Below are 72,089 nucleotides of genomic sequence, written 5' to 3'. Positions count from 1 at the left end.
AGGAACTTTTCTCTGACCCAGTCACCTCCCAGTAGCCCCACCTCCTAATACCATCCTCTTCAGGTCAGGTCTCCAACATGTGGCTGTCGAGGGGACACAGACCTTCAGACTGTAGCTACCCTGACTGTCCTTGAGAATTTGCTGGTTCTTATGGGTGGATATCTCCCTATGTGATCTTTGTAGATTTTTATTATCATCAATGAGAGAGATGTCACAGTTATACTTGATGATTACTTCTGACACATCCGTTAATTTACTAGTACAATGATTTAGTGCCAAGAAGTTAAATGTTTAACTATATGCAAATAACACAGTTTCCAATTTTCTAGCGTGTATTATGGTTCATGCCTGTCCAAAACAAAGTAAGATTTGGGGAAAATAAAATGCAGTATCTTTCATGTGGTTATCTGCCTGGATTTTTATGCAAATCATCATCATCATCATCACCATCACACCACCAAGCTCCTGTCTCAGTGGAGAAGAGAGGGAGCAGCTGGTGCATCAGCCAGGAGCCACAGGGCACGAGGTTAGGTGCAGCTGTCCTGTGGGGTTGTATAGGGGATGGGCCAACCCACGGTAAGTTCTTAAATGCCAGCAAACATTAGGATCTCTTTATTTCTATTTCTGAATGTGTTAGAACACTTTAAAAGAAGTCTTTCTCTTTATATCAACCACGCACTAGTTAGGAGGTGTGGATGCAGGAGGAAGCAGCTACCCCGAATCTACCATGGTTCCGAGAAGCAGAGGGTGATGGGGGAGGAGAGGAGTTGTGTGCAGGCGCAGTATGGCCATCCCAGCTCCTCGTGAAGGCCCCTATGCGCATTCGTTTGGATGCCACATGGGGTTAAGGGCCTGCGGAGGCCCAGGATTACCAGCCTAGGCTGGACTGCAGTTTGGTGGCGGGGGGGGGGGGGGGGGGGTTGCGGGGAGTGCTGAGGGTCACAGTGGTCAGTGAGTTGGGCTCTGTGAAGCCTGGTTGAAAGAGGTTCATTATCAATTCCCGCCTTTAGCAATCTGCTGTGCCCATGCAGGGACTCTCAGCCAGGGAGGTGTTCCTTACACGACCTGAGGGGCCCAGAGAGGAGCCGGCAGAGGGGACACCACCGAGTGCCCGCAGCTCACCCAGCCAGGACCACAGGCACATGAGCATGCGCACTGGACCAAGGTAGTGCTTACCAATGGAGCTGATTTTAACCTGCTGTTCTTTCATTTTTTCATTGTCTCACGTCCAGGTGTCCACATATGCCCTCCAGTTTCTCTCTTTACTTATTCCTTCTGCCTTGTTTGTAAATGGAAACATGATTTTTAAAATAAATATGAGTGTTAGGATTGTAAAATTCTCATGCGGACTGTAGCGTATAGAAATATATTGGGTCGGAGGAAGGCTTGACATCCATGGGTAAAATGCCCTCCTTGGGGCATCACCAAGAACGTTGCGGGGATAGTGGAAAGAACAGACGTGCGCTGGGGCCCAAGGGACTTGTGTTCCAGAGCTGGTCCCCTGTGAATTTACTTTGAGATCTTGGGCACAAAGGGATTAAGTTTTCTCTTGAGAGATATATATTAATATTAATCTTTATAGCTTTCATGTATGGTGAAATCATGTGCGTGAAAACACTTTGTAGGTTAAATCCCAGAAGAACATGATACAGAAACAAAAAAATCTAAGAAGAAACTTATCATAGTAATAAAACAAATAAATTTCATACTCATAAACACATACATTTCACACTTATTATTCATAATAAAGATTCCACATTATTCTGTGTATACATAGAGTTGGGAGCTATTGATAATATAAGGTAAGACATAATTAGTTGTCAAATACATTTCCAAAGTGCAATTAAAGTTGTGTTTGTTCCCTAAAATATTGCTACTTTCTAATCCTTAGATTTAGAAATATGCAAAATGACTCATAGGTAAGTGTGGAACACACAATTTTATTTTAGTTTTTAAAATATAATTTAATATTACACAGGTAATACTAGATAGATCATAAAATAAAATAATACAAGATTGATCATAAACTAGAAAACTGAAGCTGTAGAGAGAACACTATAAAATAATCACATTTATTGCTTAATATTTTATGATGAAAACTATCTCATGAGGTATGAAGGATAATTATCATTAACAGCCTTTTATTTGAAGAGGAAAGTAATCTACTGAGAGATAAATGATTTCTAAGGGCAAAAGTGGCCAATCAGAAATCAGAACCGAAATTTATTCTTCCTTACTGTCCTATAGGAAGAATTTCCTTAACCAGACGCAGGGTCAAAAAGCTATCCAACTTCTCAAAAATGGTATATTTGTGTAGATAAACATTCATATTGACTTCGTCTCCTCTCACCTTTTCTTTTACCTCTTCAAGCATAAAATGCCTTGATCATGGGCTAATGCAGGGTTGTTTTTTTTTCACATTTGCATGCCCTGCTGCCTAGATCAGCTGCCATTTTACCAAAAGAGTTTCATATTTGGCTTATTTGAGAGCTGTTGTTGAGCAGGATGAGTTTTTCAAGCAGAAGATTTCAAACAATGCACACTCTCTTACATAATCTTGTACAATATTCAGTGCCTGACTAGGCAGATGCCACTACACCCTATGGATTTAATTCCCTAGAAAAGGATTCCTGTACATTCTTGGGGAAGACAAAGTCAGACTAGGACCTAATACTCTTTTGTTTATTTGTATGTTTGTTTGCCCTGAGAGCAGAGCCCTCATCTGATAGTGGAAATATTTGCCTTTTCTTATACAACTGGTTTTGTGCTTGCCTCTTCCATTAATAAAATATTTTGAGATTTTTGTAAGTTTGTCTTTTACTTCTTTTCTTTTTTAATAAAGCAGTTGTCTCCCAAAATGACATAGTGTTTTGTTTTAATTATTATTGGGGGTCTTAATTATTTTTATACCTTACATTCAATCTCACTCTTTGCCCATTTCTTGTTTATTTTATATTTTCTTTCACTGTTTATAATTCTCAGATATCATTAAGTTTAGGCATTCTGACTCCTTTGATAATAGTATTAAATTGTATATATCAATTGATTTACTACATCTTTCCTTCCACATGCTTAAGAAATATTTCTGGGAGACACTGAAGAGAACTGCTCATCACTCCTCAAAAATTACACACTGCTAAAAATAGACACCCCAATCCCAGAGAACAAAAGACAAAGGTGAGGTATAGCCAAACAACCAACCTAAATATTCCCCCCACCCAAAACCGAACAAAAACAACAAAAAAAGGGCTCCTTACTTAAAAACAAACAAAAAAAAAAACAAACAAACAAAAAAAAACACAGACAAGGGCAGTCACTCTGTGACTCAGTTCTGCAGGTTTCTGGAAAGGAGCAACTGCAAGTAGGAAGGCTCAGTTCTAACCTGTTCCACAACTGGGCTCCAGTAGGTAGAGAAGTTCTTCATGAAACCCAGTGGTTCTTTCTCGTGCAAAAGAAAATAACTCTCTCAGTGGGTCCCTTTGTAGGTGCTTTCACACAGAGACAGATCCGGATGGGGTCTGTTATCAGAGTTACTCAGACTCAGGCCGACGGCATGAAACTGATCTCTGGAGAGCTCGGCACTCCTGCAGAAGGCACCGTGGGCTCAGGGGCCGCAGTCTGGGGCCTGTGTTTTCCTCTTTAACACTCCAAACAGCAATTTTCACAAGTCTTAAAGAGGAAACTGGAGGGGACGAGGAGCTCGCAGGCTCCGACGACCGAAAGCATCCCACTGGGTGACAGCACGCCCTGCATTCGCTCTCGGGTTTCCACTGCGGCAGTTTAGCCTCTTTCCGGAACGGGGAGTCCCCAACTGCGCGGAAAGGGGGCGCATTCCGTGGCCCCATTTTCCTCCTCGCCCTGCAGCCCTGCCCTGGAACCTCCGGCCGCGCGCGCGGCCCCTCCTCGCCCCGCGCGCTCCCAGCCTGCAGCGCCGCGCCTGGTAAGGGGAACTCGGCGGGGGTTTGGGGACCCTGGAGCCCGCCTTTGAGTCACAGCTACCGATTTCTGGTGTGATTCACATCGGTGACTTCTGTGTGTCTCATTAGTGAAACGAGGAGCTGATGGGGAGTTGTGGGCAACAGCAGATTTGGAGTGGGACGGAAACAGGTTTGGGGACCCTTCACCCAAAAGCTGCAGTCTTTTCCGCCCAACTGCCTACTTCTTAGCGCTTTTAATCTTCATGAGCTTCACAGCGTTTCATAAAGCTTCACTAATAATTCATCATCTCATTTGACAGATAAGGAAACTGAAACCCCGAAGGTGCCCTAAGTGGGGCACAATTTTCAATTTTACCCTCTTAACTTCTCCTGTAGCGCCCCCACCCCTATCCCTGACAAGCGCCACATTCCAGAGAGTCCTGGGTGCGGGGAATGGGTTCCTAGGGCCCCGTAGAGTAAATACAGGATCATTATTTTCCAACCTCCACTGAGCCACGTGTTCCAAACGAGACCTCTCAGTAGACATCGTCTATGACCCTGAGCTTTTGAACACCACTTCATCCTTCCCCAGATACCCACAATTTTCCTGACACAATGTAAGACTCGACACTACAGCAAACAGACTCATGTTTAGGATGTATAGGAACCAATCCTTTGTTTGCTAAATCTTCTGTGAGAGTCATGTTTTGAAATTCCAGTGCTAAACTACAAAATAATACCAGGAAACAGGGACTGGGGCAGGTAAGTGAAAGAGGTATTTATGAACAAGGCAACAAAAAATTATCATCTTTCCTAAAACAGCATGAGAGAGCCTGCTTTCTCATGGTTTGATAAAATAAGGTGTAATCATGATAAAATCATATAATTTAAAAATCAGAATATCCATTATGTTCATTTACTTCGACCTCTTTCCTAAGCTACATCCTCCTGCTCCTGTCACGTACAGTTACAATCTCTGCTCACATACTGCCTGCCACTCTCTCATGACTCCTGGTCCCATTCAGGGGAAGTTTAGTAGGATTTTCCTTGTGGAGAAGAGATCTACCTCTGTTCTTTATGCTCCCTTTTGTGTCTACTATGAGATTGGTACATATCACGTTCCTTCAAGGTTACCATGCTTCCAGTCTTTTCCTACGCTTTGTTCAGCCCTTTTAATATTTTGTCCGTGACTCATTTTAACATCTCCATCAATATCCTTTCTGACTTGTCTCCAGACACTCTGTTAATATCTGCCAAAAAAATCTATTCCTCAGTGGAACATGTCTCCCCCAGGAGCCTGACCCACTTGGAAGATAGTTCAGAGTACCACTGTGCCACACCTCTGCCAATGTAACCTGAATTTGATTGGCTTTTGGGACAGCCACATAACTCCATTTGGATCACACTGATAATCAAGTCATAAAAACACCAGGTTGTTTTAAACTGAAATACTTCAGTTCAGAGCAACTCCTGCCCCTGCCATTTTACCTTTGAAAAAGCTTTTTTTTTTTTTTTTTTTTTTTTTGGAAAAATATGCACTCAAGATTTTGCAATACAATGGATGGCGTTGGTTTGGGGGCAGGCTTCCAGCCTGTTTGCATCAGTTTATGTCCAGACCATGGATGACAACATTGGATGTGGTGTTCCAAGAGGCTTATTATCTTCTTTGGAATACTTCCCCCCTGTGGAATCTAGGAGAATACACAGGCAAAATGATCCATTTTCATTCAGTCTTAGCTCTGTGGTAATTGTGTGATCTTGAGCAGGTCAGTTAATGCTCAGTTTCCTAATATTTTAATAGAAAATTTAATACCTATCTTAATTGCATCATAGGGGATTTAGAACAATGAAAATAATGGGCATGAAAGAAACTTGAAAATTATAAATGGCTGCACAGAGGATTCTTATCATGGTGAAATTCATCATTGACATTGTCACCACTGTCATCATCATCTCAACCACAGCAATATATTGATTCCAACATATTTTTCGGAAGGAAAAGAAAAGGAAAGAAAGAAGTTGTCTTAATATATTCTGATGATGTGAAAAGGGATGGTTTTCCCTAATGAGGACCATTTCCACTCATTCCTACTGAATGAATAGAAAAATGTGAAAAAGGTAGAAATAACAGAATCAACCTGAATAGCAAATCATGAAAATCATTTTGAATTCAATGGTAATCAGTAAAATGCAAGTTTACAACAGCTAAGACATCCTAAATTATGCCCATAAGGGTGACAAAAAAGTTGAAAATGTAATATCACCAAGTATAAAGTGACAATTTGGGGAATTCTCACACATGGCTGGTGTGGATTAGCACATCTTGGAGTCATATTTAGCAATATCTAGTTAGGTGGAAATTATATGTCCCAGCTAAATTGTTGTACATGTGCACAAGATGTGTATGGGAATTCCTCCCCAGCATTGTTTGTAGTAGCAAGTTCCATATTTGGAACACCAAATGTCTGTTAAAAAAGAGTTGGATAAAATATTACTATCTACAGACACATGTGTAGGTAGAAGTGTAAATACACAAATGACAGTGATACATAAAACCTCAGATTTTGGCTGTCTCTGTAGGGAAGAGGGAGGGACAATAAGACTGAGGGAGTCAAAAAATAAATAAATGGAACTCCTATATGTGTAATGTTTAAACCTTTTCAATCAAACAGGATATCAGCAGTAAAAATGCCAAAACACTTACATTTGTTCATTGCAAATGATGGATATTTGTTTCATTACTCTGTGTATTTCTCCACTTACAAAGTTTGTTTCATAACTGCATAATCTTTAAAACTGAATAAATAAAATACAGTCTCAGAGTTCATCTTAAGCAGTGTTGCACATTGCATGCTGGCCTTTTCTAAAATACCAAGAATGATATAATATTATGCCTCATCTGAATGAAACATTTATCCCCATGGTTTTGCCAATTTCTGGTTATATCTGGTGGTATTTTAAAATAATGATGATTATAGGGAGACCCATCATTGTTTATTATTGGAGGAAATTGGAGGATAATTGGAGGAAAGCCATTTGATTAAAAACCGATCAGGAAATGAATTTATCTTGAACTTGTCCTGAAAGGTGATTTTTTTCCCCTCATTCACAGCACCACCTTCTCTCCACCAGCTGCTCAGGGCAGAGGAAAGAAGGTGGCCATGCTTGGCCCTCTGTTGCTGCTTCCTCTCGTGTCAGTCCCCACAGGAGCCCTTGATTCCCAATTCCACACTCCCAGTGGACGGTACATTGTACTCTCCTCTTTGCCACTGGACTGTCTATCTGATACAAAGGGTTTCAGAAAATGCCCAGTATTTCAAACAAACCAATGTCATTTACATCCAGGCAATTTTATTCTCCATTTTAGCAAGTTTGCCTACTTTGAATAAAAAAAAAAAAAAAAAGTCCCACTTCTCATTCCATAGAAGAATGCTTTCTTTCTTTCATGCTTTTTCAAGTTGAAGGGAGATAATCAACCGATTTGAGTTTTTTTCCTTCATTTTTCTTTTTTTTTATTGAAGTATAGTCAGTTTACAAAGTTGTGTTAAGCACTATTCACAATAGCCAAGACATGAAATAATCTAAATGTCCATCAACAGATGACTGGATAAAGAAGTTGTGGTATATTTATAGAATGGAATACTACTCAACCACAAAAAATAATAAAATAATGCCATTTGCAGCAACATGAATAGACCTGGAGATCATCATACTAAATGAAATAAGCCAGAAAGAGAAGGAAAAATACTATGTGATATCACTTATATATGGAATCTGAAAAAAAAGGCAAATGAACTTCTGTTTACAGAACAGAAACAGGCTCACAGACATAGAAAACAAACTTATGGTTACCAGAGGGGGAAAGAGGTGGGAAGGGATAAAGTGGGAATTTCAAGATTTGCAGATACTAACTACTATGTATAAAACAGATAAACAACAAGTTTCTACTGTATAGCCCAGGGAACTATACTCAATATCTTGTAGTAACTGATAATGAAAAAGAATGTGAAAACAAATATATATGTATGTATAGGTATGACTGAACTATTATGCTGTACACCAGAAATTGACACAACATTGCGAACTGACTAGACTTCAATGAAAAAAAAGTTGTGTTAATTTCTGGTGTACAGCATAGTGATTCAGTTATACACAGATATATGTGTATATGTGTGTATATATATATACATTTCTTTTCATATTTTTTATTATAGGCTATTGCAAGATATTGAATATAGTTCCCTGTGCTATATAGTAGGACCTTATTGTTTATCTATTTTATATATAGTAGTTAGTGTCTGCAAATCCTGAACTTCCAACTTATCCCTTCACTCCCTTCCCTTTCCTCCTGGTAACCATAAGTTTGTTTTCTATGTCTGTGAGTCTATTTTTGTTTTGTAAATAAGTTCATTCATGTCATTTTTTTAGATTCCACATATAAGTGATATATGGTAGTTTTCTTTCTCTGTCTGACTTATATCACTTAGTATAACAGTCTCCAGGTCCATCCATGTTGCTGCAGATGGCATTATTTTATTTATTATGGCTGAGTAGTATTCCACTGTATGTATTATTTATTATATATTAACATATAATATATAAATAATAACTTCAGTAGACATTTATGTTGCCTTCAATAATCAACTGATTTGTTTTAAAATATTTCTTGCTTTCCTGGTTGATGAGAAAAAAGCAACATTTCATTGTGTTAACATAACCTAGCATCACCTGGTTTGCCTAAATTTATGTACAAATGTTTGAGAGTAAAATAGGAGATAGAAATTAGCAATAGAAATGGCTCATCTCAGGATAACTATTCTTGGGTGTCTGAATTGGAGGTGTTCTCAGGCCTTACCACCTCCCATATGGACACTTGGTTTTTATTCTTTTCCTTCTTTGTGTTCCAGAAGAGAATGGAAGGGCTTCAGAGAAGCACATACGGAACTATGGCTGAAGGTAAGAAAGCCTCCAAATTCTCAAGAGCTCTAGACACCAGAGAAGAGTAAATATTTTCTCTCCATCTACCCCTCACCTCGAACATGGTGACAGAGAAGAAACCTACTAATTTTAAACAGCAGAAGAAAAAGGCAGCTATGGTCTGTTCTTTATCCTCCGATCATCATCACACTCCAGCCACCCCAGAGTGTGATGCTCTCCCCTGTGCATGATGTGTGGGAAATGAGGAAACGTAACTTCGAGTTAGAGGTTAGGGGATTTGGAACCGAATTGTGAAAACGATATATTTCCTCTTAGCTGAAAAGAGGTAAAGTTCCCCATAGAGATTTAGTAATCATGTTTGCTAAAACAAAACAAACAAACAAACAAAAACTGGAATACTTAAGGAAAGGAAGACCCAACACAGAGTAAAAGGAATAAAATAAGAGAGTTTAGGAGCCTAAAATGCACTTAATTCATTTGAGCTTCTAAGAACCTTAGATATCCTTGGATTCTCATTCTCTTCATCCCTTGAAGATTTTAGCTCTTGGTTCAGTATCACCCCCTCCAACACCACTTTCGTTGTAACTTCCTGTAATTCTATCAGCCAAATAGATGATCTTTCCAACACATGTATTTCTAATGGTCTTATTATCTCTTTAGACACTCATCCATGGTCATCTGTCACACTTGCTCCTTGACATTAACTGCAACCATTCTGTGGTCTCACTTTCAAACCTCCAACTCCCTACCCGAAGAGTGGAAACCCAGGGGCATTTGGCTGGTCCTTGCATAGAGGTCACTGCAGCTCTGACATCTGACTTCCTTTATCCTCAAGGTTTAGATGAGTGTGATGAGCAGTCTCAAGTGTACCTGGGAATTTGTGGGTGAAAAAGAGACGACAAGATGGTCTCCTCTGTGACTTCACATCATCCACCTCTTTCTAATCTCACATTTACCTAGCAAGATACTGGCCTAAGCACCCTTCCTGGAAAAGCACAGGGATCACTTTTCTTTCACAAGAGCTGTATTTGTCCTGATCTAGATGAAGTGCTTGGAGCATCCTTCTTAGTGAAGCAGCTGTTACTTCACTGTGGGTCCAAGCTCAGGCCCCCAATTTGTGGGCTTCCTACCATTCAAGAGTCACCTAAAGTTGTCTGCAAACTTTTGTGTGTATTCAATTAAAAATTTTGTTTGTTTGTTTTGGGGGAGAGATAAGTAGATCTATTTATTTACTTACTTATTTTAATGGCAGTCCTGGGGATTGAACCCAGGACCTCATGCATGCTAAGCATGCACTCCATCACTGAGCTATACCCTCCTGCATCACATGTATATTTAAATATCACTATTTTGGGGGGACAGAGGCCCATAGCTTTCATGAGATACCATTAGGGATCCATGACCTAAAAATCTTAAGAATCGCTAACTTAGTAACAAACACACACAATTTTTTTATAGGCGGAGTAGAAAATAAGTGGTTATCAAAAGTGTTCTCTTTGAGGATCATCCTGGTGGGCAGAACAGGCAGCGGGAAAAGTGCCACAGGGAACAGCATCCTCTGCCAACAAGTATTTAAGTCCAGGCTGGGTGCCCAGACACTGACCAGGACGTGCCAGAAGGCAACGGGCACGTGGAACGGGAGGAACATCCTGGTGGTGGACACGCCCTCCATCTTTGAGGCAAAGGCCCAGGACCAGGAGACGTACGAGCACATCGGGGACTGCTACCTGCTCTCGGCCCCCGGGCCCCACGTGCTGCTGCTGGTGACCCAGCTGGGGCGCTTCACTGAGCAGGACACGGTGGCCGTGACCAAGGTGAAGGAGGTCTTTGGCGCAGGAGTCATGAGACACACGGTCATCCTCTTCACCCACAAGGAGGACTTGGTGGGCGAATCCTTGGATGACTATGTAGCAAACACAGACAACCTCCAGCTGAAGAGCCTGGTCCGGGAGTGTGGGAGGAGGTACTGTGCCTTCAACAACCGGGCCACTGGGGAGGAGCAGAGGGAGCAGCTGCTGGAGCTGATGGCCGTGATCGAGAGGCTGGAGAGGGAGCTCGATGGTGCCTTCTACACCAACGACCTCTTCTTTGATGCACAGATTCTCCAGCAAGGGGGGGATGATGCACGTGGAGAAGGCCACAGGCTCTACCTGGACAAGGTGCAGTCACAGGTTGTAAAGCAAAAGCAAGATCTGGATCTGAAAGGGGCCCAGAGAAACTGTGTGTTCAAGGCACTCCTCTGGGTCAAAAACTGGATTATTTCTAACATCGGAGTATTCGCTGTTCTTATTATATGCATTTTGATTTTTCTTGCCATGTTAATTAGCTTGTATATTCTTCATAAACACTGAGCATTTTCAGATGATACCTTCAATCAACTTCTATTTTTTCAGAGTCAAGGTTGTTGATAAGGAACTTTGCTTTTTAACATAATTTCACTTTTAATCTCCCTTCCTTGCTTCAGACACACCACCCACTTTCTTCAGGTGCCTTTAGGTAAATAAAATCCAAAGGATAATATCAAAAAAACAAGCAACCCAATCCAAAAACAAGTAGAAGACCTAAACAAGCAATTCTCCAATGAAAACATACAAATGGCCAATAGGCACATGAAAAACTGCTCAGCATAACTAATTGCCAGAGAAATGCAGATCAAAACTACAATGAAATATCACTTCACACCAGCCAGAGTGGCCATCATTAAAAGGTCTATAAGCGATAAATGCTGGAGAGGGTGTGGAGAAAGGGGAACCTTTCTACACTGTTGGTGGGAATGTAAATTGGTGTAGCCACTGTGGAGGTCAGTATGAAGGTTCCATAAAAAACCGAAAATAGACTTACCATGTGGCCCAGCAATTCCACCCCTGGGCATATATCTGGAGAAAAATATCATTGAAGAACACATATGCATCCTAATGTTCATAGCAGCACTATTTACAATAGCTAAGACATGGAAGCAACCCAAGTGTCCATCAGCAGATGACTGGATAAAGAAGATGTGGTACATATGTGCAATGGAATACTACTCAGCCATAAAAAAGAATAAAATAATGCCACTTGCAGCAACATGGATGGACCTGGAGATCATCATTCTAAGTAAGCCAGAAAGAGAAAAATGCCATATGATAGCACTTATATGTAGAATCTTTAAAGGAAAAAAAAAGGACACAAATGAACTACTTGTTATTTATAACTTAGAAGATTGATTTCTTGAATATGTGCAAGCACATTTGACTGTCCTTTATGATTGGATTACTGCATTGTGTTGATTCTTATTTTGTGGTTGGCTTTATTCCTTCAATAAATGTGTAAAGTTTAAAAAGCTAAAGCTCTAAACTGTTCTTAGAAACAATGAATGGTACATGTATGTAAATTTTTTAGTGTGTAGTATATTGTATATATGTATTTACAAGCAATATATTGTATGTGTGCAGTCAAATTGTAACAATTTTACCTAATAAAACTGAAAAAAATTTTAAGTGAAATTTTTTAAAAAAGGAAAAAAATCCAGACTGAAAATAATTCCCCTTTTCGTTTTGTTAAAAATTGTGAGGATAAATAATAAACTAACTGGACACTGTCATGAAATATTTAGGAGCTTGCAAAAAGGAAGTTAAGTGGACTGTCTCGCCTCTGGGACCCACTTTTTCCAGTCGTGCTATAGAGGAGGAAGTGTGTTATATTGACAGCTGATAGTGGAATTCCTTATTTTATTCAGAAACATGGTCTGACCTCCTTGGAGGTCATAAAAGACAACACCACATGAGAGAGAAAGATGAGGACATTCTGGGGTGGGGGACACTCTGGAGTGTGAAGAGACTGAGGAAGAAGAGAGGAGGTGCCTGGAGGTGAGGCGGAAGGAGATAAGAGGGGTCTCCGGGGCCAGATGGGTTCCACGCCTGAGGGAAAGTAGAGTCAGTGGCTGGGGATTAAAGGACTGAAATTTCTTGGAGCAGGGTTCGGCAAGGGCCAGATGACGAGGGCAGTGTTTTGGGCTTGGGATTTAGACTGTGTGGGCTCTGTCCCAGCTACTCAACTCTCCCCTCCAAGTGCAAAAGCCGCCATGGACAGGACGGAAGTGAGGTGCAGGCTGCACCCCATACTACTCTATGAGCCCCAAGATTCGAATTTCATGTACATTTCATATGTGGCAATGAAACATTATGCTTCTTTTGATTTCTTCACCCTTTAAAAAATGTGAAAGCCCTTTCTTAACTCCCACGTTATACAAAACAGGCGGCAGGTTGGATTGGCTCTGCAGGGTGTGGTTAGCCAACCCCTGGTCTTAGAGGAAATTTCCATGGTGGGTTGAGCTGTGAGGTAGTGGAGCATCTTAAACCCTAGCGTCAGCCCAAGCATGTGTAATATGTGAGGAAAGGATGTCATTCCACATTTCAGTAGTAGTAAAGAGAACAAGGTGTTATGGTAAAATCAGGTCACAAAGTCAGTGGAAGCAGGAAATCAGATAAGGAGGGCCCAGAGGGGCCCACCTCCTTCTGAGGAGCTGCCCCCATTCCCCTGCTACTTCGTACCTGTAAGGGAGACCCACGGTCGTCCCAGGCAGCCTGTGACTGGATGGGTAAGTGATTCACTCTGGAGTGAGTCTCAGGAACTTGATTGTGACACCCCAGTGTCATTCCCCAAACCTCCACTGGGAGTACAGGTGCACGTTGAGGTCCAGAGTGCTGTCATATAAGCGATTCTAAACTTGTGCAAGAAGTGTTATGACAAGAAGGACTTACAGTATAGCACAGGAAACTCTATCCAGCTTCTTGCAATAAGCTATAATGGAAAAGAATCTGAAAATATATAGATAGATATGTATGTATGTGTATAACTGAATCGCTTTGCTGTACAAATGAAACTAACATTGTAAGTCAACTACACTTCAATAAAAAATAAAATTAAAAAAAGAAGAAGTGTTATGTATGAGTTCCTCAATCCCGTGAAACCCCAAGGAACTCTGAGTTCTCAGACCAAGGGCCACCTCCTCGATGCCGTATTCCCAAGCTGTGTGACCTAACCTGGTCTCTCCCTTCCTTGACTTAACCCAGTCCCGATCCACACACACTTATTGTGAGTACTGAGGGCCGAGGTCTATGCTCAGAACCAGGAATAGAAGAGAAAAGACGCAAGGTTCCTGCTCCACAAATGCGGCTGTGCTGTAGACGGATGAAGGCATAGGAAAGTGGGTGCGAGAGAAATTTGTCTGGCAGGGGGTGGCGGGGAGGGGGGTCCACCAGAAGGAGAGAGAGGGCTCAGCGGCAGAGGCACCTAACCAGGGTGGGGCTGGAGCTGTCAGGTACGGCACTGGCCCTCAAGGGAGCCACTTCAGGCAGAGGGAGCCCACGGTCAAGGAGGGGAGTGAGAATCCTGGGAGGAAAGGTGCAGGGAGAGCCGGGGCTGGGTGGGGCCCTGGGCAGCACCCTCAGGGTTGAGGGCTTTCTTGTAAAGAACAGGAAGTCCCTGGAGGCTGCTAGGCAGATAAGTAATTTTAGGGAGATCACGCTGTAGCAATGTGGCACTGGGACAAAATACATGTAAGCCTGGAACAAGGGATAACATTTAGAAGAAAAGAATTCCACCGGTCATCAGGGTCTGAGCCACAACCCAAGGAATGGGGATGGGAGGGCAGGAGGTGGGCAGGATGCATCCTGGAGACGCCAAGGAGGTGGAACCAGCACGGTGCGGTCACTAACAGCAAGTTCGGGAGGGAGCCAGGTTTCTATCTTAGTCGCCCTGCAGCAGTGGCTCCTGTCACTGCCCGGGGCCCTTTGAGGGAGAATGGGTTGCACAGAAGAAGGCAAAGACTTTGCATCTGGATGTGCGACCCTGAAGGTTTCTGGGGCTGGGCCCTCTCATCCTCCCTCCAGGGAAGGCATCTGGACCAGGCAGAAGAGAGTGTTAGGGAGCAGGGCTGCAGGACGAGGGCTGCCCTCCAGGTCTGCAGCTGGGCCATTCCCAGGCCTCCCAGCACCGAGGAAGCGTCTCTTTCCCCTCCAGCAGCATTGTCCCGTCCTCCAAATGATGTTCCACCTTTGCTGATTTCCAAGGGGAATAAAGCTGGAGGGTTAACCCAGGATATTTTGCAATAGGAAAGGAGAAAGGGTTTTGCTAAACCTTTACAAACACAGGAATGTTCACCAAAGTAATTCCTTAGAAAGTATTCAGATATGAGCTCTCTTTCTCCCTCAACTGGCAAAGGGAACTCAGAGAAGACCCGCCTAGGGGCTGGCCCATTTCCTCCCTCACCCTGCCCACCACCACCATCATTCTTCAAAATAATCCAACTATGGGGATTTTTCTCGTTCTTCAGGATTCAGTGAATGTCTACTCTGTAGCAGAAATTGTAACAGCAGAGGGAGTCCTTCCTAATTCTAAAAACAAGAAATGAAAAATCAGTTTATTTATTCTTGATGCCACTTCCTCACTGGAAGCATGAGAACAGGGAAGTTCTGACAGATCTAAGGATTTTTTTTCAAAAAGGGAAATGGGGAACTCTTTATTAGTTCAATTTTTTCCAAATGTAAATAAGAGAGACCCCAAATTCCAACAGCTTAAGCCATAAGGAAACTTACTGGCTGACGTTACTGGAACTCCAAAGATAGGGTAGGATTCAGGACTGGTTGATTCAAGGGCTCAGACTACTCCATCACTCTGCTCTACTTTGAAGTGTTGCCTTCAACCTCAGGCTGGTAGCTGCTGGAGTTCCAGTCATCACACTCAGATCCAACAATGACCAGAGGGAGACTGTCTCTCTTTGGGGATCTCTCCTGGGAAAGGAGAAACCTTCTGGCCCCACCTCTGCAGACTTTTACTCACTTCCCAGTGGCCTGAATTGGGTCTCAGGACCATGCCCGAGCTAATCACTGCACAGAAAATGGGATTGTACATAGACCAGCCAGGCATCCCTGGAACTGAGTCATTGTCATCTTTTCAGGGATTCATGGCTTCACTGAGGGAGAGGGAGAGGCATGAACCAAGCCAGAAGTCTATGAGGGGAACGCGGAATGAGAGCTGCAGAGACAACACACCATGTCCTCAGCAGATCGTGGGAAATTATTTCCGGATTGGACAATGAATCCCTGAGGTGATACTTTAGAAAATGCTCTGACATACAGATGACACACACAAGATGATACAAGATGATCAGCAGAATAAGAACAAAAAGTAAACTGCACCAAACAAGGCAAACACAAAGCTCATAATGCAACATGATCCAGTTTTTGACCCGGAGGAGTGCCTTGAACACACAGTTTCTCTGGGCCCCTTTCAGATCCAGATCTTGCTTTTGCTTTACAACCTGTGACTGCACCTTGTCCAGGTAGAGCCTGTGGCCTTCTCCACGTGCATCATCCCCCCCTTGCTGGAGAATCTGTGCATCAAAGAAGAGGTCGTTGGTATAGAAGGCACCGTCGAGCTCCCTCTCCAGCCTCTCGATCATGGCCATCAGCTCCAGCAGCTGCTCCCTCTGCTCCTCCCCAGTGGCCCGGTTGTTGAAGGCACAGTACCTCCTCCCACACTCCCGGACCAGGCTCTTCAGCTGGAGGTTGTCTGTGTTTGCTACATAGTCATCCAAGGATTCGCCCACCAAGTCCTCCTTGTGGGTGAAGAGGATGACCGTGTGTCTCATGACTCCTGCGCCAAAGACCTCCTTCACCTTGGTCACGGCCACCGTGTCCTGCTCGGTGAAGCGCCCCAGCTGGGTCACCAGCAGCAGCACGTGGGGCCCGGGGGCCGAGAGCAGGTAGCAGTCCCCGATGTGCTCGTACATCTCCTGGTCCTGGGCCTTTGCCTCAAAGATGGAGGGCGTGTCCACCACCAGGATGTTCCTCCCGTTCCACGTGCCCGTTGCCTTCTGGCATGTCCTGGTCAGTGTCTGGGCACCCAGCCTGGACTTAAACACCTGTTGGCAGAGGACGCTGTTCCCTGTGGCACTTTTCCCTCCGCCTGTTCTGCCCACCAGGATGATCCTCAATAGAGATGACCCTGGATTTAAGCTTTCTGCTCCTCCGCCTGTCCGAGCACACAAAAAGCTGATGTGTACTTGCTATGGACTGAAAGTTTGTGTCCCTACAAAATGCATATGCCGAAACCCTAATCTCCAGTGTGATGTATCTGGAGGTGGGGTCTTTGGGAGGTGATGAAGTCTAGAGAGGGCCTGAGGATGGAGTCTCATGGTAGAATTAGTGTCCCTTTTAAGAAGAGGAAAAGACTAGAGCTCTTTGACATATGGGGACACAGCAACCAGGAAGTGGGTTCTTACCTGACACCAAATCTACCACACTTTGATTCTTGGACCTGGCAGCCTCCAGAACAGCGAGAAATAAATACTTGTGGTTTTTACCCAGTAAAAACAAATAAGTAGTATTTGTGTTAGCAACCTAAACTGACTTAAAGAGTAATAAATGTCTTCTGAGGAGGAAGAGAGCAAAAGCTAAAAAGGTGAAGACTCAGAAGAAATCGTATCCCTGGATTTAGGCTATCACACTCCATTTCCCCCAAAGGGCTGGGCTCTGAGTAAGTACACTTTGTAGAGAATAAAGGGAACCCACACAGGGCTGGTGGAATAAATCAGCCCAGCTCGCCAAAGTCTTTGAGATGCTGAATTTTTCTACCCTTTTCAGAGCCTTCTCCTTATACTGTTCCCACTCTGAAGGCTTTCTGATGCTCAGAGCTTCCAACAACCACTAAGTTGTTTGTCTCATACTTTCAACTCCTCCCATCCCTGCTTAGTCTCTGTTTTATGAGATGGCAGGATTTTATCTGAAAAAATTTACCCTCACTAAGAACAATATGACAGTAAATAGTCCAATAAGTTTTATTTCCTGGGGGAAACACATTTGTCTTGGGGTGACTCTGGTCTTGTAACTTCCAATGTAGGTGGGAGGTCTGCTGCCCCAGTGCTGAGTTCATGGCCCCCAAGTGTCATGAAGGGCTCCACCCGACCTTATCTGTGGTGCAGGCAGCTTCTGACCTCTTCTGAAGTCCTTCCATCTTATTCTAGAGGGAAAACATGCAGAGATTGTTCATTGTTCATGCAGTCAGATGTGATATTCAACACAAAACAGCACATTTTATAGATGGGAAAATGAAGGCAAGAAAAAAGAACTACTGAGGGTCACGCACAATTTAATGCAGTGAGCTAAGACTAAAACCCAGGTCTGCTGACCCACAGCCATTGTTGGCATTAGACTGAGCTTCCTTGCTTAGAGGATATAGACAGCCCTGTCACAACAGCACTGCACATGGCTTCCCACCACCTGCATTAAGGCAATTGGAGGCACTGAACACATGCTGTTCACCCAGAAGACCAAACATGGAAGTTGGTCATTTTCTACTGAGCATCCTGGCTCTCTGCCTTGAGGGTCTCAGTCCTGGCACCCAAACCCAAGCTTGCCTGGCAGAGTTCCCACCTTTGATAAACTCACAAACAAAATTCTCCCCTAAGTTTCCATGGTGATGGTGGTCACCAATCATCCCAGTTTGCCCAGGACTGAGGATCCCCTGATCAAAGGACCTTCAGTGTTGAAACTAGGAGAGTCCCAGGCAAACCAGGACAAGTTGGTCAAGCCAGGAGTAGGAGGTTGTCATGAGTCCAGGTGGGCAGTAGGGTAGGGAGCACATCAAGTAAGCAGGGAGAAGACCTGATTTGTTAGGCTCAGACCAGCTTTTACATTACCAAAGATCTTTCTTCCATGTTCTTAGCTCAAAGAGTCTTGGACTAGTAGCTACCTCAGAGGCATCTCTCACCTGCCCACTCAACCTTCTTCCATTGTCCCCCATATGCCTTTTTCTGATCCTTCCTTTTCTTCCTAACTCCTACTTCCTGTGCTCAGCTAGGGGGTCCCTTCAGGTCCTACTCAAACTTCACTGCTGGCAAAGCCCTTCACAACCTTTCCAGAGCTACATCAGGACCTCGCTGTGTGCCAAGTTTTAGAATATTTTCTTTGCAACAGATCTAAAGAGTTAATGCTGAGGAATGAACCTCTACACCCCAATGTTCATAGTAGCAATATTTTCAATAGCCAAGACATAGAAACAACCTAAATGTCCATCAACAGATGAATGGATAAAGAAGATGTGGGGTGTGTGTGTGTGTATGTATATGTGTGTGTGTATATATATACACATATATATATATGAATATTACTCAGCCATAAAAAGGAATAAAATAATGCCATTTGCAGCAACATGGAGGGACCTAGAGATTATCATACTAAGTGAAGTAAGTCAGAGAAAGACAAATATCATATGATATCACTTATAAGTGGAATCTAAAACAAATGATACTAATGAACTTATTTACAAAACAGAAATAGACTCACAGACATGCAAAACAAACTTATGGTTACCTAAGTGGAAAGAGGGTGGGGAGGGATAAATTAGGAGTTTGGGATTAACAAATACACATTACTATCTATAAGCTAGATAACCAACAAGGGCTTACTGTACAGCACAGGGAACTATATTTAATATCTTGTAATAACTTATAATGGAAAAGAAACTGAAATAGAAAAGATACACACACACACACACACATAACTGAAACACTTTGCTGTACACCTGAAACTAACTCAACATTGTAAATCAGCTATACTTTGATCTAAAAAAAGAAAAGTCTAAAAAGAAAAGAATGAACCTCTAATTGTGGAATTTCGGCCTCTAGGATGGGTGAACTAAACAAAATTTCCGTGCTCCTTAGGAATCACACTATAAAGGATGTTACCTAGCTCCTGCGTGTGTGAAACTGGCCACAGTGATTACCTCTGAAGGAAAAATAATTTAGTAAATAAATCACTTGGGAGATATTTGAATTTGAATGTCAAAATCCAGCTTCTATCAGACAATCTCCTGGTAGCATCTTGACCTGAAGAATTTCTTTTTTTTTTTTTTTCTTGTTTTTTTTGGAGCAGGGATTGGTGGGTGGAATTAAATTTATTGATTCATTTATTTATTTCTTAATGGAGGTACTGGGGATTGAACCCAGAACCTCCTGCATGCTAAGCACAAACTCTACCACTGAGCTATACCCTCCTCACTGACATCTTGTAATTCATTCTGATATTTTTGAGCCAAAAGAGAATTCTGCCTTAAGACTTCAATATCAGCTCCTGCCTGAGTTTCCAGCCTGCCCTAAAAATTTTGGACCAAACAGCCCCCATAACTGCATGAACCAATTCCTTCAAATGCATTTCTTCATACATTATCTTACTGCTTCTGTTTTTCTGAAGAAAACTAATACATCGATCCAGCTAATTCTCTCTTTGAAAACTGGAGAAGGGACGAACCTGGAAATAACTCTCATCTTTGGCTAGTTCTTTTCAAGGATAAAGTCTATAGGGAGGATTTAAATATATGATTGCATGGAGAGTGGCAAATGGGGAAACTCTTTTTGGGGGATATTTTTTAAGATATCAGCTCATTTTCTGTGCTGATGATTTTGAAACCAAGGTGCTCCCTCCTGCTCAAAAGCCTGTTTGGGGCTGGCCCCCAACCCACCTCCCTCATTTTATAGCCACCAATCCTTCCATTAATTCATTTAAAATGTTATCAAATATCTGGCTTTGCTGGACACTTCTCTACCTACACTTGGAGGACAGTGGAACCAGTTTAGAGAACAGCTCCTGCCGAAGACGGAAAGAAGATGATTTCTTCTCCCACTCTTGGGAAGACCCACGTCCTGCAACCTCTCCACCAGGCTGGACTGAAGGAGCACGTGGCGCCAGGAAAGGCAGCGGCACCTTTGGGGAAATGGTGAAATGGACCGAAACCTGGGCAGATAATCTTCCTCTCATTTGCCAAATGTATTCCTGGTGTCATTCCCTCTCCCCCGACTGGAGCGCATTGGAGAGGGTGTCACACTAACTAGGAATCATAACAAGACGCTGTTGAGAGATGCTGTCGCTGTCACAGGATGTGAATCAAGGTGACCCTCCAGAAATGATGCTCTTGTAACCATTTGGATGACAATTACAATACTAATGAGGGGGCTAAGTCATTTTTTAAACAATAAATTGTATTTCTTTCTCAGAAATAAAAATGTTTTACCTGAGCATATCACCTCGAGTCTTAGTCCTGAAATCTTTCTCCTCTCTTTAAAATAGAAATTTTCCTTCAAGGCTGAGTGGTATATGCAACAAAAACAGGCAACAGAAATCAAGGCAGCTTAAAATCGCAAGACAGAGTTTTCAGCCCAGTTCTTCAGAAGGCATCTTATGATTTCTGGGTGCAGGTTGCAGGGAGGAGGGTCGGGTCATTGTCCCTTGGCCAGCAACGTGTAGAGGATTCTGTACCGACACAAGTGTAGCTGCCACTATGCACTTATGTGAAAATCCTTTTGCACAAACACAAGAAATAAGCAAGCTAGCATCACCAAAGGGCTACTGTCTGAGCTCATTCTGTTCACAATTTTAGGTTCTAAAAAACAGAGTATCAGTGATGTTTTCAACTTGCATTGAGTTTGGGCTTTAGGGTCTATAATTCCTGACTCTAATGATTTAGGAATAATGAAACTGAGGCTTAGAAAGATCAAGGGTGCAGACTGACATAGATTGTTACTGGTAGATGGTGTGGAGGTGGGAGAGAGAGAGAGAGAAAAAAACAAGCCCTGTTACCTGGCGGGTCCTGGAAAGTCTTGCAAGCACTACAGAGTCTTGCAGTGCAGTAATCTTCCCTTCTCTCCTAGGCAGCTTCTCTCATTGGCTTCTAGTCTCTTCAAAAGAGCACAAGAGCAGTGAGAGATTAAAAAAAAAAAAACTAGCCACAAGTTCTATGTGCCAGAGAGAGAGGGACCATGCCCCTACCCCAGGTGGGAAAGGAGCAATGTGCGAGTTTCCTCACAAAGCCACCCTGAGTGATTTAAAAGCCCTCAGAGATGCTAGAGGAAGAGGGTTCTGCGGGTTAGTTTTGTTTTCTTTCTACTAACCGCTCCATTTCCTTCTCCCCACCACAGCTCTCTTCTGCTTTTGTGCAAAATAAGTTCTGGAGAACTGTTCTGGATAATGGAGACCCAGAGAAGCCAAGGAGCATCTGGGATGCTGCTGCCTCCCAAATGCATCACCTGCTGCCTTTCACTGGCCAGAAGGAGACCGACACGCATCTCCCCACGCACCTCTCCTGCGTAAAGATAGCTTCTTAGACGTAATTCTAGACGGCGGTGAAGGCTGAACTCAAGGCAGGCATCTCTTTGCTTAGTTTGGAGAGGAGGGTACTTATAATGCAAATAACACACACATTTCACATTTTGCAATGAAAGTCATGCTTGAGTTACAAAAATATTCTCCTATATTAATACCATAATTGTAACTTTTCAAAGAATAATTGTTATGACACTGAATGAGGTGGATACGTGCCCTCCTACAATAGAGGACAGAAAAGCATGCTTCTAACATACAGAAGACTTCATTTTCTCTTTTTTAGCTAGAAAAGCCTCTGATAGCTCATCTTGGCTGGGGTGGGGGGGTGGAGGGTAGGGTTAAAGATCAGCTCCTCTAAAACAAAAATAATTCTTTTGACTTAGACATTTATCAACTCCAAACTGGCTTATCATGACTATTTATGTGCCCTAAGTCAACTTATTCAGTCATCCCAGCATATAGCTTGTAAATGCTTGACACACAAGAAAGGGACCTTGCTCAAAGGTAGCAAATCCGCACACACCTCGCAAGTTTTCATGGCTGAGGGAAACCTGCCCTCTCACCTGCCTGGAGCTACCCTGGCTAACACTCACGTGCCCACGCCGCAGAGGCTGCGCTTTCTATCAGCTACTTTCTGTGCATTAGAGAAAGGCAAATTAATCATGGAAAAGAATCATGATTCTGTCTTCAAGCATCTCCTCGGCTACTGCAGAGGCTGAGATAGGATGGCCTTCTACTGAGGATAACTGTATGCTTTTTCCTCTAAACAGCCTGTTCACCTGTGGGGAGATGCATGTCGGTCTCATTCTGGCCAGCCTGATAATTGCATGCTTTTCCTCTGCACAGCCCAACCCCCTGCCCCAGGCTTAGCTGATTTTTTCTGTTAAATGGTATGTATTTTTCTTGTTGATTCAAGAAAGGCCTTCATTTATGACTTAAGAAAGCAAAATATTACACTGGTTAACATGCCTTTTCTGCCCCTTTCCTTTCCTTATTTAGAGTTTTGTGGCTCTTTGGGACTCGGTTTTTTCCTTTGGCATTAACTTGTGGACTTCTAGCCATGACTCTTCAAACCATAGATGCTTGTAACTGATGGTGAAAGAAATATAAGCAATAAAAAAGGAGGGAAATTGTTCCTTTGTCCCTTTGTCCCTACAGCTACAGAGGGAAACAGCAAATATTATTCCTGCAAAGGAGTCTGTGAGATACCCAGTCTTTGAAAATTGTAGCTCTGCCCTCTGAAAATAACCGTTCATCTCTAAAAGCTTGTAGAATTGTGGTCGTCTTATTTAATTATGTGTTTTCCTATTGTGAGATATAAATTGAAATCTAGTAATTCCTAACAGATCTAAATATCTGCAAGATTTCTTAGACAAATCCATCACTGATATTTCCTTCTTCTGCCATAAGCATGCAGGTAATAAAATAAAATAAAACAAAATAGGGGAGAGGATACAGCTCAAGTAGCAGAGCATGTGCTTAGCATACACAGGGTCCTGGGTTCAATCACCAGTACCTCCCCTAAAAATAAATAAATAAGTAAACCAAATTACCTACCCCCCAAAAAATTTTTTAATTAATTAATTTTTTAAATAAAACAAAATAAAATAGTCAAAAAATTTGAGACTTGTGTGTCATTTAAATTCATGATATGCTCAGTAAAATGCAACTGTCAACTGTTGTCAAATGTCTTGCAAACACCACCCCCTGCTGTTTATCTCTTATTTTAGCTATGAAAAGTTTTTCGCTCAGTCTGGAATTTCCAACCAATGTTTTCTTTATGGCTTCTATTATTCTAGAAAGCCCTCCTTTCTCATACCTTTATTTAAAAATATTTTATTTAAGTCCACACAAAAATCTGCACATGAATATTTGTAATAGTTTTATTCATAATTGCCAAAATTTGGAAGCAACCAAGATGTCCTTCAGTAAGTGAATGGCTAAATAAACTTTGGTATACATAGACAAAGGAATACTATTCAGTATTGAAAAAAATGAGCTATCAAGCCATGAAAAGACATGTAGGAAACTTGAATGCATGTTACTAAAGGAAAGACATCATATGAAAAGTCTGCATACAGTATGATTCCAACTCTGACATTCTGGAAAAGAATGGAAACTATGGAGAGAGTAAAAGATCAGTGTTTCCAAGATTTGGGGATATGGATGAATAGGTGGACAACAGAGTATTTTTAGGGCAGTGAAGCTATTCTGTCTGATATCATAATGGTGGACACATGTCACTATACATTTGTCAACATCCATAGGATATACAACACCAAGAGTGAACTTCATGTAAACTGTGGACTTCAATTAATAATAATGTATCAACGCGGGGCCAAGATGGCGGAGTAGAAGGACACTTGTAGCTCACCCTCTCCCACAAATACACCAAAACTCACATCCACGGACACACCCAGCCAACCAGGGCACCTGCTGAACTCCGGCAGAACATCACCCTCTTCAAAAGACAAAGACGCCAAGAATCTGGTAGGAGAAAAGGAAAAAAGAAAGAAGAAAAAGCAAAACAGAGCGGGATCAGTCCCGCGGGGAGGGAGTGGCAAAGGAGGAATAGCACTCATTCGCTGGGTCTCCACCTCTCCAACAGAGAGGCCAGCAGGACGGAGGGGGAGCCTCCAAGTCTCGGATCTGTATGGAGCACCCCTTGACTGACAGAACCAAGTTAAACGGGCACAGAGGGTCTCTGCAATTCCCAGCCCTAGAGGCAAAGTGGCAGGTGGGGGACAGGACAGGCCGCCCCAGCCGGGCGGAGGACTAGGGCAGCTGCGCTGAGGCAGCCGTGGGGGACTACAGGGTGCTAAGTGCCATGGATGAGTGGGTACACAGGGCTGAACAACCTGGGCCCCCTCATAAAACAACATGGCTGATGTGCCCTGGGGGAAAAGGTGACATACCCCCATTTCCAAAAACCCGTGAAAGGTTTTCAGGAGAAGAGAGGCGGGGCTCAGGCACAGCAGCCATATCCTCCAGCACTTAGCACCCAGGCGGGGGTGTGGTCAAAATCTGAATCCCTACCTAAGGGTTTAGCAGCCTCAAAGGCCAGATGGACACTTGTTTACAGCCCGAGGCAAATAGGATCTTTCTGCCCTGGTACCTCAGAGAACTTGCACTGCCAAAACAAACAAGGAGCTGAGTTTTTGCATGGTGCAGGGGTGGGGCTGTTCGGCCATCTTCCCTGAGCCCGCCTATGGAGGGCCAACCCTAGGTGGAGCGGACAGCTGCACAGAGCAGGGGCGACCAGCCGGGAGAGGGTGGGCGGCCACCCACCTTCCTGGCAGGAGCCCATAGCACCTGACCAAGGTGCTGGGAGGGGGCATGATCCGCCCAACTACCTAACCAGAGCGCAGCATCTGACTGTGGCATCGGGAGGGGGAGTGACCTGCCCGCCCACCAGGTAAGAGCTCAGAACCTGACCACAGTGTTGGGAGGGGGTGCGATCTGCTTGCCAACAGGCACTGGGAGCAGCAAAGATGAGGGTGCCCAATGGAGGACCCCTGGAAGCAGCAAGCTAAGTTCAAGAAACAGGGCAAAGACAGAAAGCTTTCTCTATAAAATCATTAAGAGTGCATAGTCTCTAGGAAAACACATCACCCCTTTTAATTTTTAAATCTTTTTTTATCTGTTCTATTTTCTATTTCCTGTTTAATTTTTACTTTTTAAACAATTGTATATGCTTCCAGTTTTAATCCCTTTACATTTTTTTCTTTTAAAATATTATTATTATTATTATTCTTAAAAGTCCACCTCATTTCACTTTTATTTCTCTGTCTTGAACTCCTGTTATTGATTATACACAGGATTCAATATTTTTTCCTCTTTTCTCCTTTTTTTTCAAGGTTTTTAAAACACACCTCAACCTGATTGCTATTCCACTTCAACTTGCTCTTCTATTATTGATTATACACGGTTCTTAAGCCTTTTTTTCTCCCTTCTTATAAAATTCTCTCTCTTTATTTTATCTATTTTTACCTAATCTATTTTCCTATTACCTTTTTAATTTTTACTTTTTAAACAATTCTATATATCTCCAATTTTAATCCCTTTAAAATTTTTCTTTTAGAATATTTTTTATTATTTTTATTTTTAAAAATCCACCTGATTTCATTTTCATTTCTCTAGGTTTTGATCTCCTGTTAGTGATTATACACAGGTTTCAAATATTGTTTTTTGCTCTTTTCTGCCTTTTTTTTTTAAAGGTTTATAAAAGACGTCTGAACTCAATTGCTAGTCTGATTCAACTTACTCCTCTATATTGATTATACACTGTTTTGTTTTCAAACCTTTTTTTCCTCCCTTTTAAAATTCTCTCTCTCTTTTATTTAAAGTTTTATTCCTGCATAGGTGTTAGATAGATAAATAAATAAACTCCTTAAGGACCACAATAGATAACTGATACTCCATAAGCCACAGTGCCAGGGAGATATGAGCAATATGAAAAAGCAGAGGAATGACTCTCAATTAAAAGAGCAAGAGAAATCCCCTGAAAGAATAATCAATGAAATAAACATTGATGTCCTACTAAATCAAGATTTCAAAAAAGTAATGATCAAAGTACTGAAGAAACTAAAAGAGATAGTGTTTAGAGATATAAAATATGTCAAAAATGAAATTGAAGCTATAAAGAAGAGCCAGGTAGAACTGGTAAACTCATTTGCTGAGATGAGAGCTGATCTAAAGGCTGTACAAAGCAGACTAGATAATGCAGAAGAACAAATAAGTGACCTGGAAGACAGGACAACAGAAAGGACCCAATCAGAACAGCTGAGAGAAAAACAAGTAAAAAACAATGAAAAGAATATAAGGGAACCTATGGGATAATATAAAGCATGCCAATCTATGCATAATAGGGGTTCCAGAAGAGGAAGAAAGAACAAAGGGGATTGAAAACATATGTAAAGAAATCATGACTGAAAACTTCCCAAACCTAAAAAGGAATCAGATACCCAAGTACAGGAAGCTCAGAGGGTCCCAAACAGGAAGAACCCAAACAGACCCACACCAAGACATATCATAATCAAGATGGCCAGAGTCAAGGATAAAGAAATGATCCTAAGGGAGCAAGAGAAAAACAAAGAGTGAGTTACAAGGGAACCCTCATAAGGCTCTCAGCTGATTTCTCTACATAAACACTACAGGCCAGAAGGGAGTGGCAAGATATATTCAAAGTCCTGAATGAAAAACAGATACAGCCTAGGATACTCTATCCAGCAAGGCTTCCTCAACAAAGAATAGAAGGAGAGATAAAGAATTTCACAAGCAAGCAAATACTAGAAGAGTTAAGCAACACTAAACCCATGCTAAAAGAAATATTGAAAGGTCTACTCTAAATAGAAAAGAAGCAGGATGCTACAGAAATGAGAAACTCATAACTGGAAAGGTGATAACTACCATGAGTTACAAATAGAATAAACATGAAATTGTAAGGAAGACATCTAAATCATTAAGAGTGGGAGAGGGAAGAAAGAAAATATACAGGGTTTTTTTAAAATATTTTGTTCTCGGTAGGATGGGTTTGAGATTATATTACTACCTGTTTAAAACAAACAGTTATAGTAATGGGTTAATAGACTTACAAAAATGGGTAACCACAAGCCAAAATCTTACAAGTGAGTCACAAAAACTAAATAAAATCCAAGATGATACAAAAGAAAATTACCAAGCCACAAAAGGAAGAAGAAAGGAACACAAAGGAAATACCAAATCAACTTCAAAAATAAGGTCAAAATGGTAATAAACACACATCTATCATTAATTACTGTAAATGTTAATGGACTAAATGCTCCAGTCAAAAGACATAGCATTGCAGACTGGATAATAAAGCAAGAACCTTCAATATGCTGCATACAAGAGACCCACATATACAGACACATATACATTGAGAGTGAAAGGATGGAAAAGGATATTGCATGCAGATGGAAAAGCCAAAAAAGCAGGTGTAGCAGTACTGATTTCAGACAAAATAGACTTTAAAACAAAGGCCATAAAGAAAGATAAAGAAGGACATTTTATAACGATTAAAGGAGTACTACAAGATGAGGATATTACACTCATTAATACATATGCAGCCAATATAGGAGCACCTAAGTACATAAAACAATTACTAACAGAGACAAAGGGGGAAATTGATGGGAATACAATCATTGTCAGAGATTTTAACACTGCATTAACATCACAGGACAGATCTTCAAGACAGAAAGTAAATAAGGCAACAGAGAAATTAAATGATACAATAGAAAAATTAGATTTGGTGGATATTTTCAGAGCATTATACCCCCCAAAAATAGGATGTACATTCCTTTCAAGTGCACATGGAACATTTTTTAGGATTGATCATGTACTTGGGCACAAAAGAAGCCTCAACAATTTTAAGAAGATAGAAATTATCTCAAGCATCTTTACTGACCACAATGCCATGAAACTAGAAATCAACTACAGAGAAACAGAGGGAAAAAAAAAAAAAAGGGAAAGCATGGAGATTTAACCACATGTTATTAAAAAATCAATGGGTCAAGGATGAAATCAAAGTTGAAATTAAAAAATACCTTGAGACAAATGAAAATGAAAACAACCACACAAAATTTATGGGATGCAGCAAAGGCAGTGCTAAGAGGGGAGTTTATAGCGATACATGCCTTCCTCAACAAAGAACAATTTCAAATAAACAATCTAACCCACTAACTAAAAGAATTAGGAAAAGAAGAGCAAAAAACCCCAAAAGGCAGCAGAAGGAAGGAAATAATAAAGATCAGGGAGGAAATAAATAAAATAAAAATTTTTTAAAAATAGAAAAAATCAATCAAACCGACAGCTGGTTTTTTTTGAAAAAGTAAATAAAATGAACAAACCTCTCACCAAACTCACAAAGAAGAAGAAGGAGAGAGCACAAATAAGCAAAATAAGAAATGAAAATGGAGAAATTACAACCAATAAAATAGAAATACAGAATATCATATAAGAATATTATGAAAGACTATATGGAACCAAAATGGATAACCTAGAGGAGATGGACAAGTTTCTGGGAACATACTGTCCACCAAGACTGAACCAAGAAGAAACTGACCACTTGAAGAAATCGATCACTAGAAATTAAATCAAATTAGCAATAAAAAAAACCTCCCTACAAATAAAAGTCCAGGACCAGATGGCTTCACTGGGGAATTCTACCAAACATACAAAGAAGAACTCATACCCACCCTTCTCAAACTCTTCCAGAAGATTGAAATGGAGGGAATACTCCCAAACTCATTCTATGAAGCCACCATCACCCTGATACCCAAATCAAGCAAAGACACTACCAAAAAAGAGAATAACAGACCAATATCACTGATGAACATAGATGCAAAAATCCTCACCAAAATATTAGCAAATAGAATCCAACAGCACATAAAAAAGATTATACATCATGACCAAATGGGGTTCATCCTAGGGACCCAAGGGTGGTTCAACACATGCAAATCAATCAATGTAATACATCACATCAACAAGAGAAAGGACAAAAACCACATGATCATCTCAATAGATGCAGAAAAAGCATTTGATAAAATTCAACACCCATTTATGATATAAACTCTCATTGAAGTGGGTACAGAGGGATCATATCTCAACATAATAAAAGCTATATATGACAAACCTACAACCAGCACAGTACTCAATGGTGAAAAACTCAAAAGCTTCCCACTAAAATCTGGGACAAGACAAGGATGCCCACTATCACCACTTCTATTCAACATAGTCTTGGAAGACCTAGCCACAGCACTCAGGCAAGAGAGAGAAATAAAAGGGATCCAAATTGGAAAAGAAGAGGTAAAAGTGTCACTATATGCTGATGACATGTTACTATATCTAGAAAACCCTAAAAGGTCCACACAGAAACTACTAGAGCTGATTAAAGAATTCAGCAAGGTAGCAGGTTACAAGATTAATGTTCAAAAATCAGTTGCATTTCTTTACACTAATGATGAATCAACAGAAAAAGAAAATAAAGAAATAATCCCCTTTAAAATAGCACCCAAAGTAATAAAATACCTAGGAATAAATATAACCAAGGAAGTGAAAAACTTATACAAGGGAAACTATAAAACACTGATGAAGGAAATTAAAGAAGACTTAAAAAAGTGGAAAGATATCCCATGCTCCTGGATTGGAAGAATCAATATTGTTAAAATGGTCACATTGCCCAAGGCAATCTACAGATTTAATACAATTCCTATCAAATTACCCAGCACAGATTTCACAGAACTAGAACAAATCAAAATAAAATTTATATGGAACCACAAAAGACCTAGAATTGCCAAAGCATTACTGAAGAAAAAGAAAGAGGCTGGAGGAATAACTCTCCCAGACTTCAGACAATACTATAGAGCTACGGTCATCAAGACAGCATGGTATTGGTACAAAAACAGACATATAGACCAATGGAACAGAACAGAGAGCCCAGAAATGAACCCACAAATTTTGGTCAACTGATCTTCGACAAAGGAGGCAAGAATATACAATGGAATAAAGACAGTCTCTTCAGCAAATGGTGTTGGGAAAACTGGACAGCAGCATGTAAATCAATGAAGCTAGAACACTCTCTTACACCATACACAAAAATCAACTCAAAATAAATCAAAGACTTAAACATAAGACAAGATACAATAAACCTCCTAGAAGAAAATACAGGCAAAACATCTCATATACATCTCAAAAATGTTCTCCTAGAACAGTCCACTCAAGCAATAGAAACGAAAGTAAGAATAAACAAATGGTACCTAATGAAAATTACAAGCTTCTGCACAGCAAAGGAAACCATAAGTAAAACAGAAAGACAGCCTATGGAATGGGAGAAAATTTGTGCAAATGAAACCGACAAAGGCTTGATCTCCAGAATATATAAGCAGCTCACACGACTTAATAAGAAAAAAACAAACCCAATCCAAAAATGGGCAGAAGACCTAAACAAGCAATTCTCTAAGGAAGGCATTCAAATGATCAATAGGCATATGAAAAAATGCTCAATATCACTAATTATCAGAGAAATGCAAATCAAAACTACAATGAGATATCACCTCAAACCAGTAAGAATGGCCATCATCCAAAAGTGCACAGATGACAAATGCTGGAGAGACTGTGGAGAAAAGGGAACCCTTCTACAGTGCTGGTGGGAATGGAGTTTGGTGCAGCCACTATGGAAAACAGTATGGAGATTCCTCAAAAGACTAGGAATAGACTTACAGTATAACCCAGGAATCCCACTCCTGGGCATATATCCAGAAGGAACCCTACTTCAGGATGACACCTGCACCTCAGTGTTCATAGCAGCACTATTTACAATAGCCAAGACATGGAAACAGCCTAAATGTCCATCAACAGATGACTGGATAAAGAAGTGGTATATTTATACAACGGAATACTGCTCAGCCATAAAAAACAACAACATAACGCTATTTGCAGCAACATGGATGCTCCTGGAGGATGTCATTCTAAGTAAAGTAAGCCAGAAAGAGTAAGAAAAATACCACATGAGATCACTCACATGTGGAATCTAAAAAAAAAAAAAAATCATAAATACAAAACAGAAACAGACTCATAGACATAGAATACAAACTTGTGGTTCCCAAAGGGGGCAGGGGGTGGGAAGGGATAGACTGGGATTTCAAAATGTAGAAGAGATAAACAAGATTATACTGTATAGCGCAGGGAAATATGTACAAGATCTTATGGTAGCTCACAGCGAAAAAAAAAATGTGACAATGAATATATGTATGTTCATGTAGAACTGAAAAATTGTGCTCTACACTGGAATTTGACACAACATTGTAAAATGACTATAACTCAATTTAAAAATGTTAAAAAAAAATAAGACACAATCCAAGTAATATTTTGAGTGTCTTAAAGTATTCTCAAATCTATGAAAAGATGTTTTAAACTCAGGATAAAAAAACAGATTAATGGTACAGAAATTTAAAAAAAATTTTATTGAAGTGTAGTCGATTTACAATGTTAGTTTCACGTGTACAGCAATATTTTTTTATGTTTAGTGACCAACTCTTCTTTGTTTTAAAAAATTTTTCTTTTTTGTTAATTTTCTTTGATGGCAGGGTAACTAGGTTTATTTATTTTTAATGGAGGTAACTGGGGATTGAACCCAGAATGGGTTCAGTGCTAAGCATGCACTCTACCACTGAGCTATACCCTCCCCACCAAATATTTTTAAACCTTTTAAACCTATCAGATGAGAATTTTCATAGACATTTGGCACAAACCCCTCCGGATGGAAGCACACGCAATAGTCTTCAGCGTCACACTCATACTCTGTGCCCCAGAATTTCTGGACCATGCTCTCTTCCACTTCTGGATTCTGCCTTTCTTTTGCCTTGATTGTTTCCAGAAACATTTCATCTCCCTCCACTTATACAGAGTATCTGATTAGGAAAATGGAAGCCAATCTAGGTATTAAAAGTAGGACATACTTTTAATCCAGGGAATGAGAGATTTGCCCAGGCCTGGGAAGCTGGGTGATTTCCAGGAGCCATCAGCTGTGAATCACATTGCTGTCTTCACGCAGCGGTACTCCTTGTCGTCCCCGTTCCAAATCTCACAAGAGTGCATTCTCTTCTGCAGATTCTAAGCTGGACTTGTCAGGAAAGGGCTAGTGTTGGTCCAGTCTCTTTCCCTGTGATGCAGAGAACACAGAGAAAGAATCAGTGGTGCAAGTTTACAACAGAGAACTCAGCACAGCTGAAGGATTCATATGGAAGGATTCACCTTATGTCTTACCTTCTTATGGAAACATTTCCCATCTCATCAAGACAACAAATAGGAGTTACACCAGTTTGATGATGTGTATGCCTTGGACAAAGAATTAAAATATTACTTGAATTTTCATTACTTGTTGCCCCAGTATACTGACATATACCACCACAGTAGTCGGTGGCAGCGAATTCTTCCTCCTTCACTGCTGTGTACCAAGTTCTTGCCACACATGAGGCACTCACTAAGTACGTTTTCACTCTGCCCTTTGGGGAATTGGTAAGACTTGGCTGAAGCTACATTTCCCCAGCATGGAGAGCCCAAAATCTTTCTTGTTCTTTTTTGGGAATTTCCAGGGCTTCCTTCCTCAGGCTTCCCAATACTTCCTAAATTGTATACCACAGTTCTCTCATGTAGACTCGAAATTCAGTTCTTTAGCTGGCTTTTGCAATAAATACATATTCTAAGCATTTTGTAGGCTTTACTAGAGATTTTGAAAGTCACAGGGTGGGGTCACCTAAGCAGCACTTTGCCCCATTACTCCAAGTTGACTGTCCTCCTCTGGCTCGGAAAGAAGTGTTTGTCCCTCCATAACCCAGGACTGAGAAACTCTGGGGTGACACCTCGTCAATTCTCTCCCTCTCACAAAGGCAGAGGGATTGATCTGTTTGGGGATGTTAGCATGCTGGGAGAGCCTGACACCCATTAGACCATTTCCTGCTATTCTTTTCATTTTCAGAAACAGGAAACAAACTGCAATCTCTCCCTTTTGGCTTACTGTGACCAGATATGACTAACGCTTTTGGTTCCTTGTTTCATTCTATAAACAGACCGAAGTTCTCCTTCTGGCTGTCCAGCAAGTCTTCGCTTTTTGGTTTCATCTTCTCAGACTGACTCTTTGATAGTCGAGTGGCCTCCTTCTGCATAACTAACTCTTTTTCATTCAGGGAGGAGAAGGAAGACTCCTAGCTGTGGTTTCTGGTCCCTGCTGTGGTCTCCACTTCATCTTTACTAAGAAGTCCTAGAGTTTTGGTAAAAATATGGCATTTTGCCTTATTTGGTTCAGCTTTTTGTGTGTATAATTTTCCTTCAGAATACGGGTGGGGAGAAGGATCTTTGGCACTCTGGATCTAGCTGGTAACATTTGGAGCAGGAGAAATGCCTTGAAAATGATTGAAGTGACTTCCTCTCTTCCTTTTTTCCCCCAAACACAGTATATTTGCTCCTATGTAGTCAAATGTCAAAGTACCATCCCCAGACTAATGGCATCAATAACCCCAGGGAATTTGCTAGGAACGCAAATTCTCAGGCCTACTGACTCAGAAACCTTATATTTTAAAAAGCCTTCCAGGTGGCTCTGATGCATACTAATACTTCACAAAATACAGAACCAAACCTGAATACCCATATCCTAATATTAAATAAAGTTAATAGAATTTTTGTCAAAAGATGACAGCCTTGTAAACCTGGATGTTTCCTTTAGAATGGATTGTCTATATTTTATCACTTCCCCGATTTGCATAAAAAGACTCAGGTCCAGTCACTAGGCAATAACATTTTATACACTGGAAGTCCAGCTAATAAGAGATGGAAACATCCCTTCTTCTTATAGGGGAGAGGAAACAGAGGAAGGCAGAGGGATAAAGCAATCAGATATGTGTCCTAAATTTTGTTTCTCCAGGTTTAGGAAACAAGAGGTATATTAGATAATTAAGTTCTGGTCACTTCTTCAGCTGTGATCTGGGAAGTGCCCTCTGCGAAAAACCTTTTAAACATGGACATCACCCTATGTTGGCCTTTTTTCAAGAATCCAAACCTCTTCCATTTCTATCTGGTTTTGGTTGCTCCCCAGTCCTTTTCAGTATTTGATTCTTTGTAGTTTATCCAAAGTTTATCTGTAGGATATTTAGTATGTTACAAGCCTGTTACTTCTGGAACCTGACTCGAGTCTTGGGGTTTTATTTTCTTGTCCTTTCCTTGGTTTGTGTTTAGAATGATTTGAAAGTTTGGTTGGGGGTATTGTCAAGGGAATTCACTAGTGGGGTGGGAGCAAGGTCACTCTAGAGCGAGGTATAGAGCAAATTCACCCCAGCTGCACGTGGCGTGGGCTGCTGGTCATCTGCTGACTAGCATCTGCCTCCTCTTCCTCACTAACAAAACTACAATTTTGTCTATAACAACAATGGACTCATGTGAAGTACTAAGTTGCACCGTGTTTCTTGCAGCCAGGGTAACCATACAAGAGGTAGTGGCAAAAATCCTGTGGAGATTTCTGGGTTGGCTTTGCTTTTGTAATTTAAGTGCCATTCTGTCTTCCTTCTTGTTTCTATGTTCTTTCCACCACAATTCAGACCTGAGGCTGAAGGTCAAGTGGCCATCTTGCCACACTGAGGACAACAGTTACTTGCAAAGAATGATGGGAGAAAAAAATAGCAAGTTCTTTGGATAGTTACATCGTCTCTGGACTCATCAGCTGTAAACTCCTTGTTGTATCAAAATTGAGCCCTTTGTTAAGCCGCTTTGGTGAAGTTCTCTTACGTGCAGTCAAACATACTCTCTAGGCGATATTCCAGGGCTGATTGAGAGTCACTGCCAGACCAGCCATAGGGAATTTAGACCATCAGGAGCTGAGCTATGAGGATGTCAGCCAAGGAGCCCCTCAAAGGGCACAGTCTGGAGTGAGAAATCAGCTCACTTCGTGAGATTACACCAGCTCGCGGGCTTTCTTGTTGGAGGCCAGTGGGAATTCAGAGACCTGACAGACATGGGCTATCACCCAACAACTAGAGGAGACAGAGGCCAAGGCTTGGAGACCTCATCGTCCTCCAGAAACCACATCATGTAAGTCATCCATCCCCCACTGAAGGAAAGGAACACGATGGTTGAGGGGTCCCAAAGTCACCAAAGTGGAGACACTGGACACTATCTGTGGGACTCTTCAACAGATCAGACTGGGCTGGTTTTTAAACAAGAGTAAACTTTTAGTTATATATTTCCCCTAGAAGTAATGTATGGGATTTACAAAAGATTATAAAATTATAGACAAATTAAACGTGGACATTTTTTCTTTATGTCCTATATATAGCATATGTTTAGTTTTGACACATAAGCTGTTTCCAGTGAATTCCACATTGTTCCACAGGAAGCAATTGACTTATAGTCTCAGGGGACTCATTTCCACAAGCTTGTTCAAAGCATTTTGTCTACAAAGGCAACTATTACCGCAAGAGGAATCAAAAGTAAAGTTAAAAATTTCCTTGTCTCACTCTCCTTTCTTACAAATCCTGTATTAGAGATATGATGCTTAAGAAAATCTATACACCATATAACACAGTAATCTTGTTTATGAAGCAAAAACTACAGAAAATGCAAGGACATATTGATTAAAATACCCTAATAATAGAAGACTTTAATATACTGTTGTCAGAAAAGACATACCAAGTAGACCAAAAATCAGTAAGGAAGGAGAAGACCATTCCTTTGTTATAAGAATTAACAAAGTGAAGAAAGTAGCTCTCATGGGTATATAGAGAATACACTCTCTTTGCATAAGAACAGAATACATCCTTTTGCAGATGCTCATGAAACATTCACAAAATTGATCAACTATTAATAAAAGTTAGCAAACATCAGTGAGTTCCATAAAGTAGAAGTATTACAAAAAACACTTTCTGATCACAATGTGATAAAGCCAGAAGTTATTTTTGGGAAAAAAAGTCCTTCCATCTGGAAATTAAAACACTTCTATTAAACAACTTTTGTTGAAAAGAAAAATATAAGCTGACACTTCAGGATTTCTTAAAAATCATACTAATGAAAACACTAAATATCAGAAGCCATAGGATTCATATAAAGAAGTGATCAGAGGAAAATGCATTGCACAAAAGACTGTCAATAAAAATAAAAGAATGAAAACAAATTAGGTTCTCATTTCAAAAAACTGGCAAAAGTACAATAATTAAAGCAAAAGAAAGCACAAGTATGAAAGACAAAAATTAATGTAGTACAGAAAAAATTAGACCTAATTAATAAAACGAATCATGGTTTATTGAAAAAAATTTAAAATTAACAAACTACTAAGTAAATTGTTCAGGAAACAAGAGAAAAAGGCACAAATAAACTTTCAAAATGACAACACAAATGACCATTGAAAAAGAAGAACACTTTAAAATTTAAAACTTTTTTGTAAATAAATTTGAAAACCTAAATGAAATGGATAATTTCCTAGGGAAATACAGATTACCAAAATTATCTCCATTAGTGAGAAAAAAATTAAATAGCCCAATTTACATGGAAGAATTGGAGAAAGCTATTAAGGAACCACATCACAAAGTAGGCACCAGGGCCAGATTGTTTTGCATGAGAATTCTTACAAACCTCAAAGTCCAGATTGTTTCAGTGCTCTTTAAATTGTTCTACAGCATCGAAAATGAAGGGAAATTTCCTAATGGCTTTCTCAAAACAGATATAATATTGATATCTAAGCCTAATCAAGACAATACAAAAAGATAAAACTACGGACCAATATCTCATGAATATCAAAACAAAAATTCTAAATAAAATATTTAGCAAATAGGTGCCAACACCACATTAAGAATGCGATACATCATGACCAAGTGGGCTATAAAACAGAAATAAAAAATTGGTTCAGTGTTGGGAAACCTATTAATATCATTCACCTTGATTATTCTCATAAATTATTTTTTAAAGACTTTAATAAAACTCAATAGCCATTCATGATAAAAACTCTCAAGAACATAGTGATTGGGGAATACTTGCTTAATACGATTTACACACACACACACACACACACACACACACACACAAATACATTTAATATACTACTGTAGTCCAGGAGACATCTCACTTACTTAATTGGGAAACACTGAAGGCATGTATACCCAGGAACAAAGCAAGTGTGCCCACCCACTACTATTCAACATTATAATGGAGACTTTAGCCAATGCAATTAGACAAGAGAAATCAATTAGGGACATAAGCATAAGTGAAGGAAAACTGATCAACTGTGGTGTATCTATAAGATGAAATACTACTCAGCAATAAAAGAGAACAAACTATTGGTGCATATAACTTGAGTGATTCTCAAAATCATTATGCTAAATGAATGAAGCCAGTCTCAAAAGGGACTTTGTTTTACTTATTTCTAGATTCTCAGTGTCTAGCATAAAACCTACCACCAAGTACAAACAATTAATGAATGTTAATAAATAGATGAATAAATATGAATTCCCAAAACTCTTAAGAAGGGAACATGTTTCATTTTTCTAATGTATTCATCGCAGTACTTAGTATATATCAAGGACCTTCGGTGTGGGTTCTGTCCAGCAGAAGTCCCACCGAGATGGAATGAATTACTCAAGACTCTGTGGAAAGTCAAGAGAATGAGAGGGAGTTGGAGACCAACTCCTCGCGCCTCTCAAACACTCTCATATTTATTGTGTACAATCAAAGAAAAGGTCACAAACAATTGTGTCATGGAGAGCAGGAGCTTAAGGAAAAACAGGATTGGGTAGGGATCATAAAATCCACAATGAGTACAAAGGCTCAATTTATCTTCAGGGCAGTCGGGAGAGGGGGACTAAGTACATTCTTCAGATATAACATGTTGGTTACAAAACAGACCACCAGACCAGCCAGTTCCTTGTCTTGGGGGTTACAGACTATCTAAACAGCAGAAAGCATGCCCAGTGTTTATAGCTGAAGGCATGGGTCATCGCTTTGCAATGAACTATGGACCTATGGTTAAAACAAGCCATGTCCTGCATTTATAGTAAGGGACACACAATGGCTTTGCCATTGTGGAAGCAGCCCTAAGCTAGAATCTCAACTATGCAGGCAAGGCCCTGTCTCTGCCTTTTACGGCAAGGAGACGGGAGTGCAGATGCACAGGCACCTGCTAGCAAAGCACATTTGTTCTTCTAAAAGGTCACAAGCGGCTGGGGTCTATTACAATTTATTAACCTGATCATGGGCCCCCACACTTCTGTCTGCCTTCTGCCCTAGGAGACGAATGGGCAATGCTCTCAGGATCTGTCACATAGGCTTCTTATCTCCTCGTTGCTTCTCAAGAGCAGAGCCTTTTTCTTTGCCTCATCTACAGCTTTAACCTGGATGCAAAGGTAAGAATAACTGAATGTGTTTACACAGAAAATAACCCTCGGAGTTAGACTTTTTTTCATATTAAGCTCTTATTTACTTTTTTTCATGTCTCATAGTTTTCTTTATTCTATTATTGAAGTGTAGTTGATTTACAATGTGAATTTCTAGCATACAGCACAGTAATTCATATATATATATAAATATATATACATTCATTTTCATGTTCTTTTTCATTATAGGTTTCTACATAATATTGAAATAGTTCCCTGTGCTATGCAGAAGAAACTTGTTGTTTATCTATTTTATACATAATAATTAGTATCTGCAAATTTCGAACTCCCAACTTATCCCTTGGAGAAGACAATTTTAAGATGACAGAGCAAGAAGAGTTGGCAAAGATCACAGATAACCACCAGAACATGTTGGTAGAATATAGAAATGTGCTTTGGGAGATCCTAGAAATTAGCAGGTGAGGAGTACCGAGTAGAAGAGTAGAAAAGAATTTCAGGTATTTTTATCCATATATTAAAAAGAATTTTTGCAACAGGAAAGCTACAAAGGGCTCAGAAATCTTGGTTACACATAATTTCTATCAGCATATAACAAATGAATCCAAGGAGAACACGAGTCTTTGACCAGGAGAGGGGTCGAGAATGTGGCTCAAACCTTCCAGGGAAAAGGAGAAGGGGAGAAGTCTGGAGGGTAGACCAAGACCAAAATCATCCTGAACTTTTTCCAAAAACTGAATTTCATCCCTGTGTTCTTAGAAGAAGTATTAGTGGTATTTCCCTAGGGGAGGAAAAAATAGATTCCAACTCGCACAAATATGAGAGAACAGAAGGCTTTTATTATAATAACGATAAGCAAACAACTCAACTGGGTAGGGCAGCAGTGGGCCCACAACCCGCCAAGCAGTGAGTAATCAAGGTGTGGGTGAATGGAGGTGGGGTAGCAGCAGTTAATGTCACAGGGAGAGAACTGGTTATTGAGTAAGTTGGTTGATATTGGTGAAGGAGTTTCTACAGATAACATCTGAACCACCCCATATACGTTGTTCGATCTCTGTTGAATCTCTGCCTTTCACTCTTTCTGGCATTATACTCAGTTGAGTTCTTTCCAGATAAGTCTTTGCGCATCAACGGGCAGATGGTAAGAAACAATTTGAGCCCTTCTGTAAAACCGTAAGTATACAAATTTCCATTCATCTAGAAATAATTCCCTAAGCACCTCCATCTATGAGCTTAACAAATGCAAAGAATTGATCTTTCTAATAAGCTATAGGGGTAAAATGATCACTGGTCTGAAGGGCAAAATAAGTCAGAAGAAGACACAGCAGGGAGATTACCTACCAATCTAGAAAGAACCTAGAGTGGAAACTTTTACTAGGGATAAGCAGAGAAAGCTTGGGGTCATCTCTTTTGGTCACCTGCATTCCTTTTCTCTGTGCCTCTGAGAAAGAATTCAAAGTTAAGGAGCATCAGTACTTCTGCTTTGGAGTTTCACAAACTGAGAATTTGGCCTTCCCCTGTAAACCAATCAAGCTATCTACCAATTGCCAACAGTGAACTTTACTGTGCTCCTTAGTCCTGAGAGCCTGAGAGCCAGAAAAGCGAGGGTGCTTTGACTTTGGTGACTGAGTTCTATGGGGCAGGGCTACCCAAAAATATGCAGGAAATACAGACAGATTTTCATTGAGTTTAATCTTAATGTTTATTCCCAAAACACAGAGAAAAGAAAGGAAGCAACCTTCCACGCTAATAAGATGAATTCAAGTATCACATCCTGATCCTCAACTTCATCTCTGGCATTTTGCTGCCTTGAAGCACAGAAACTTTCCCTTTCTTCCAATTCCCTCCTCATTTGTGCCATTTGCTTCCCGCGCTCCAGCTCATCCTTCAGCTCTCTGATTTCCTTTTCATACTTCTCTCTCATCTGCACTTTCTCTCTCTCTAGCTCTGCAATGTAGATTTGGATTTGTTTCTGAATTTCCACCTCGGCCTTTTGATAAATTTCATTAGTGTAGCATCCTCCACACTTCATGACCAAGTGCTCGACCATGGCCAGCAGCTGCTCCCTCTGGTTCTCCTGCTCAGCTCCTGTCGCCTTGTTGTTGAACACACAGTAGCGATTTTCGAACTTGCCCATCAGCTTTCGAATGCCTTCTGGAGCTTCCTTTAAGTAATCGTGGAAATCAGTGCCATCCAAGTCATCCTTCCGGGTAAATAAGAGAATCATGTGTTTTCTAGCCCTCTCTCCAAACAACCTTCAGGATCTTCTCCGTGGCTTCGTGCTCTTCCAGCGTGTAACGGCCCAGCGGGACCACGAGGAGCAGAGCGTGAGGCCCCGGGGAGGTCAGGGCCATGCAGCGAGCAATCTCCCTTTGAGTGTCAGCATCCTGTACGTCGGTGTCAAAAACGCCAGGCGTATCCACGACGACAACTTCCCTCCCCTTCCAGGCAGTTTTTTCTTTCTTACAGAACTTGGTGATGGATTTTGCCGAAATGCCAGAAGGAAACTCCTTCTTTCCAAGGATGCTGTTCCCTGTGGCACTTTTTCCTGCTCCAGTCTTACCCACTAAGACAAGTCTCAGTTGCGAAGCTCTGTGGTCTTGGTTTCCAAGCCCTGGAACATCAGGAAACAAAAGTCACAGTGTTAGGGTAGACCTCCAACTGTTTCCCCTGCAGGACCACCCCCACCCCCGCACTGGTGCCCTTCTCTGTGGCTTGCCAGGGTTCTGCCCATGAGTGGCCTCTGCACTCACGGGAGGTCTATAAAAAGCCCCGTGGGGCCTGATGTCTTCCTGGCAGTATTTGGACACTTGCCCAAGTACTTTTCAGGATCTCCTTGAGCTTCTCACTCTGACTTTGTGTAGTTAAGTGGCCCACAGAGGAGGAAACCAAATGGTTAAAGGTGAGAATTCTGAGCTGCTACTGGATGCTGTTCTTCAAAAGATAATCAGGGAGTAATACAAAATTGACTTTGGGACATCATAGAGGGACATCCTCCCCACCTAATTTATATTCAAAATGGAACATTTCTTTTTCCCATTAAGAAGCCGGGCAAATGGGTTATACAACCCATCTCACCCTTGCAGGGTAAAAAAGAGACCCATGCAGGAAGACAAAGTACCCCTTTATCCTTCATGCATGCAGCAATCCGATCAGAGATGGTGACCCTCAGAAAAACAAAATACTTCACATTTACAGTTACTGACCTTAGCTAAGAAATCTAGCTGAGAGAGGTGACTAGGCAGGCTTATGCCCCTGGATGATTAACAAGGGGAAGAAAGTGCCAGGCTGGTGAAAGGCAGGACATTTCTCCCATCCCACAGCTGTTCTTTAATTCCAAGGACATAATCCTACAACAGGACGATTTATGTCCCACAACTGCTGGGTTAATTCCTAGGACACACCCCAGTATTTCATTGTTTGTTCTCTTTCTCCCCCTGAAGCTTCTGTTTTAGGGCTGAGCATGCTAAGCACGTACTCTACCACTGAGCTGTACCCTCTCCCACCAAAACCATATTTTCAGAATAACTGTGCTGTAAGTTAAACACCAAATTATCTAATAGCTCTTTTTTTCCAAGCCTGTTTTTCCAAGAAGGCAGACCCTGCCAGAATGACCCTTGAATATAAGACTGAGTCCTGCATGAGGAATCCTGTGTTATAACCATCTATTTCAGCATTTAAACAATGCGTACATTATCTCACTTCCAACATTATAGACACTGTTATAAACTCCGATTTATTTTCAGAAATATCATCACCATTCACTCAGTTCCTCAGACTAAAAATCTAAGCTTCACTCTTGATTACTTTCTTTCCCCTACCTTCCATATCCAGCCCATCAGCAAGTTCTCTTGGCTCCACTCACTAATCTGTTTCTATTTTGAAGACCACCGTACTAGCTCAAGTTACCATTACCATCAATGACTTGGTAGTCTCCTAAATGGCTTCTCTACTTCCATTTTGCCCCTTTCAGTCTATTATGCAAATTGGAATAGTTTTTAAAAAATCAGTCAAACAGAAGAGGGAAATTGTGGAACCCCTCACTTCGGCTTCCACAAAATTTCCCACAGTTGACAGCCAGAATCCTGGGATGAAAGAGGTAAATTTCCCAAAGCTGAGAACACTGGATACAGGATGGCTAAGATTATCTAAGGAAAAATGTGGGTGGGAGTTCAGACTATTATTTAGTTAGCATCACAGTGGAGACTCCAACCTAAGGATATCCTGAGGGCATCGGTTGGCCAGCTGGCTATAGAGAGAGGGAGCAGGAAAATCAAGAAAGGTGAGACAAAAAGGCACCAAAGGCCAGCCCCAGCACTGCAACAACTTGTCAGCACTGATAGCATGTGGATGGCAACTGACATGATAGATTGCAGATACAGCCATGGATGGTCTCATCTCTGTACTCAGGCCTCTTTGGGATGTGGGTTTGCAGCTCCTCTCATCAAGATGCTGTTTATCCAGCCCTTGAATATGATTAGGCATTGTGACTGGCTTTGGACAACAGGATAGTGAACTCACAATCCAGCAGAGACTCCAAGAGTGCTGACACATTGGAGTTTGCTTTCTCTTTCTGCTTTTTGGGACCTTGCCACTGCCCTATGAAGAGGCCTGGACTAGCCTACTTGATGAATAACACAAGGCCCTGCTATCCCTGTCCCCTTGGTCTGCCCAGAGCCTGCTAACTACCAGACATGTCCATGAGGCTACCCAGGATTATCCAGTTGCATCTTAATCACCAGCTTACCCCACATGCATGAGTGAGTCTGGCTAGGATTAGTCGAGATGGCCCAGACCCAAGGACTGCCAGCTGACCCACCAAATCGAGAGCCAACTACATAGTTGATGTTTTAGGCAACTAAATGGTGTGTGGTTTGCTAAACCAGCAAAAGCTCAAATGATATAATCTATTTCTATGGATAAGGGAGTAGAGGGAGGGCTATGTGAGTAACTGAGTGACCAGTCTGTTCAATTTGTTGGTTATAGTGAGGCCACCAGGAGCAGGGCAATTAGGGACCTGAACAAGGAATTGATTACACTCACATTCCTCCTTCCTGATCCTCTCTCAGGCTGAAGAAAGGGGCAGAAAAACAACGATAGAGGCTACAACCTGATGTTCCGGTGTGCCCACATGGTAGGAAGTAGGAAATAAGAAACTCCTTAAGCTCAGGATCAATCAAGATATTTTAATCTCTCTTTCTCTTAGCTGTTAAGCTGCATCATGAGGAGAAAGTGTGGAGGGTTGAGAGAAATGAAAGAGCGGAGTAAATGGAGGGAAAATAAGAAATGAAGTTGAACTACTTTGCTCTTGCTCAGATGGGGACAGGCTTACAGGGGAGGAGAGGACCCCCACCCAGTCCTCCTCCCTCCAGCCTGGCCTGCCAAGCCCCCAGCAGCCCCTCACCACAACTGGCCCTGGGTTCGCTGGAGTATTGGGTTTCCATGGTAATTTGAATTCCTGTAAATAAAAAAAAAAATAACTATATCATTTTGGGGAAATGGAAAGTAACTGGAAAGGTCAACCTCACATAACCAATCATTTCTCTGTTTTCATAAACTTGCTACTCTATTTCTCAATACGTCTCAAATCTCTGTTTCCAGTCTCGTTTTCAGATTGTTCGTTTTTCTTTACACACAGGTAAGTGCTCCAAGTGCTTCCTTGGTACTAGTTCTGAGTGCCCCTCCCCACTCTATTCAATGAATTTTTGCTTTGAATGCCAATTATATGCAGTCTGTAGCCTAGACCCTCCTCAGAGGTCCACACTTGTATATCCCATTCAACTTCAAAATTTGGCCATTTTATGGACATCTCAAACAGAACTCAAGCAAAACGGAACCCTTTACCTCCATCCCCAGCCTGGTCCCCATTTCAGTAAATCGCATCACCCAGTGGCTCATGCAGACTCTTGGGGTCACCTACAACACTTCATTCCTCACTTGCTCATCAGTCCATCAACAAATCCTATTGATTTTACTTCCAAAAAAAAATGCAAGATTATCCAGGTCTCCCCTTCTTCATGTGAATCCAACCCACTGTCATTGGTTTACAACATAACAGGTTCCTAACTGATATCTCATCCTTAATCCCTTCTCTACTCAATAATCAGATGCCTTTTAAAAAAATTGAAATTTGGTTTTTTTTCTTGTTGAAATTCCTTAATGAATTCCTTTTGCTTTTTATTTTTCAAATGGTGGGAAATTGTTGGAATGGTCCAGAAGGCCCTGCTTGATCAATTACTCCCTCTCTCAAAAGATTTTAGCTATACTGGCCTCCTCAATGCTCCCTACATCCTCTAAGCTCCTTCCAGCTTCTAGACTCTTGAAGCTTCTAGTTCCTCCTTTCTAGAGCACTCCCACTCCAATTCGGTGCTCAGCTCATTCCTGCTCAGCCCTCAGGCTTCAGTTCTCTGTGATTTCTCCAGAGAGGGCTTATTTCCCCACCTCAACCCCCAACTCCATCACACCCAACAAGATAGCTTTGATGTGGAGTTTGTTCTAATTGCACTCCAAGGGGTTCTACAGAATATGCACTACAAGAGGAAGTTGTTTGTCTGATTCTTTGCTGTCTTCTTGTAGACTGGAAGCTTTGTGGTTTTGAACCCTCTGTGTCTTGTATGTCCGTTTACTCCGTGGGGTTAAGCACAATATTGGACAAAGAATGGTTCTCAATAAGTATTTGTTAAACAAGTGAATTGATTTTTAAAAAAATCCCTCTGATTCTTGCCTCTACACTGATTGATCTTTATGTCCAGCCCATATCCAGTTTGTGAAAAAGATGATCCTTTGCTTATTAACAATGCCTAGTTTTATTGAAACATGGTATTACATTTGAAATGTTTTCTCTCATTGCTACCTACTAATGTCTGGCAATGGAGAAAGCCATTTGAAGAACTCTTATTAGAGCAGATTTTAACTAGAACAGGCTGAAAAGGCAAGACGGGCTCATCTGATAGGAAGCTATCAAATGCAAATATGAAACAATGTTAGAAAGACGGCACTTCTTTTGAAAGTGGATTAGGTATAAGGAGTAGGAAATAGCTTCTTGAAAACTGGGAAGAGAAATCACAGAATTAAGAAAAAAATCATCTTTGACCACAAAATTGATGTTGGTGATTGGTGTTAGGAGAAGGGGCAGAATACCAAAATAGGAAAACAAAAGATTTTAGGTATTTCTTAAGGCCCTCCTTCCAGTATGTGGGCTCTCTCTGCAGCATTCTTTAGTGCTGTTCTGTTTATCCTAATTCAGATGTAAAACCAGAGGATCACACTTTTCTACGTACTGATGTTGGACGGCTGAATTCTCCTACTGCTGCCTAAGAAACAAACATCCATTGGTCCCCAGCTTCTCCTGAACTGCAAACAATAACGTGGGCTGGCATCTGCCTCCTTCTTTCTCCTAAAAGTCCCCCTTGCCCAAGTCTAGGTGAGGCCCAGTAAGGGACTGTTCCTGAGGAGGAAAGTTCCAAAGGGGCAGCTCTGAGCAGACAGTTAACTGGGCAACAGAGCCTCTGATCTTGACCTGTGTGCTGGTTTATGAACAGGGGCTGTGATGAGCTGTGCCTCTTACATCTCCCAGTACTCTTTACGCTACCAGCTCCCCACAGAACTGGTTTGATCTGCTCAACTAATTCTACTCCTGAGAACTTCAAGTTCATTTGTACATTCTATAAATGGCAAAAAGGAATCATTTATTTGTATAAGTATCCTCTGAGCGGTGACCCCGAAGAAGCATCAATTTGTAGGGCTCAGTCTTCAAAACAGATCATAGCTTAAAATCAGCAAAGACAGGAAACAGGAACCAATGAGAAACATATTCTGAGAACAAGTGTGCAGGGAGGTTTAAGACACAGATCCAGGGTCCCTTCTCCACCAAATCACACATTTCCCTCCCTCCATTCCCACCCCCCACAAACACCCTTATTTACTTACTTGGAAAGTCCAGGTCCTGCCCTCTGCTCTAACTTTGAAGACAATGCTAAGCCAGGAAGTGATGCTGAGCTTTTGAGAAGGAGGAGGAAAGAGGAAGTGAGAGGAGGAGATGTCCAAACTTGCTCATTCAAGAGACCTGCCCACCTCATCATCCAGCAGCACTAGACCTTTCTGCGATAATAGAATTGTTTTGAGCAGTTCAGTATGGCAGTCATTGACCATGTGGGCTGAGTAGCCCATGAAATGTGATGAGTGTAAGTGAAGAATTGAATTTTTAATTTTATTTCATTTTGATTAAATTTAAAGTTAAGTAGCCAAATCTGCCTAGTTGCTACCATATTTTAGACCATGCATATACTCTACAGGGAGGGAAGAAACATGGGTCATGCTATAAAATTTGAGAAAAAACTCCTGGGTCAAAACCAGAGAGTTGCCACTCAGAGTGTGGCCAAGATGGCAGAGTAAGAAGATCCCAAGCTCACCTGCTCCTATGGGCACAGCAAAAATACAGCTATTTGGAGAGCAACTATGACCTACAAGCCAGCAGAAAAGATTTTCCACAACTGGAGATATTAAGAAGGAACCACAACAAGACAGATAGGAGGGGGTATAGTCAAGATCCACACCCCTAGGTAGGTGACCCACAAACAAGAAGGTAATCACAAGCACAGACATTGTCCCCAAAGAGCAAGGGGAGAACCCACTTCTGAGTCCCCAGCCTGAACCAGAAAGATGAGTCCCCAGAATATCTGGCTTTGAAGGCCAGAGGGGCTTTCTATGGGAGAGCCAGAAGGCTGTGGGAGATAGAGACTTCACTCTTAAAGAGCACAAACAAAATCTCACATGCTCTGAGACCCAGCACGGAGGCAGTAATTTGAAAGGAATCTGGGGAAGCACAATACCCTCTAGATCCATCCATGTTGCTGCAAATCTCATTATTTCATGCTTTTTTGTGGCTGAGTATGTATGTATCTCACATCTTCTTTATCCATTCATCTATTGATAGACTCATGTTGCTTCTGTATCTTGGCAAATGTAAAGAATGCTGCTATGAACATTGGGGTGCATGTATCGTTTTGAACTAGTGTTTTCATTTTTTCAGATATATACCTGGAAGTAGAATGGCTGGGTCACATTATATCTCTATTTTTAGGGTTTTTTGAAAAACATTTTTATTGATTTATAATCATTTTACAATGTTGTGTGAAATTCCAGAGTAGAGCACAATTTTTCAGTTATACATGAATATATATATATATATATATATATATATTCATTGTCACATTTTTTTCTCTCTGAGCTACCATAAGATCTTGTATATATTACCCTGTGCTATACAGTATATTCTTGTTTATCTATTCTACATTTTGAAATCCCAGTCTATCCCTTCCCACCCCCTGCCCCCTTGGAAAGCACAAGTTTCTATTCTATGTCTATGAGTCTGTTTCTGTTTTGTATGTATGTTTTGTTTGTTTGTTTGTTTTTAGATTCCACATATGAGCGATCTCATATGGTATTTTTCTTTCTCTTTCTGGCTTACTTCACTTAGAATGACATTCTCCAGGAGCATCCATGTTGCTGCAAATGGCATTATGTTGTTGGGGTTTATGGCTGAATACTATCCCACTGTCTAAATATACCACATCTTCTTTATCCAGTTATCTGTTGATGGACATTTGGGCTGTTTCCATGTCTTGGCTATTGTAAATAGGGCTGCTATGAACATTGGGGTGCAGGTGTCATTTTGGAGTAGGGTTCCTTCTGGATATATGCCCAGGAGTGGGATTCATGGCTCATATTGTAAGTCTATTCTTAGCCTTTTGAGGAATCTCCATACTGTTTTCCACAGTGGCTGCACCAAACTGCATTCCCACCAGCAGTTTAGGAGGGTCCCCTTTTCTCCACAGCCTCTCTAGCATTTGTCATTTGTGGATTTTTGAATGATGGCCATTCTGACTGGTGTGAGGTGATACCTCATTGTAGTTTTGATTTGCATTTCTCTGATAATTAGTGATATTGAGCATTTTTTCATGTGCCTATTGATCACTGGTTTTTCTTTATAGCTTCAATTTCATTTTCATACCATTTCCCATAGTGTCTGCACCAATTTACATTCCTACTAACAGTGTATGAGGGTTCCCCTTTTTCCACATCCTCATCAACTTTTGTTATTTGTGTTCTTTTTTGATGATGGTCATTCTGACAGGGGTGAGGTTATATCTCAATATGGTTTTGATATGCACTTCCCTGATGATTAGCAATGTGCAGCATCTTTCCACATAACTCTTGGCCATTTGTATGTAATCTTTAGAAAAACCTCTCTTCAGGTCTTCTGCCCATTTGTTTTATTTGTTGTTGTTTTTGTTGTTGTTGTTGTATGTTCCATTGTGTGAGCTGGTTGTATATGTTGGATATTAACCCCTTATTGGCCATATCACTTGCAAATATTTTCTACTACACAGTAGGTTTTTTTTCTTTTTGTTGATGGTTCCTTTGCTATGCAAAAGCTTTTAGTTAAATTAGGTCTCATTTGTTTATTTTTGCTTTTTTTTTTTAAGGGGCAAAGGAAAGCTTTATTCTTGGACCAAGGAATGGAGAGGTGTGAGTGAGCTGCACCACTGAGCTCGACCTTCCCACTCCCTGATACCTTCTCCTCTCAGCCCACTTCCCTGACAAGAACCCTATAAAGCAGCCCACCCATAGCCTGTCAGGAGGGCTTGTAATCTAAGAGGGAAGTTTATAGAGATATAAGCTTATCTCAGGAAGGAAGAAAAATCTCAAATAAATAATCTAAACTTATATCTAAAGGAAATAGAGAAAGAAGAATAAACAAAACCCAAGGTTAGTAGAAGAAAAGAAACCATAAAGATTAGAGCATAAATAAAATAGACTAAAGAAATGGCAAATATCAATAAAACTAAAAGCTGGTTGTATGAAAAGATAAACAAAATTGATAAACTTTTAGCCAGACTTATCAAGAAAAAAGGGGAGAAGGCCCAAATCAATAAAATCAGAAATGAAAAAGGAGAAGTTAAAAATGACACCAAAGAAATACAAAGGATCATGAGACTACTATGAATAAACATATGCCAATAAAATGGACAACCTAGAAGAAATGGACAAATCTTAGGAACATAGAATCTCCTAAGACTGAACCAAGAAGAAATTGAAAATACAAACAGACCAATTACCAGTAATGAAATTGAATCTGTAATTTTAAAACCCCCAGCAAAAAAAAGTCCAGGACCAGATGGCTTCACAGGAGAATTCTACCAAATATTTAGAGAAGAGTTAACACCTGTCCTTCTGAAACTATTGCAAAAATTTGCAGAGGAAGGAACACTTCTAAACTCGTTCTATGAGGTCAGCATTATCCTCATACTTAAATCAGACAAAGATATTACACAAAAAAGAAAATGGAACAGAACAGAGAGCCCAGAAATGAACCCACAAACTTTTGGTCAACTGATCTTCGACAAAGGAGGCAAGAATATACAATGGAATAAAGACAGTCTCTTCAGCAAATGACGTTGGGAAAACTGGACAGCAGCATGTAAATCAATCAAGCTAGAACACTCCCTTACACCGTACACAAAAATCAACTTAAAATGGATCAAAAACTTAAACATAAGACAAGCTACAATAAACCTCCTAGAAGAAAATATGGGCAAAACAGTATCTGACATACATGTCAAAAATGTTCTCCTAGGAACAGTTTACTCAAGCAATAGAAATAAAAGCAAGAATAGATAAATGGGACCTAATGAATCTTACAAGCTTCTTCACAGCAAAGGAAACCATAAGTAAAACAAAACAACAACCTATGGAATGGGAGAAAATTTTGCAAACGATGAAATGGACAAAGGCTTGATTTCCAGAATATATAAGCAGCTCACATGACATAATAAGACCCAATCTAAAAATGGGCAGAAGACCTAAACAAGCAATTCTCTAAGGAAGAAACACAAATAATCAATAGACAAATGAAAAAACACTCAGTATCACTAATTATCAGAGAAATGCAAATCAAAACTACAATGAGGTATCATCTCACATCAGCCAGAATGGCCATCATTCAAAAGTCCACAAATGACAAATGCTAGAGAGGCTGTGGAGAAAAGGGGACCCTCCTACACTGTTGGTGGGAATGCAGTTTGGTGCAGCCATTGTGGAAAATAGTATGGAGATTCCTTAAAAGACTAGGAATTGACTTGCCATATGACCCAGTAATCCTGCTCCTGGGAAGTATCCAGAAGGAACCCTACTTCAAAAAGATACCTGCAAAAGCCAAAGTCTCTTCAAAAAAAAAAAAGATACCTGCACCCCAATGTTCATAGCAGCACTATTTACAACAGCCAAGATATGGAAACAGCCTAAATGTCCATCAACAGATGATTGGATAAAGAAGAAGTGGTATATTTATACAATCGAATACTATTCAGCCATAAAAACCGACAACATAACACTATTTGCAGCCACATGGATGTTCCTGGAGAATGTCATTTTAAGTGAAGTAAGCCAGAAAGAGAAAGAAAAATACCCTATGAGATCACTCATGTGTGGAATCTAAAAAAAAAAGAAAGAAAGAAAGAAAGAAAGAAAGAAAGAAAGAAAAGAACATAAATACAAAACAGAAACAGACTCACAGACATCGAATATGAACTTGGGGTTGCCAAGGGGGTGGGTACTGGGAATGGACAGACTGGGATTTCAAAATTTGTAGATACTGACAGGCATATGCAGAATAGGTAAACAAGATTATACTGTATAGCACAGGGAAATATATACAAGATCTTGTGTTAGCTCACAGTGAAAAAAATATGTGACACTGAATATGTGTATGTCCATGTATAATTGGAATTTGACACAACATTGTAAAATGAGTATAACTCAATAAAAAAATGTTTAATAATAATAATAATAATATCTCAATACTGGCTCATAAACTGCAACAAATGTACCACATTAATGTAACATATGATTTGAGGGGAGCACAAGCATTTGGACCATAGCAAGAATTAAATGCTTATATCAGAAAAGAAGAAACCTTTCAAAAAGTCAATTTAACCATCCACCTTAAGAAACTAGAGAAAGAAGAACAAAGAAACTCAAAGCAAGCAAGAAGATTGAAAAAATGATAAAGATGAGAGTAGAAATCATGAAATTAAAAACAGGAAAAAAAAAAACCTAAAAACTAATTCTTTGAAAAGACCAATAAAATGAATAAAGCTCTAAAGAATATTTTCCAACAGAAAAAAGTACATAACACAAGCACCAATAAGAGGGGACATTGCTATGATCCCACAAAAATTAAACAGCCATTAAGGAAGTACTGTGACTAACTCTATGCCCATAGATTTGACATTTTAGGTGAAATTGTCTTTCAATTCCTTAAAAGACACAAACTATCAAAACTCACTTGAGAAGAAATAGGTGGCCTAAATAATCCTATATCTTTCAAGGAAATTTCTCACTGTCAGAAAAAGAAATTACAAATAAGCAGAGAGTACACCAGAAATTAATGCAACATTGTAAACCAACTATATTTCTCTTTTTAAAATTAATATAAAAAACAAATAAGCAGAGGGAGAATGCTAGAATATCTCTTGATACTGGACTGGAGGCACAAATATTAGTATGCATTCATGGTGTTATTTTTTAACATATAGAAAACCAAATACATATGTGTGTTTATCTGTGAGTTAGTAATACGTGTATGGATTTCCTAGCTGTCCTCTGAGAGAGGCTACAGGCAGAAACACCCCAAGAGCAATGAGAACAGCCAGCACAAGATCTTGGTTTCTAAGTACCATTCTTCAAAAAAAGGAACCAAGACTCCTTTGAGAAGTGGCTGATTCCAGGACTGGAAAAGAGAAAATGCAGGATGAGCTTGGAGAAACTTATAGTGTCAAAAAGTAAGGAAATACAAAAAGGAGGGGCTGAGGGAGGGAACATATCAAAAAGACATAAGAGGTGACCTTAAAGAGCTCCCAATGCCCAAAACTTTCATTTTTATAAAAATATTCCAGCTAATAAACACAGAAGGGATGATAAAATTAAAGTCTTGTCATTTTGAAATCCTTAATAAATTAATAGATCTTGGTGATGCTCATCAATGATTACTAGATATCACTAAAACTACAGGACACTGATCAAAGAAATTGAAGATGACACAAACTGAAGGAAAGACATACCGTGTTCATGGATTGGAAGAATTAACATTGTTAAAATGACCATAGTACACAAGGAAGTCTATAGATTCAGTGCAACCCTCTCAAAATACCAATGATGTTTTTCACAGAACTAGGACAACTAATTCTAAAATTTGTGACACAAAATACCCTGAGTAGCCAAAATAATCTTGAGAAAGAACAAAGCTGGAGGTATCACGCCCTGGTTTCCAACTATACTACAAAGCTATAGTCATCAAAACAGTGTGGCACTGGCACAATAACAGACACACTGATCAAATGAACAGAATAGAGAGCCCAGAAATGAACCTACACTCATATGGGCAATTAAGCTACAACAAAGGAGGCAAGAATATCCAAAGGAGAAAAGACAGCCTCTTGAATAAATGGCGTTGGGGAAACTGGACGGCTACATTCAAAAGAATCAAATTGGACTACTTTCTCACACCACATAGAAAAATAAACTGAAAATGGATTAAAGACTTAAATGTAAAGCCTGAAACCATAAAACTTCTAGAAGAAAACATAGGCAGTAAGCCCTTTGACATCTGTTTAGTAATATTTTTTGTACATGTATCCTTAGGCAAGGGAAACAAAAGCAAAAGTAAACAAATGGGATTACATCAAACTAAAAAGCTTTCACAATAAAGGAAACTATCGCTAATCACCAGGGAAATGCAAATCAAAACCGCAATGAGATATCACTTCACAGCTGGCAGTAAGGCTATTATCAAAAAGACAACAAGTAACAAGTGTTGGTGAGGATGTGGAGAAAACAGAACCCTTGTGACTATTTGTGGGACTGTAAGTTGGTGCAGCTTCTATGGAAAATAGTAGTAGGGAGATTCCTCAAAAAAATTAAAAATGGAACCATATGATCCAGCAATTTTACTCCTAGGTATTTATGCAAAGAAAATGAAAACACTAATTAGAAAAAATATATGCACCCTTATGTTCATTGCAGCATTATTTACAATAGCCAAGATATAGAAGCAACCTAAGTGCCCATCAATAGATAAATGGATAAGGAAGATGTGGCATATATACATACAACAGGATATTACTCAGCCATAAAAAAAGAATGAAATCTTGCCATTTGCAACAACATGGATGGACCTAGAGGGTATTATGCATAGTGAAATATGTCAGACAGAGAAAAACAAATATATATGGTTTCACTTATATGTGAAATCTAAAAACAAAACAAAACAAATGAATAAAAATAACAAAACAGAAAGAGTTATAGATACAGAGGACAAACAGGTGATTGCCAGAGGGGAGTAGGGTGAGAGGAGGAAAGAAATGAGTGAAAGAGTTTAAGAGGTACAAACTGCCAGTTGCAAAATGAATGAGTTATGGGTATGAAACGTGCCAAGTGAGGAATATACTCCATAACCACACAATATCTTTGTATGATAACATATTGGAGCTAGACTTATCATGATGATCATTTTGAAATGTATCAAAATAGCTAATCACTATGTTGTGTAACAGGAACTAACAGTGTTGTAGGTCAATTACACTTCAAAGACAAACTCACAGAAGAAGAGATCAGATTTGTGGTTAATAGAGGCAGGGGGTGAAGGCTGGGGAGGAATTGGATGAAGGCAGTTAAAAGGTACAAACTTCCAGTTGTAAGATAAATAAGTACTAGGGATGTAATGTGCAACATGATAAATATAATTAACACTGCTGTATGTTCTATATGAAAGTTAAGAGAGTAACTCCTAAGAGTTCTCATCACAAGAAAACATTTTTTTTATTTTGTTAATTTTATAGCTATATGAGATGATGGATACTCACTAATCTTATTGTGATAATCATTTCATGATGTATATAAGTCAAATCACTATGCTCTTATCACCTTACACTTATACAGTGCTGTATATAAATTATATCTCAATAAAACTGGAAGAAAACATATACATATTGACAAAGGTTTATCAAAGTTTACAATATTTCAACTTTCTCCAAATATTTTAGGTATATTGGCTTAAACAAATACTTTTCAGCCTCTCAGTGAAAGAATAAGAGATATAATATAGTCTTGGTAAAGCCTTTTTGGTATACTTCCCAGATGTTGTGAAATTTAATGTCTCTAATGACTGGCTAATAACTTCCCTTTTGCAAGTCAAGCAGTTTACTCCATTTTGTTTTCAACAAAAGGAAGGCAGATATACCCATTAATAGATAATTAAAAATTAATGATAAATTGCTATATGGTTTTTTTGTCATTCATCTTGGAAGTGGTTCAGAGAATTGAGTGGCATTGCCATTAAAAAATTGTTTTCATTCCTTATTATTTATTTTTGTGAACAAGGTTCCTCAGTGCCTACACTGATTAAAACAAAAAAGTAGGAGAATTGACCTGAACATTGTCTCATTCTAGCAGAGAATAACAATCATGCATACATATATGAAGTAAATGGAAAAAAGTCTCATTCATCCTGAGAGATGCATTTCCAAAAGAAAAAAGTTTACCATTAAATTATTATTTTACAAATGTTGTAACATGTTTGTTGCTTTGGTCAATTGTGTGCTAATAATACTCTAATAATAACTAAATACAGAAGAGATGTTTTACACTTAAAGTTTTATGGTCACAGAAGATTTTTCAATTTTCATACATATTTTTGTGGCAGCAATATGTGCCAGGGTGATCAAGCATTTCCAGCATAAAAATCCATTATTAAAAAATACAATTCTATAGGGGATGTAAATGCACAGGCAGAAGAAAGAGCAACAGTATACAATTTCTGACTATTAGCTTGTTCATGTTTATTTATTTATTTGTTTATATTCCTGTCTTTTTTAAAAATAACCTATGGCTGGTGTTCAACTTCTATGTTATTTATGTCATTTTTTAAGAAGTTGCAATTTTATTTTAAAATATTAATATCTACAATGTATTAGAAATTGCATTCTTTGCAAACATTCATGATGACAAAAATTTTTAAGTTTGGTTTAAAATGCTCAAGAGAGCATCTAGATTTTTTAAAAAATTCTTTTAGTGAATATACAAGGTTGGAAACAATTGGTAAACACTTACATGAACAAATACATGAGGATATTTTTTATAAGAAATCTCATAACAGTAAAAGATTGGAAACAACCTAAATATCCACCAACAATGGACCAAATAAACCAACTGTAGAACACCGCCTATAATGAAATAATACGCAGCAGTGAAAATGAACAAAATACAGTTACCTGCATGGACATGGATAAATCTCACATGCACTAAGCTGAATAAAAGAGGAAATTCCCAGGCAAATACAGACTCTGATTCCATTTTTGTCAAGCTTCATAACGGACAAACTAAATATATATATTATTTAAAGCAACAGATGTAGGTGGTGAAACTATAAGGAAAAGCATGGGAATGAATGTCACAAAGGATAAGGCAGTGATAATACCTTGCTGAGAGGGAGAAGATGATGTGATCACTGGAGTGGAGTGGAGAGCTTCCAAGAGCAGTGAAACAAGACCAAACTAATAGAAAAACATACTATGTTCTTGTACGAAAATACTACCATAAAATAAATATTCTTCCAAAATTGGTATATGGTAATTTAATTCCAACTGAAATCTCAACTTTTTGTATTAAAAATAGATAAAGCTCCCATGGGATGAAAAATGCCTAGCATAATTAAATCAGTCTGGAGTGACATAAGAACAAATAACACAACAATGTACATAGTACGTAGTGAATCCCAGTTAACAATGGAATTTAATATATGACAAAAGCAGGGAAATAATGGTTTATTTAGTAAGTAGTGCCTACCTAAATGTTTTTCCAACTAGAAGACAATAAAGCTGAGCTCCTACTTCAGACTATATAAAAATCCAAGAAGGATTAAACTCTTATCTGTAAAAATCAAAACAACAAAAATCTTTTATACAATATAGGAAACAATATGTATACTCTGAGAGTTGGGTATGCTTTCAAGCAAGACATGAAGCCAGAAGTTATCAAAGAAAAGATATCTTTAAATATTTTATTATAGCATCAAAGTTAAAGATGAAAGAAAATCAGATTTGAAAAAAAGATGAAATTTTCAGATCTGTTATTAAAAAAAAATTAAGGGAAATGTGCAATATATGTATGGATTGTCTAAAGATGAACAATAAATAGCCAATACATACATGAAAAGGTAGTCAACTTCCTAATTAGTCAAGGATGTGAAAATTAAATTGATTTACAAACATTAACATGAGTTATAGTATCTACTCCTGGCAGAAATGGATAGTGAGGTTAGGGGGAAGGACAAAGGACACTTTAATGCACTGCTGGTAACTGTAAATAGTTACAGCCTTTTGGGAAAGCTCTCTGATAATATTTATTGCATTTGTAAATATTTATATGCTTTAATGAGCAATCCCTTCCAAAAACTCCATCTCACGACTATCAAAAGTCCAGTCGGTGCAGCCCAGAAGCACAGCTTTGTTTCCAGAGGCCAAAATACAGGAAATGTGGTAAAAGCTCATCAGTAGGAGTATCAGGGAAACACTGTGCAATCGTTAAAAGGATGATTAGAATGCCTAAAATTAAATACACTGACCACACCAAGTGTTGGTGAGGATGCGGAGGAACTGGTTGGCATATAAAATGATGCAATTGATTTGGAAAACAGTTGGTCCCTTCCATGAAAAGTAAACATACATCCATGATGTTTCAGCCATTCCAATCTTAGGTATTTCCCAAGAGAAAGGAAAACCTATGTCCATAAAGACTCGTACCTGATCACAGATTTATCTGTAGCAGCCAGAAATTGGGAACAACACAAATGGCCATCAGCAGGTGAGCGGATAAACAAACTTGGGGATATCTACATGAAGGAATATTACTTCTAAATAAAAAGAAACGGACTGCTGATACATAACAACATGAATGGATCTCAAAATTACTACACTGAGTGAAAGAAGTCAAACAAATAGACAAAATGAATATACATTGTATGATTCCACTTTTACAAAACTCTAGAAAATGCAGATTAAACTATCTTGACAAAAAGCAAATTAGTGGTTTCCTGGGGATGGAGGGAGAATGGGGCCAGGAGGGAGGATTGCCAAGGAGCACAAGGACACTGTTAGGAGGTAATGGATGTAGTCACTACCTTAATTGTGCTCTATATATGTCAAAACTTATCAAATTGTACACTGTAAATATGAGCAGTTCATTGTAATCAATTGCACCTCAATAAAGATAAACCGACGCAAGTCAAAGCACAAACAAGCATACATAAGTTGGACAAGGCATTTGGAACGGTGAGGTAAGGGCAGAGGGGAGCTGGCCAAAGGAATGACCAAGAATTTTAGAAAGAAAAGAGGAAAAATACTGCGCTAAAGATAAAAACAAATATGAAATGTTCACCCTTGAAAACACAAAAAAATATTTTAAATTACGAAGTCTGGTGATTGGTTTTACATGGTTCTACCCTTTGGGCATGAAGGCTGCTGATTTTCAAACACACCGACTTTAAAGCAGTTACATCTGGTCCCGGAATCCGGAACAGATGTCTTTGGATAACTTTCTAAACCTGAGGTGCTTTTGCAAATTTTGGTTTGCATCCTAAATTTTTGGTCTACTCTCAGCAGTTACAGTCAGCTTGGCCTGTTTCGCGTGACTGGCACCATTCTCATCACTTTTACAATTTTGTCTCTAGTTCTAAGTAAGCGATCCAATCAGTAAGGCCCTTTTTGTTGCAGGAAACAGAAGTTCCCCTCACACAGCTTAAGCAAAAAAGGAAATTTATCTCATCTCAGTCATCTCTAGATTCTCTCTCTTCTCCCCTCTCCTGCTTCCACTACCCCCCCCTTCCTCTGTCCTTTCTTTCTCTTTCCCCTCTTCCTCCTCTCCCCCATCCCTCTCCTCCCCTTCCCATCCCCCGCTCCTCCCCTCCTCTTCTCTTCCTGCTCCCTCCACCTCTCAGCACAGCTTTTAGTGTTAGTTTCTCTCCCACTGGCCCTCTCAGTGGGGGAGGGGCGTATGCAGGGCACCAGCTTACATTATTTTTACAGCTAGCAATCCAGGAAGAAAAAGAACTTCTTTTTCCAATTATTCCAACAAAAATCCCAGGACTGAGTCTTGTGGGACAGCCTTGGATCCCAAGCCCATCCCTAAACCCATGCCTCGGGGATGGAGGATGGGATACACATGGTCCCCCTCCCCCAAGTCCCAGCATGAGAGAGGGTGAGGTTATGGAGTCACTCAGGTAAAGTGCAGGGGCTGAGAGCCTGAGGAGGAGTGTTTCCAAAGGAAATCAGGGAGCCTGCTCCCAGAAAGCGGGAATGGATGCTAAGCTGCCAAAACAATCAAGTCGCCCAAAAAGATTCTTTAAAAATTTTTAAGTTCTTAAGGTCAGTATTTATTTCTATTTTAAAATGCTCAAGAGACTTTTAAAAGGCCCAAAGATATTCCAGTTTAATATAAATTCAGACTGAGGTGGTGTCTGTTTCTCCCTTGCTGATGCCTCAATTTGATCCTGGTTAATTACACACTTGGATAATTCTTCTAGTCGGGCAATGGTGATTTCCTCTGACTCCCGGCATCTTCCATAAAAGTCCATCAGTCCAGGAATGATAGAAAATGCAATACCAGAAACAAGCACGACGTGTTTGCAGATCCTACTTGAACATCCTTCCTGTCTTATTTTCTGAAACCAGGTCCTCTGATTATCAATTTGGGAAGCTGAGATAATGACGAGTCTCATCTGGTATTAAACACAGCTCTCCTCTACAGAAACCAGCAAACACCCCTTCAAGATAAAACACATTCTCCCAAGGAAGGCAATATGAGGGGACTATAGATGAAACTAGACCTGATCAAGGTGAACTTTTGTGGAAAGAAGAAGAGGTGTTCCTGAGGGGGGTGTGGGTGGGGTGTGCTACTATTGGGTATAGCTTGAAAATGTCATTTTAAATTTGTGTTTTTAGAGAGCAATCCTTAAGCAATGCTATTTGCAATTACAAATATCTAAAACAAAATAAAGTGAATTATGTAGATGATTTTTAAAAGACAAATCAAAATTGAATGTTTCATTCATGTATTGACAGTGGTGTGCACCACAGTGATGTAGTTTACTTATGCATAATTTAAGTTGATCCTCTTTCTAAGTTATTTTTGAGTTTTCTTTGCAACGTTTACTTTTTTCTCAGCCAGTGACATCTTCATTATCTATGAATACCTGTCTCCCTGTCTCGTTCCATCACCAGGAGTGACTGCTCCAGCTTCTCATAGGGAAGATGCAGGTGTCCTCACCCTGCCCTTCCTCCCTCATCCCCACCGCCTTCAACTCCCACCTGCTGCCAACTTCATCTCTTGTATCTTCTTACAGATCAGATCCACTGGGAGATCCCACCTCTCCTTTGGTTGGGTTTCTCTAGTTTTTTTAGCATAAACCTTCAAATATCATTAAAAAGTACATGGGAGGCACAATTTCCAAATTCCAGATAGTGTGAAAATAATTTTTCCTGCCCCTTCATTCAAGAGCCAGATTGACTGCACTTTAAAAACTTCCCAATTCAAAATCATTTTCCCTCAAAATTCTGATGCCATTACTCCATTTGTTCTCCAGCTTAGACTGGATCTGATGCCAGTCTAATTCTTATACCTTTGTAAGCACCCTAATCATTATTGCCATTGTTTGTTGTTTAACTTTTGGAATTTTCTTCTTATCCTGGGTGCTCAGAAATTTCATGAAGATGGGTCTAAGTGTGAAAGAGTCGATTTTTTCCTATTTCTTGTGGGCCTTCTCATTCTGCAAATAAAGTCTTCCCGTAACTCTGTAGTTTTCTTCATACTGATTTTTCCTCCCTAGTCCTTTCTCCCCTTCAGAGGTTCCTATTAGTGGATGTCTCACTAACAGAACCGATTATCTTCTTTTGCTCTGATTTTGTTCTCTCATATTTCATACCTCTTCCTCTTCTTCATCTTTTTGTTTTCTAGATTTTCTTTAGACTTTTTTTTTAGCAACCATAGGTTTAATCTCTAAGTAACTCTTGTCTTCTAGTCCCCGGAGACAGCATGTTCTTATGGCTGATGGCTGCAATAGACTGCTCCCTATGCTGCTGAGGGTGCTGTTTGGATGTGTTTCCCTTCCGCTTCTCTAGCAGCTCACTGGGACCTCTTCTTTCCTCAGGCACCTGGTCTTCTTGCAAATGAAGGTAGAGGCAGCATCTGAATGTGCCACATCCACTCTGGAACTTTCCTGGGGACCCTCCCCACCCAGGAAGTCAGAAAACGAGGCCTTACTATGTAAGTGAGCAGCACCCTATTATCATTGGTGACCATCTGTAATGGTGTTTGTAACTGCTTAACTGTATGATGGCTTAAAGGGTTTTTCTCATGCTCCTGCTGACCAGGGTTGGGCTGGAGAAGAGGGAGGCTTGGATGGTCCGCCCAGCTCCCTTGTGGTGCTGGTGCTGCGTGCAGGGATCACGCTCAGTGCCCTCCTCCTGACCTCAGTGCCCTCCTCTTGACCCCTTGCGGTTTCCTCAGTATCCTTTCGTTGGAGGAGCATTAGTTCAATGGCATTAAGTACCTTCACGTTGTTGTGCAACCATCACCACCATCCATCTCCAGAAATTTTCCATTTATCCTAAATAGAAAGTCTCTTCCCATTAAATACTAACTCCCAATTTTCCCCTCTCTCTAAACTATACACTTAAAGTGGTTTAAATGGTTTTAAAAGTTAATGAAAATAAATAAATTTTAATACATAGATAACTAAGATACTTTTAGTGAGAGTTGGGAGAAAAAAACAGCAAAGACTTCAAAGTTGGTACTTTTCTTACAGAAAAGAAAACAAATAATGTAGTAAGTTTAAAGAAATAAAATAGATCATCAATGGCATGACTGGGAACAAGAGAGCATCAGAAAAGAACAGGAATATTTTAAAAAGAAGCTAGTATAGTATCTTGAAAAAAATTTTTTTAAATAATTTCTCAGGGAGCATTTTCGAAGGAAAATAAATTCCTATACAACTACACATTTTGAAGTAAATCTTCAAAACACCAAAGATAAGATAAAGATCTTAAAGGCAACCAGAACTGGAAATAATTAACTAAAGCTAGAATTTTATATCCAGTGAAACTATTTATCTTGAGCCAAGTATAATAAAGAACATTATGATAAATAAAAACTAAGAAGGCTTACCACCAAGAGACCCCACTTTTTTTCCAGTGTTTGCAGTGACTTTTTTTCGTGTTTACATTTTACTTTTACTTTTCATGGGGGTATAATTGATTTACAATATTGTGTTAGTTTCAGGTGTACAGCAAAGTGATTCAGATGTTTATGTATATATTCTTTTTCAGACTCTTTTCCATTCTAGGTTATTACAAGCTAGTGAATATATTTCCCTGTGCTGTACAGTAAATCCTTGTTGTTTATCTGTTTTATATATGGCAGTATCTATCTGTTAATCCCATACTCCTAATTTACCCCTCCCCCCTACTTCCCCTTTGGGAATCATAAGTTTGTGTTCTATGTCTCTGAGTCTGTTTCTGTTTTGTAGACAGATTCTTTTGTATTATTTTTTAGATTCCACACATTTGTGATATCCTATGATATTTGCCTTTTTCTTTCTGACTTACTTCACTTTGTATGATAATCTCTACATCCATCCAAGTTGCTGCAAATGGCAATGTTTCATTCTTTTCTATGGCTGGATAATATTCCATTTTATACACACACACACACACACACACACCTCACATCTTCTTTATCCAGTCATCTGTTGATGGACATTTAGGTTGCTTCCACGTCTTGGCTAATGTAAATAGTGCTGCTATGAACGTTGAAGTGCATGTATCTTTTCAACTTAGAGTTTTTGTCTTTTCTGGATATATGCCCAGGAGTAGGACTGCTGAATCATATAAGAGACTTCCACTTTTGAAGAAACTTTTAAAGGCTGCACCTCAAGAAAGAAGAAAAATTATATCCAAAAGAATGCCTGGACTATAGAAAGAAAAGAAGAGCTTTTTTTTTTTAATGAAAACATACATAAATTTAAACAAACACTGAGTATACAAAAAATCTAATTTGTGGGGTTAAAATAAATCGAGATAAAACTAAAATTCAAGATAAGAATCTCATATAACAAGGAGCATTCTAAAGGCACTATATTTTTCAGGTAAAAGACAAGGCTATTGATTATCTTTAGAATTTGTTTAGTCAGGTGCACATGCTTTAAAAAAGAAAAAGATTTCAAAGGAAACCACTACAAAAGGAGAAATCCTCCTGAATGAGCAGTGGGTGGGGGTTGAAGATGGGGAGAGGGAGAAATAAACCGAACCAATAAACGCTGAAGACGGTCGGAGCAGCACCTGCTGCTACTGAAAACCAACACCGTATTGTCTCCCTCCTACTTCAGAAAGGTGTTGTTTTTTTTAAACAAAGTTGATAATGTTCCATAAAACTTAACTACAAACTTTTTTGTCAGCAAGTCTTTGGATCTGAATCTCCGGGGCCTTCTTTGTGTTGTTTAAGGTGACTTGGCCTTATCCCGTCCACTGAAATATCTCTGAACAGACTCTGGGCAGTGCAGGGGCAAGAAACAGTAAATGAATATTCCAGTAGCAGGAAAGCCCTCCCCTCCCCGTCATTTCATAGCTTTCTCTTTAGGATACACTTTTGCAGGCAGTTTTCCTGATTGACCCAGGCAGGTAAAGGAGCAGAAGGCAGGGAAATTCCCAGATGCCTCCCAGATTGAGTAAGAACAGCGACCACCCACATCACAGCAGCAAACAACCCCTGGCCCCGGGCTGAGCCTGGAAAGCCCGGAGGAGGAGCCGGGAAGCGAACGGAGGAGGAGCTGCAGGCGGACAGGGGACTCCTTCCGCCCCTCCTGGTCCAAGCAGCGGTCAGCTCCCGGAGGGGGACCAAGCTCTGATGACTGCAGGCTCAAACGTGAACACAACTGGGTCTTAAACACCAAATGTGAGACCACTTTAATGACCACGTTTAGGAATCTGGAATCTGGTGCTGTTGTTAAAGGACCAGTATCCAAATGGGGAGATGAGGAGCCAACGAAACACGGTGGAAAGTAGTGATTGGAAACGAGAAACAGAACCATTTCCTGTTTACACTCTGAATGGTTTTAAATCCTTCAGTAAATATAAAGAGGCTTGGGATTATCTGCCTGACCCCATGTCAGGGTCATGAAGTGATTTCTAGCTGCGTGTATGCAGTTTGGCCACCAAGACTGAGCTGTGCAAATAGACAAATAGCCGTTGGTTTTTCTAAGTAAACAAAAGAAAGGGGTAAACTCTAAGTTTACCATGTACACATCTATCAAGGGGGAGAGGAGTGTGACATCTGATTTCCTACAGAAAAGGAAACCAAAGATGAGCAAACTCCCACAGCTATTCACAAATTGAGGAGAGGGAGGGCAGGGGAGACAGAAAATTGGGGAGGGTGGGGGAGTCCGGTGGAGGAGTCGCTTCCCCCAGAGACTTAGAAACTTCAGGGGGAAAAAAGAGGTTGCCAGACTCTGACAGTAAGAGATGACTTCCTGCTGCAAAACAAAAACGACAGCGTTTAAACAAACCATCAAGCTGACGTCTGTTTACCAGGATGAAAAATGAAAAGAACTTCTGTCTGATCTAGCCATAAAAGGACTGGTTTAGAAATACTGACGCACAGGAATGCATAGCATCTTAAGCTGAAAAAAGTAAAGCTGCCTCCTCTTCCCAGCATCTTCAGTTCTGCCCTGCTGTTGCTTCTTATCAAGGAAATTCCTTTTTAGAACTCTAAATTTATTAAGTACACATCTATCAAAATTTATCAAATTTTACATCTGAAATGTGTGTAGTTTACTGTACAGGAACCATACCACAATAAAGATGTTTTATATATATATATATATATATATATATATATATATATATATATATTTTTTTTTTTTTTTTAAGGTACAAACTTCCAGTTTTAAGATAAATGGGTACCAGGGATATAATGTACCACATGTTAAATAGAATTAACACTGCTATATGTTTTATGTGAAGGCTACTGGGAAGTGGGTTCTGGGAATTCTCATCACAGGAAAAAAACTTTTTTCTATTTCTTTAATTTTGTACCTGCGTGAGATGGTGGCTGTTCACTGGGCTTGCGGTAATCACTTCATGATGTATGTGGGTCAAATCATTCTGCTGTGCGCCTTAGATGTATTCGGTGCTGTATGTTAATTATATCTCAATAAAACTGGAAGAAAAAATAGGATTAAAAAAAAAAAACCCTCTAAGGTTACCAAGTTCATAAAAAGAATGACAACAAAGAGATCAAATTCAAGAGGGTCTGTCCTCTGTCTGAAAAAGCCCCCTAGGTGTGATTACCTGTGCTTCTCAAACTGTGCTGAGCCCAGGAAGCACCTGGGGATCTTGAGAAAATGCAAATCTTGGTTCGGAGGTCTAGGGTGGGGCAAAGAGATTGTGTCTCTAGCAAGCGCTCCGTGTTACCCATGCCACCGGTCCCAGAATCTGGGGGCAGGTGCACAGCTGGGGAAGCCAGAGTTCAGGCTCCCTGAGTTCCGTCAGTCACCCAGCAGAACTAACCACTCCCTCCACTGGGGTCCCCAGCACCAGGATGGGCAAACTCTATCTTAGGATTTGTGGACCATTTAGTCTCTGTTGAGACCACTCAACTCTACCTTTGCAGCATAGACAGTGTGGAAACCAGTAAGTGTGGCTGTGTTTCAATAAAACTTTATTTATAAAAACAGATGGCAGACCAGATTTGCCCCTCAGGGTATAATTTGTCAAACCCTGTCCAATACTCTGAACATAATTCTGTCTCATCTCTGTGACCTTTTATTACACAAGCCTGTTGACACATCTCTAAGGACTAGGCCAGTGAGGAGCCCTCCACTCTAAATTCCCACAGCGGGGCCACGCCTCGCTCATCCCAGCAGCTCTGCACCTGTCAGCGCAGCCTTGTGGGGCAGGACTGTGCAGTGGGCAAAGGGGGGCTCCCCAGCCACTTCTGCTGTGGGTCTGCTAAGTCGTAATAAAGCCTGCCTCTCAGAGAGGAAGAGAGAGAGGCAGGGAGGGAGGAAGAGAGAGAGAAAGAAAGAAAAAGGAAGGAAGGACGGGAAGGAGGGAGGGAGGAAAAATCTTGTTCCATGCCTCACATAATTCTGTAAAGCCCAAAGACCAGTTATAGATGCTTGAAGACAATCTTGGTGGGTAAAAACGTTCTCAGTCTATGAGGGTTATTTTCACTTTACATTGAACAGAAAGAAATCCTAACAAGGAGTTTTTGCACTTGGGATATAGAGCAGAACATAATTAAATTGAGTCTTATTGGAACCTTGTGGCCATAAGATAAATAACTTTTGTTTAATTCCTTGTGTATCAACACACCACGCATATCAACAAAGGGAGACCACATCCTTCCTGCACAAAATTTTTGTTTGTAGTTGATTCTCTTTAATCAGCATTGAGGAAAACATGACAATACCTGTCCATTGAATTGAGGACATGAGTGGGAGAGTGGGTGAGGGTGGGGGGGAGAGGAGGCGGGGCCAAAGGAAGCAAGTGTGAGGGACAGGGCAGGGAGGGGCCCTGGGGAGCACGTGCCCCTCTGAACAGGCCCTGGGCTGCTCTGGAAGGACGTGCAGGGTCCAGGCAAGGTCTTGGGCTGCTCACAGTACAATGGTAGCTGTGGGCTTCTCCCTGGAGGGGGAGCGAGGCACTGAATTCTCCCCTAGTAGCTTCCTCTCTGACCCTTCCTCATCCTAGGGGGAAAAAAACAGGAGGAAAATCAATTCTTGGGAGGAAAAGGATGGGGCAGTTAGCTCCATAGAACCAGGTACAAGGCAAAAGAGGGAAGCAGGGGAGGAAAAGGTGATGGGGAAAGGGAGCTAGACAAGATTCAGGACAAAAAAGAGGGGAAGTGGGGAAATGAGAGTAAAGGAGCTCAGGGGGAAGCAGAGGGCAGAAGGTAACCCAGGACAGAGTGTTGGGGTCATGTTCTCACAGTCCCCAGACAGCAAAGGGCAGAGCCGAGCATGGGAAAAAAGTGGAGTGAGGTGGAGCATGACCACTGCAAAGCAGTGTTCCTGGCCATGATGTCCCACCCTGTCCCTGGAGCCTCACCCACCAGACCCAGTCTTTCCCTAATGCCCCCTCAACAGCTCACCAGGGCCCGGGAGCTCTGGCCACACAAGCTTCGAAGACCCATGACCAAGGAAGCCAAGGATACAATGACCTGCAGGACACAGATGGCCAGGAGCAGAGCACGGATTCCCAGGAAGAAGTTCTGAAGATAAAGGGAGAAAAAGATTACAGTTGGGAGTCTGCTCCTCTGATTTTGTTACTCTCACCTTGTCACCCCAGCAGGTATCAGACTCTATCCAACTAACTACTTCCCACCAAAGCAGATGGCATTTTCCAACTATGGGGCCAGCCACAGATTCCACTCCATTTGCTGGTCTGCAGTGTGACCTAACCACCCCGCTAGGGAGAGGTGGGGGTTCTATTGCTTCACCCCTAGATTCCGGAGGGGCCTGAGAATGCTTTGATCAATAAAATACAGTGCAAATGACCCTATGCCAATGACGGAGTAGCCCTTAACTGGCCTGGAAGCTTCCATTTCCTACTTCTTGAAATGCTGACTGGGATACTCCCTTCGGGACCTAGTTGCTGGGCTACGAGAAGCCCAAGCCACTTGGAGAAGTCATTGTAGGCTCCTTGGCTGAGAGCCCCAGCTGAGGTCCCTGCCACATGGGTGTGCAGTCTTGGAAGTCCAGCCCAATCGAGCTCTTGGATGACTTCACCCCCAATTGACATCTGACTGCAACTGCATGAAAAAATCCAAGTGAGGACTCCCCACGTGAGCCTAATCAGCCCACAGGATAGGAGAAATAATAATAACTGTGGTGCTAAGCCACTACATTGTGGAGTGGTGTGTTACGCAGCAGTAGGTAACTGGAACAGCCACACTAGAAAAGACAGAAGGATGGTTCATGACATCCTCTCTTCGACGTCTCCCCTTTGCTCGTCATCCCCTGTGATTCAGGGAAATTTCATGAAGACCTGAACAATGTCTTTAGTGTAAGTTAAAACCTCCTGAACCAAAGACCTAGGATGAGGTCCAAGCTCAAAGAGCCGACATCTCTGCCCTCCGGTGCCCCAGCTCCCCAGTTCACAGCTGTGATGCGTCCCTGGAAGGCTGGACTCTCCTTTCTCACCATCAGCATTTGCATGTAGTTTCTGCAGCGATCCTCCTCCCATAGTGTATAGGAACTGCCTCGCCTCCTCTGAAGGTACGCAGCGGTGGTGGTGACAGGGACTAAAGAATGACACACAGAGCTGATGTCGAAGAAGCCATCAGGTTGCCAGATTAAGCTATTCACACAGAGGACGACAGCAGCCGTGGCCGTGGCAATGCCAGCCAGGATGAGCAGGCCTGATACGCAGCCCTAGAAGAGACAGGTGCAGGATACAGACTCCCTCTTTCCGGTCTCCTCTTCCCCCAGCTTTTGGGCCCAGGAAACCTTCCCTACTCCTCCAGGAAAGATCTCAGGATATTTGAAACCAAAGGGGAGAAGACAGAAAAAAAGGGCAGAAAAACTGAGACATAGGAGGGGGCAGAAGACAAGGTGAGGGGTGGAGGATGCCTAAGACTCACTGAAAGTTTGCCCTGGTGCTTCTCATGAGCAATGGCCCCAGCTCCTGCTGCGATGGCCTAGGAAGAGAAGACACCAGAAAAATCTGCAGTTTAGTCTCCTGAAATATCCCCCATCACCCTTCTCCCCAAAGACCCCAGAATACCCAATTTGAAGCAGGATCCAAGGGCAGGCAGAGAATCCTAGCAAGTGGACTGGACTCCAGTTATAACTGCTCCGCACTTCCCAGCCTCGCCTCAAGAGGAAAATGGCGCGTGGAAGGATTTTGCCCATGCCCTAAGGCAGCTTCTTCATGGCAAAGGGCCTCTGGGCTCTGGGTCTTTGGTCTCTTCCCCAAATCCCTGACCCAGATCCAAAGGAACTTTCTTTCTTTTTCTGTCCATAACCACTTGCCTCCCACTGAGCCCACAACCCCGTCCTTACTCACCACAGACCCTGCCCAGAAGGCACAGCCTGAGGCACGCAGCTCAGTCCAGGGCCCCAAGTAGAGAAGGGCTCCGAGAGCACAGCTCACAGCCCCCAGCAGCACCTGGGCCACCTGTAAGACACGGGCAACGCCAGACCCCCTTCCCATGAGCCCACGCCCCCGGGACCAGCCGCCCAGCTCCCACCCACGCAGCCTTCCTCCCCTTTCCTCTGCTTTGACTTCTCCGCAGCTCTGGCTCTGGAAGTTCCCTTAACATCCACAAAGCAGCACGTCCTGGGTCTGACTTCCCAGGCTTTTATCCTTCATTGTTTTCCTCAGTACCACACTTTGTCATCCCACCTGGTGATTCCTGCTTTATTTTCCCTCAATTTCCCTTGCGAAGCCCATCATCCTGCCCAGGAGGGGCCACAAAGGCCTCCTTCGAGAACAGAGTGTGGTTAGCTGAGAGCCGACAGGGGTCAGCGCCTTCAGGGTCCCCTCATCTTTCAAGTTGAGGGCACACTCTTTAGGGATGGCCGCCCAGCCAATGATTAGACAAGGCGGGGTTACGAGGACCATTTCCACCTAACATGGAACTCCTGTAATGAGCAGTCTTTGCTCCCAAGCTCCCCACTGGGCTGGCACAGACCCTGTCTGCAACATGAGCTGATGTCTCCCTTGCCCAAACCTGCCCTTGCTCTTTTCCCTTCATGGGTGTTACACCCCAGTAAACGTCCTGTACCCCCCAGCAACAACTCATCCACTTGCTGCAGGATCCAGCTATCACAGCCTTTTAGACATCACCACCTACGTGTCCTGCCGGCCTCTCAGATCCATCACATCCCCACCCCCACCCCCACCCCCAGTGTCTCCCTTCCTGACTTCCAGAGCTCCAATCTTCTGGTCACCCACACTCCAAACCTCAGCATCTTCTCAGACTCCTCTCCTCCATTGTAGCCCCACTGCATTCACTCCCAAGTCATGGAGACCTGCATCCACAAAGGATGGGCTCCTCTCTTTCCTCATCATTTCTGCTCTGACCTTGCAGGAGCAGAACCTCTATACTTCTTACCTGGACACCTCCTGGCTGTGAGGCAGCCGAAAGCTCAGGTTCCTGCTCAGAATCCATCCACAGCCTTCCCACCATCGAAGGTGATTCGGGACAGGCTCCTCACCCTGTCACTCAGGCTCTCAGCACTATGGCGCTGAGTTAGGTCTGCATTTCCGGCCTCATCAGCCAGGAGTCTCATTCTCTTTACTCCAACAGAACTTGCCCTGTGCTTTCTGGCTTCGTTGCCCTTGTTCCTGCCATTCTTTTAACCTGGGATTCCTCTTTTTCCATCTTCCACCTCTGTCTAAACACATTTCTTCATTCAAGATCCAGTTCAGATGCCAACCCCTACAGGATGCTGTCCTGCCTCCCAAGATGTCACCTGATCTGCCTCTAATTCTTGGTATTTGTGTGGTTGCCCGATCCCTTCTGAAGGGTGCTGGGCACTGTCGGGTCCTCGTCTAGGGATTCGCTCTGTAGTTTTCCCCCAAAGTGCCTACCGTATTGCCGGGCGTCTGCCGGTCCTCTGTCCACGCGGGTTCAATTAACCTGAATTAACAGCCTCCAGGGAGTCTCCACTATCCCCCACCTCCGGCTGGGACTGCTCACGTTGCACCAAAGAAGAGGGCCATTATTCCTTTCCATCCCAAACTCTGTAGTGAAACTCCCAAAACCTTCTTTTCCCAAACAAGATGGGATATGAATAGTGGGTTTTCATGGGGTTTCAACCCACTTTCCTTTTTTGCATCCTGTTGAAGAAGGAGTGTTACCCTCCTCAGTGTCACCCTGCTAACTCCCCCTCCAGCCCGCTCTTACCCCTAGTGCCAGCTGGCCATGGCTTATCCTGGCCTTGGAAGGGCGGTGAGAAAGGCGCTCCTTCAGGGAATTCCCAGCTTTTAGCAGTTGTGCCAAAGCTGATTCCTGGTGGATGTGGATGTCGATGTGGGTGGGCTGGGACAGCGTGGAGGCCACATCGACCCCATTCACAGTCAGCATGTTTTGCGTCATCCTGTCTGCCGGGGAGATGTACGGAGGTGAAGTCTGGGAACTAGGTAGGGTAAAAAGGAATACATCGCCTGAGTGCAGGGAAAGAAAACAGTCTCCTTGTCAAGGGTCTTCCCAGTGCAGGTGTCCATGTCACAGTGCCCTTAACCTGGGATGCAAATCTGAATCATCACACATATTCTTGGACATACCCCTAAAATGGTCAGATACAGTTTGTCTGGGTCTTGGGATTGACAAAGATAAGAATCTGAATTATTTCAGCAACTTAGTATATATATTTACGCATAATATTTTCATTTGATTTAGAAAAAACAGAAGATTAAAAAAAGGTGTACCTTTAAAACCCTCTCTCCTATCTTTGTCTCTCAGCTAGCTAGTTACCTTCCAGGTGGAAAAATACTATCATTTTCTTACATATCCTACAATGACTTTTTTGCAACATAAAAACAAGTAAAAATATTCTTTTTCTCCCTTCTTTCCCACAAATGGCAGGATGCTACACACACAGCTTCTGCGCAATGATTTGTTCACAAAACCCAGTTTTAAAAATAATCCTGCATAGGAAATTATATTCAATATCCTGTAATAAAGCATAATGGACATGAATATGAAATATATACACATATATATAACTGAATCACTTTGCTGTACACCAGAAAGTAACACAACATTGTGAAAATTTTTTAAATATAAAATAAATAAAAAGAAGAAAAGAATCCTACATCGCTCCATAAAATGTCTCCTTGCTCATTTGTATGGCTGTATAGTATTCCATTGTGCAACTGCATCATAATTTTTTTAAACAGTCCCTTACTGATAGACATTTGTGTTTTTCTTACAAACAGTATGGTATGGTATCAGCAGGTCAGTAGGATTATACATTTGTCATTTTAATAAATATTACCCTCCGTGGAGCTACATCATGCAATTCACATACAGAAGCAAGTTCCAAGAGTCTCCACTGCCCCTCTCCATGGCTAGCAGAAGGCGTCAGCAAACTG

General features: G+C 41.0%; 4 protein-coding genes and 1 long non-coding RNA gene across 8 annotated transcripts in view; 1 reads left to right on the top strand and 4 right to left on the bottom strand.

The window, feature by feature from the left end:
* The first annotated feature begins 486 nt into the window (after positions 1-486).
* On the top strand, positions 487-11,476 carry LOC106731222 (GTPase IMAP family member 5-like). 3 transcript variants are annotated; one of them, XM_032483159.1, is made up of 4 exons: positions 487-576; positions 1,032-3,940; positions 8,825-8,873; positions 10,314-11,476. In XM_032483159.1, the coding sequence occupies exons 3-4, from the start codon at positions 8,831-8,833 to the stop codon at positions 11,204-11,206; spliced, it is 936 nt and encodes a 311-aa protein (XP_032339050.1). In that variant the 5' UTR covers positions 487-576; positions 1,032-3,940; positions 8,825-8,830; the 3' UTR covers positions 11,207-11,476. The 3 variants fall into 3 exon arrangements, with proteins under 3 accessions (XP_032339050.1, XP_014423937.2, XP_032339051.1); XM_032483160.1 differs by having other exon boundaries at positions 511-576; positions 1,233-3,940; XM_014568451.2 differs by having other exon boundaries at positions 503-3,940.
* A 4,331-nt stretch (positions 11,477-15,807) lies between these two features.
* On the bottom strand, positions 15,808-17,034 carry LOC116665083 (GTPase IMAP family member 5-like). Its single transcript, XM_032484360.1, has 2 exons — positions 17,017-17,034; positions 15,808-16,905 (listed from the first exon to the last, which is right to left on the bottom strand). The coding sequence occupies exons 1-2, from the start codon at positions 17,032-17,034 to the stop codon at positions 15,808-15,810; spliced, it is 1,116 nt and encodes a 371-aa protein (XP_032340251.1).
* A 261-nt stretch (positions 17,035-17,295) lies between these two features.
* Positions 17,296-32,576, bottom strand: LOC116664786. Its single transcript, XR_004321228.1, has 3 exons — positions 32,470-32,576; positions 21,473-21,570; positions 17,296-17,858 (listed from the first exon to the last, which is right to left on the bottom strand). It is a non-coding gene; the product is annotated as an uncharacterized LOC116664786 (long non-coding RNA).
* A 7,118-nt stretch (positions 32,577-39,694) lies between these two features.
* On the bottom strand, positions 39,695-46,881 carry GIMAP4 (GTPase, IMAP family member 4). Its single transcript, XM_014564164.2, is given in 4 exon segments — positions 39,695-41,131; positions 41,133-41,491; positions 44,282-44,335; positions 46,807-46,881. Coding segments are annotated over 3 exon segments (951 nt in total). The 5' UTR covers positions 44,322-44,335; positions 46,807-46,881; the 3' UTR covers positions 39,695-40,579.
* Positions 46,882-63,938: 17,057 nt separating this feature from the next.
* The window catches only part of TMEM176B (transmembrane protein 176B), a 10,449-nt gene continuing 2,298 nt past the window's right edge, over positions 63,939-72,089 (bottom strand). The window contains exons 2-8 of one of the 2 annotated variants that reach the window (XR_004321227.1): positions 70,900-71,131; positions 69,054-69,164; positions 68,629-68,685; positions 68,189-68,419; positions 67,138-67,257; positions 65,079-65,202; positions 63,939-64,516 (exon numbers count right to left, since the gene is read on the bottom strand). Coding sequence is in view for 1 of the 2 variants with exons in the window: in XM_032483158.1 (XP_032339049.1) it covers positions 66,641-66,733; positions 67,138-67,257; positions 68,189-68,419; positions 68,629-68,685; positions 69,054-69,164; positions 70,900-71,131 (844 nt within the window). In the remaining variant the exon portion in view is untranslated. Of the gene's footprint in view, positions 64,517-65,078; positions 65,203-66,206; positions 66,734-67,137; positions 67,258-68,188; positions 68,420-68,628; positions 68,686-69,053; positions 69,165-70,899; positions 71,132-72,089 lie in introns of those variants that run through there. The other variant, XM_032483158.1, reaches the window with a different exon arrangement.

Source organism: Camelus ferus, chromosome 7 (assembly GCF_009834535.1).
Source record: "Camelus ferus isolate YT-003-E chromosome 7, BCGSAC_Cfer_1.0, whole genome shotgun sequence".
NCBI lineage: Eukaryota > Metazoa > Chordata > Mammalia > Artiodactyla > Camelidae > Camelus > Camelus ferus.
The sequence above is the reverse complement of the archived record's forward strand: the minus strand, read 5'-3'. Positions and strand labels throughout refer to the sequence as shown.

What these genes read in the sequence shown, in the direction of transcription:
- LOC106731222 (XM_032483159.1), top strand. Translation starts at nt 8,831, where the DNA reads ATGGAAGGGCTTCAGAGAAGCACATACGGAACTATGGCTGAAG. An exon ending in ATACGGAACTATGGCTGAAG is followed by an intron (nt 8,874 to 10,313) that starts GTAAGAAAGCCT and finishes ATTTTTTTATAG; the next exon opens with GCGGAGTAGAAAATAAGTGG.